General features: G+C 39.8%; 1 protein-coding gene and 1 long non-coding RNA gene across 3 annotated transcripts; one reads left to right on the forward strand and one right to left on the reverse strand.

The window, feature by feature from the left end:
* Positions 1-20,829: 20,829 nt before the first annotated feature.
* Positions 20,830-24,916, reverse strand: lrrc4.2 (leucine rich repeat containing 4.2). Its single transcript, XM_080874979.1, has 2 exons — positions 24,318-24,916; positions 20,830-24,165 (listed from the first exon to the last, which is right to left on the reverse strand). The coding sequence occupies exon 2, from the start codon at positions 24,042-24,044 to the stop codon at positions 22,050-22,052; it is 1,995 nt and encodes a 664-aa protein (XP_080731105.1). The 5' UTR covers positions 24,045-24,165; positions 24,318-24,916; the 3' UTR covers positions 20,830-22,049.
* Positions 24,917-26,811: 1,895 nt separating this feature from the next.
* Positions 26,812-48,954, forward strand: LOC308385376. Of its 2 annotated transcripts, none has more exons than XR_013969503.1 (3): positions 26,812-26,925; positions 48,530-48,600; positions 48,795-48,954. It is a non-coding gene; the product is annotated as an uncharacterized lncRNA (long non-coding RNA). The 2 variants fall into 2 exon arrangements; XR_013969504.1 differs by lacking the exon at positions 26,812-26,925 and adding an exon at positions 30,662-30,771.
* Positions 48,955-61,724: the final 12,770 nt, after the last annotated feature.

Here is a 61,724-nt window from a genome sequence, read left to right on the forward strand (position 1 = left end):
TCTAAAAAACATCCTTGTATATTTGAGCCGACACAGCTCAAAGAGAGAACACCAAAATGCCATCCTTACTTTAAAAAGGTAGCCATGGTCAGATTTTATTTCATATTTGAAGTTCAAAGTACATCACAAGGACATAATATTTCCTCACCCTTTTTTTAGTGGAAACACACTGCACATAAAACAGTGTTTATTTTCTGTAACAGAATTTTATTTATTTATTTATTTTACAAATACCAGCAACAAAATGTATTCAGGTATTGAAGATATGAAAAGATGTGGACACCAGTGGTTTGAACTGGTGCATGCAGCATGAGATTAATCATATAGACTAAGAAGTGATAAAAAGGCCCCAGGATACTCTAGCTGCAAACCTGAATAGAGAATGAATCTATATGTCCTTCACTGTGTCTGGTAGCTTGTGTGCATTGGCGTGCACCAAGAAGTGCCTCACACATTGTAAACACTGTCTACAACCTTTAGTGTTTGTGTTTGAGATGGTGTCTCACTGTGTATATATCGGCTTGTGTAGGTGTGCGTGCGTGTGTGTGTGTGTGTGTGTGTGTGTCATTGACAGAGGTCATGTCCGAGAGAGGATTTTTATCTGTCTAATCGTGTCCACTAGTTTCTGTGACACTATTCAAGATAATGCCTATCTGAGCTAAAGAAGAAAATGTGGCCTAGATTGTATTCATGGATCGGATAACAGAGGATATTTTAGATCTTTCAGGATTTATACATTTATGTGAGCCAGTGCTTAACCTTGTTATTTTTGACATGACAAAACCATTGCCTGTGGCAGGAGAAGCATTTTAGTCGAGTTAAGAGTTCAGACAGTTCATCACAACAGTGAAGCTCCTCTGAGACTGAAGACTTGCCCCCCCCCCCCCCACACACACACACACGCACGCACGCACACACACACACAAATCACAAAGTAATAACAAAAACAAGCCACTGTTGTTGGAGGTATGCCTGCGCATGTCTCTGTTTCAGAAGTTCTCATGTCCTTATTAGCGGTAATGAAGAGTTATGAGCGTGTGAACGGTCGCAATAGCAAGGCTACAAACATCAACACACTATTAGTCCACCAAAAGACCAAGTATAATATATTCAAAATACAGCCACCGGGTCCTTGTTTCCACAGTGGTGTTTTAATAGTTATATCACTACTGTATGAAAAAGACAGCAAGCTGTCCTGTCTTTCTTAAATGACCCCTGACTGGATCTTAGTGACCAATGCAAGGAGAGGAACGCTTGTTATTACTCATTAGAGTGGAGGTCAGATGAGGCCAGACTACTGAGAAATAGAACTTGAGAGTGGGTGGAAGAACAGAGAGTGAGAATGTTTTGAATGAAACAGAAAAGCTAAATTGCAGCTGAGCCTTAGAGTCTGATGAGTCATACATCTAGACAAATAGACATGAGAGAGAAATGAACGTGAAAAGTGAGACAATGAGGGTAGAAAGTTTGGAAATGAAAAGTGTTTTCGAATCTTCTGAGGTTTTGTTTTGGTCAACATAGCCGTATTGTTTTAATAAACCCAAACCCAGAGAAAGAAAAGGAGCAAATACAATAAGCAGATTTCTATCAGAACTTTTGATAAAATACCATCAACAAGTAATCAAAAATATAAATAATATCTTTTGAAAAGTTATACTGAACTTGGCAAGTCATAATAGTAAGCACATTCATATTTGTTGCATCAGACTGCAGATTCAGTAACTTGATACAGACAGAGTTAAAACAGATAACCTGAAAAGAAGTGACAAAAATAAATAATGAAAGTCAATATCAAAGACAAACACTTTGCAAATATTTGATTAGTCACAGAATATTCACAGACACTAATTTCAGGATTCCAGCATCAATATTTGTCTTTCTTCAGCATTAAATGTGATTAATGTAGTTTATGAAATGTCATATATATTGTTAAGCTGTTAAAAGAGGAAAATACTGTGTAGTTGTCAAACTGTTATCAAGCATCAGTTCAAGTGGCTCTGCCCAATAAGTTAACAGTGACACTGAAGAAGCAAAGTGTGGAAATGAGTACTGTACTTGTGGTAATTAATACACAAAGTCTGAATTTTTCTCTAAATGCTGAACAGTTATTGCTGCAATAGCAGAGAAAAATTAGACAAGAGACTGTGCCATATGCCTAAGAATGACTCTGACATTTTTTTTCCATGAGGCTAGTAAGCCTGCCACCTGGGGCTGAAGGGTCAGACTTTCAGTATGCTCTGTTCCGCAGAGAATGATTATTATAAGGTCCTCAACTACAGGGACAACCTGAAAGTAAATGTTGTGGCCCGGGTGAGGAAAGAATTATTGCAACAGCAGAAATGGGTTTTTGCTGTTTGAATCCATGGTAAAAATAAATAAATAAGACTAACAACAAAGCAACAAACAGATAAATACAGATTCTGCAGAAAATAAATAAATAAATAAAATGCCCTGATAAGTTTCTGCCAGAACATTATCTTTTCTTTTTTGAGGTTCATGGGCATTTTCGTAAACTTTAAATGGTAGAATTGAATGCGCAAAGCATCCATAAAGTATAGCACAGAAAATTCCACCATTTTAAAATGGTAGATTGTACTTTTAGTCTCTAAAAGGAATAAAGGACTACAATGAAGTTTGAATGCAGCTGTGGAACTATAGAAGAGTGGAGGCTTGCAACGCACAAACAACACATGTAATCGTTCTGTTTGTGCATGTAATTCAGTGCTGAGCACTTTGGAGTACTGACCAGGAATAACATATCTATATACATCTGCTGACTTAATTTTGACTTTTCCACATGACTTTATTATACAAGATGTCCCTGTTTGAGGCTTGTTTAATGTATTTTTCCATAATTATTCAAATCATTGAAAAAGAAATGGAGACATCTCAGGCCCTCCAAGGTTTGGAGGCCTATCTCCCCCCACCACCACTTCCCCTGCCAGTGGCGGACTCCCTCAGGTATCGGTGCGTTGGTGGTTCTTTGTGTCTGGGGGTGGGCGTCCGGGTACACACCGGCTCACTCCTTGGCGGCCGCTTATCGGGGCCTGGAGCCTGGGGCTCGCTCGGGCCACTTCGGAGGTGGGGTGCCCCCGGCCTCTCGGCCTGGGGCTCGGTCACTCAGGCACAGCTGGCTGCAGGCGGAGCTCACGGGCGCGTCACTGCAACTCCCCCTGGCTTCTGCTCCGCGGCTGCTGAGTGAGCCCTCATCTGGGACTCTCCTCAGCTCTTTCTGGGACAGTGGCGTGGCTGCCCCTCTGTTGGTCTTCCTTGGTCTATTGTGTTCTGGGGGCCTCTGGATGTCTGGAGTTTTGATCTCCTCCATACCTGCTTCATGCCCTGGAGGACGGGGCTGTGGCTCCCCACACTCCCTAGCAGATCGTTACATGGAGAAAACTTTGGAATACAAGCATGCTGATCCACACAGGTATGCACACAGGTGTACACACGGGTATTAACAGACGCGGACTACAGCTTTCTTGGCTGCTGCCTCAAAGCACATTGTGCGCTGTATATCTTGCGTGCTGCACAATATCGTTTATTATTTAGTATCTACTGATATCTACTGCTAGCTAGTTTATTGTGATGGTGCTGTTTTTTTTTATTATGTTGCTCTTTGTTGTTTGCTTTCTCTTCTGTTTTTTTTCTCCATACAGGTGACCCAGGTGTTTTGTTAGTTTTTTTTTTTTCTTCCCCCCCTTCTCACCGTCGCTTCTCCCCTTTGGTTTTCTTTCTCTCCCTCTCTTTCTTTCATTCTTTCTCCCTGTCCTATCCCCCAGTCATGTCTGTCCCGTTTGTAGCAACTGAAAATAAAATAAATTCATAATTATAATAAAGGTCAATCAAATGGACCAATATGGCAAGGCCATGATGATCCACTTGGTAAAATAAATCCGCTTGGCATCTTTCTTGGCCTTAAGACAACAATTCTGATGGCTAAAGATCCAAACGGGACACAAAAAAAAAAAAGAAAAAGAAAAAGAAAAAAAAGAAATTTTATCTTAAATAATAATTCTATAGTTTGTTAAGATTCTTTTTTTTTCTAATTACAGTGAAGTTTACCACAGGGACTTCAGTATGTTTTCTTTACTGACATTTGTATAATGCTTTTCTGGTCTTATAGTGAGCTGAAAGGTGTTTATTTACAACTCAGGTTCAGATTTTTACACCTGTTAATGTATACATTGATGTATTGTAAATAGCTTGAATTTACATATAACATAGCGTAACATACAATGCCTTTGGATTGTGGGACTGAGTAACTGACTACACACAACGGCACAGAAAGAACATGCAAACTCCACACAAGAAGGGTGTAAGACAGATGGTTCTTCCAGGATCTGAGGTACAAGCCTCTGAAGCTGTGGCTCAGAGGGTAAAGCTGAATGTCAACTAGTTGGAGGGTTAGTGGCTAAATCCCTGGCCTTTCCATGTTCCCTATAACACCGAACACCAAGTTTCTTCCTCTTCTACTGTAATTTCCTTTACTAATAATTTACTTCATAGTTTATATTAACAATTACATCAATGTATTGACACTGTCATCAACAAATAAAAATTAGATGAAAATAAGAAAACAAGATCCAATCTAATTAAGTTCTTTAAAAAGGTGGGACGAGTGATACACTGAGGAATAATCTCCTTATGCAGTAAGGTTAGACATGCATACGTGACCTGCCTCAAGAAACTGTATAGCGTTTTTTTTTTTTACTCACTGGTATAAACATGACAAACTTTTACACTTTATAGATTTATCAACTTTAGATTTATCAACTTTAGATTTAGTCAACTATAATCTTATGATATTTAGTGAAGTAAAGCTAGACTAAAATAAAAAGAATTTAGATTCAATTCAATTTTCAATCCTCCTGAGAACCGAGGCATAAAGAATCTTCCCATTTAATTTTTTTTTGTGATTTGCTGCCTCTTTGGAGCTATAAGAGGCCACCCCACGCATGAGATATCAATGGATATCAATGTTAGGACTCATCAGGCTTATTAGGGTAGCACAATGAAAGTCAAAAGATATAGACCAAAACAAATGTCTATTATAAAGGACATAAATGAATAGGCTGGTTCCCAGGAGGATGTAGCGACAAATTTACAACACAAGTTGCTTGAATGCACTTCCTATTGTAAGGTAAAGATCTACAATAATAATGAGAAAACCCCAACAACTGCTAACGGTGGCTACGTTACCATCGGCCACACCGACTACAGGGGCCTGGCTACTTATTGGTTTTAAGGGTGCAGAGCGAGGTCTCCAATTCAGTGATCATGGCCTCCAGAGCTGTAAACAGGTCGCGGCAGATAGCCGCCCCTCCCTGAGCCTGGTTCTGCCGGAGGTTTCTTCCTGTTAAAAGGGAGTTTTTCCTCTCCACTGTTGCCAAAGTGCTTGCTCATAGGGGGTCATATGAATGTTTGGTTTTAATCTGTATGTATTATCGTAGGGTCTACCTTACAATATGTGCCTTGAGGCAACTGTTGATGGGATTTTGTGCTGTATAAATAAAATTGAATTGAATTAAAGAGGTTACATTTATTACAACTATCATTATTGCTAAAATAGAGAGTCGAGGAGTAAAACATATTATACACTGATCAGGTAGGTACTGTAAACAGGAAATGATACAGGACAGTGATACTGTACCACAGACAGAGCCAACACCAAGTGACTGCCTAAACTGACTAAAACTATATCAAAATCTCATGTCAAAATCAACACTGCCATCAGCTAGTTTACTTTCGGAAAAGACATGTTAAACCTAATCACTATAACGTTGTACTGTTTTTCAACACATGAGGCATTTTTTCTTTTCTTCAAGTGCCTAAAAAGTTTCAGGATTTAGATGCACTCGCACAGTTGGAATAAAACTTAGACTAGTTCAGGTATTTTTTTCATCTTGGGTTATTTTACCCTGTAAACTTGACATCACTTCCCTGGTACCTAGAAGAAGCAAAATGTCCTGGCAAAACTTGTGGAGGATGTTTGTGTGAGAGAGAAAAATTGAGAGATATTATGCTGCTATAACTTGAAAAGGTTTGAGTACTTGGTTGGACAAACAGCAATTTAGGTCTCACCCAGACATATAAGTGATATATGGGTAAGAGTTACCATGTGCTCTCTCATCACTCTCTGTCTCCCTCTCTCTCTCCTTTCCTCCCTCCCTCTCTCTCTCTCTCTCTCTCCCTCTCTCTCTCTCTCTCTCTGTCCTAGTGAGCGTGACTGTACTGACAAAAGCTCTCATCTGGGGAAGATGGTTGCTCTCTATGTGCAGACACCCTGGTTGCCGGGGAAACCAGTCTAAAGTTGTGAGCAAGAGGCAACGCAGGCCTCTGCAGTGCAGCAGAAAAACAGCAGCACAAGTCTGAACTTGGAGTGACGGCATGCACAGCAGCAGTCATCACGATACACACAGTCACACGATTCTCCAAACTCTCACTCTCTCCCTCCCCCTTGCACCTGAAGATATAACACACAACAGCTCTGTTTCGCGTGTAGGCGGGTTTCACCGTGGCTGGAGCTGTTTGCTGCGTACCATCAACAAGTCAAGTCACTTGGAAATCAGAGTGAGAAGAAGCCCGAGAGTAAACACTTGATGTTCGCTGTTCAGTGTGTAGTTGAAGAGCGCTATTACACAAGAGCTAAGCCAAACAAAACTGTCAGATATACAAGACACCAGATAAATTTATTTATCCAACAAAAACTGTGCAGCATATGAGAGGAATTCTGTACTACTAACACTTTCTAAAAGTGGACCTTGGTAACAGCTGCTTCTTGACCGTTTTCTTTGTTTTTAGCTTTTGTTTTTGTTTTCTTGTCTTTTGCTTATGTCCTTCAAAAAAATGGCAGCATCTAGGTTGAAATTTATCATTAATATAAATGCTATAAGAATTAAAAACAACACAACAGCAACTGCAGTGAAAACATTCAATATATAATTTTTGCCAAAGAAAAGATTTGAGAACCCACTGAGAAACAGTGTGGCTTATATCTGAAAGCCGTTATGAGCCAAATTTGAAAGAGGTTTAGTTTTTGGATTTTAAAACCAGAAAGCCAACTTTATGATCTTGCCCTATATACGGCGCCATGTTTGCCATGCATTCATTTTCCAGTGTTTGTCACCTGTGAGTGTAGCAGAGCAACAACAGACCTTGAAGTCTTTGGGACTGTTATTGTTATTTCACAGGACAAACTGCATATAAATAAACTTTGGCTGTCAGGCTAAAACACCTTGAGAGAGTAATACTTTCATAAAATCCAATTACATTCTTCAAACTGAATGATAATGAAAACAATATGTAAACTTTTAAATTCAACGACATGTAATTTTGCATAATTTTGAGCAGCCGCGAAGAGTCTGCATCTCTTATTTTTGCATTTTGTGTAAATTCCAGGTTAATATTGCAGCTCTTGACAGGTACTGTATACTAGTTTAGCCCATCTAGAAAATGACTACTTAAAAAAATACTCTGTGTAACGAGGCTACAAAGAGTGACAATCATAGGGTTATTTGATGTAAAGATTAGTCCCACTTTACCATCTTTTGCGTTTAAAGCCATCCAACGGTCACAGCAGTCGTTTGTCAGTTTAATATATGACTATTGTTTAACACTTAGAAGTGACTAAGGGAGAGAAAATAAAATAACTCATTGGAAGAGTCATCTCTTGTTCTGTCAGCAGTCGAATCTGTATTATTAACCAGAGAGTTAAAAGAAAATCAGTTAGAGTTGCTTAGAGACACTGTGTCAGCTAAAACTCAAGGCTTTCTTTCACCCGCTCCTCCTCATAATTTCTTCCTTACCGTTTCTGTGTATGTGCATGAATGGTATGATAGTATGGAGCTTTATAATGCTGATGGGCAGAATGAGAGCAGAGGGGAAGCTCCGAAATGGTGAGACCATGAGAGGTTGAAAAGGGAAAAGGGGGGGGGGAGAGGATGCAGTCGCCTGTCAGTCAGAGCTCAAACCTTATCACTTCCAAAAAGACAAAGGGAATGAATGAAAAATAGAGGCTGGATTTGCTTGTGTGCACATATATGTGTAAATAGGTGAAAGGAGAATTAATAACACAAAAACAGGGTTACATCTAAATTAAGTCTATTTGTCAGGAAATGCCAGCCACTGTGCCCCCTGGCATTGCTATTGTGAGGAGTGTTGCCTTGCATATTTTAGCTGGAACGGATATTGTTTGAGGTGATTGAGATACATGAGCCTTGTTAGCGAGGTTTCTCTCTCTCTCTCCGCTTCTTTCTCTTTACATGATCGGCCGGACAATCAAGGATAAAAGCACAGCGGAAAAGAGAAAACTGCCGACGTGATAAAATAACAGATACTCTTTGCTGGCTTTAATAAGTTAGGTGTGTGCTTTGATTAATGAATCAGGAAGCTCTGACATGTATCAGCACTTTCTCTAAAGAGCCACTGTCACTTCTCTGTGCCATTTTCAACCGCTCAAGCTCCAGGTACACTTAAGGCGGCTAATCATCAGTACTGCAGTTACAGCATATTTTACATATATTAGTCATTAGTTTTTTTAGTTGTTGTTTTTTTTCCAGAATGTATTTTTTTATTTTTACTTTTTAGAAAGCAGTGTATTACACTATTTGTTGCATTTCTCCACATCACTGCTAGGGAAGCACTGTCATATAATTTCCTGTTAAAAATAATAAGACTCACACACACACACACTCACACACTCACACATTTCCTTCTATCCTTTTTGATAAATGAAACTACAAAACCAGACTACAAAGTTGATGAAAACCAGTCTAACGTGTGTTTTACACAAAGCCTTTTGTTGTAGTAACAACAGAGACTTTTGCCTTTCTAGCATCATTTCAAAAGACTTAAGGCAAGAAACATATTTCAGTGTTGTGTAAAGTGATTTTTAACAGATCAAATACACCTAAAAATACTCACTAAATGAATCAGATTATTTCATGTTTTCATTATTTCTCCACATTACCCCATTATATCTAAGAAGAAGTTCATGCCCAAATGTCCAGGCTGAAGAGCCACGAGCAAAATGCTGTTGATTTATAGTTCATGCAAAGTCTTTATTAAAGACGAAGGGTTCAGGATCTCTGTCTCTGACCCTGATGTTCAGATATTCAGTGACTGCATGTTGGAGTTGAAAGGAAGCGGCATTATCTTAAAAGAGCTAGGTTGGGCTCTATTGAACTGAATCTTGTTGCTCATCGTGTGTGAGACACAGTCACTCAAGGTGACTTATGAAACACAAGTGACATTATTGTTTGAGTCATTTTAATTCAGTTTTCGAAATTAGCAAGAGGAACAAGTTCTTTTTTTTGTTTTACAGGCAAGTCTAATGTGATATCCTTACAGCGATACATAATGACTTGAAACATGCTATCCTGAACACTGCTAACCATGTATCCATCAAGGTCTCTTCGCGTACCTGCACCTTACAAAATCTTTCTAGTGCTTCATTCTTGTTAACAACGGTCTTGTGTCTTAAGCAGGATATCAGTGGCTGTCCTTGACCTTTTGTTGCCTATTAACATCCTCTCCTCCTCCCCATTATGGGCTGAGGAACGAGATGGAAGAAAGGGCAGCTCGGGGGAGATGAGGCTGAGGTGTGGGTGGGTGTGAAATGGGAGACAGAATCAGTGTGTCTGAGTGTGTGTGTCCTGCTGATCAGCAGTGTTCACTCTGCTGGAGTCCAGAGTGAACAGCGTTGCCTTCAGGAGCAGAGTAATATATTCAGCTGATGAGCTCTGCTGTGCTCTGTAAAGTGTTCTCTCCAACATGCTCCTGTGTGCTTTCCCAGGGTGCAACATGAATAAACACTCTCAGGGCTCCCATGACTCTTACTTCCACAAGCTGAATATTTTATACTGTTTTATTTTATTTTTTTACTAGGGTGAAATGCTAATCAGAGCAGCCGCAGTTTTAGAACAATAAATATTGAACATAGTAACGTATTCAGAAAAAGTGGGCGATGTGTTAGTGTGTATTAGCTTTATGGATGTGTGCATGTGTGTCTTTGAGTGGGACAGATAGAAGTGGTTACAAAGGGGTGGCTGTGTTTCATGCGCTGGTCCTTATTTCCTGAATGTGGCAACTTGGAATATTAATGATGCTTGATTACCCACAGCACAGCCTCCAAAGAGCACATGCATACATGTATGCATACACACATACGTCTATATGTACATGCTCTGCAGCTGTAGCCCGCAGACACTGCCTGCCATGGGCCAAGCACCAGTTTACACTTTATAAACAAAATTGCACACATACACACTCTTGCTTGGGGCAAACTCTTAAATTGGATTTAGACTACAAACTGATCAAAGCAGTTTGCAGCAGGATTGATGCTCCTGGGAGTCCTAACCTGCTTGTAAGAAAGCTTCCCAAACCCAACCCACCAACCCCTTCTCCAAAACAGACACATGTGCTGGGATCTTCTTTTCAGACCACCGTGTGTGTCTGCTTCAGTCCCTCTGCCACTGCTTACTGCATCAAATCATTGCACTATGCACTCCAGATGTCACACGCACACAAGATTTAAAAAGAAATCGGTCTTCTCTCAAATATATAAAGTTGATCAGATTACCCGATTCCTGAAGATATACTGCTTTCTAAACTGATTAACTGACTGTTGATAGAAACAATGAGGTGAATGCAGCATACAGGCAAACAGGAGCACACTATGTACTCAGTTTCTGTGAAATGCAGTATTAATAATCATAATAATCAACCATACACATGAAAGTCATGCATGATCATTTTTTTAAGACAAATGATCTCATCATTGTTTCAACCTCAGACTAGCTGTGCAGCATGCTATTAGTAAAGAGAGGTCTATGCTGTAGCTAGCAGTAATGCGGTTAATGTGATTTAGTCATCACTGTGCAAGCAGCGACATTTCCCTCAGATTATGACTAGAATGGTGCATACTTAAACAGTAGTCATACTTTGCTCCATTTCCCTTCATTTAAACCTCATGTCACTTAATATAAAGGTGTTATGCTATGGAAAAGTCCAAGAAACCACTTTTTTTTGTTTTGTTTTTGCAAAGTTTCCATCTAGACTGTCCAAGCAACTCAAGAATACTAGGACTGTCCTGTCAATTAAGGCTAGTGCCCAGCCACCCACATACACACATATATCATCCCTCACTTAATTCTCACTCCCTCCCTGCTCTCTGTTAAGACAGATGCGTCAGTGGGACAATAATGGAGTGCAGAGGCAAATGAGTGAGTCCTGAGATGACAGAGAGCTTGGCGTTCCCAAATCCCCCTATACTGCACCATGGCTCTTTGTCACACTATAATCCATCCTTACTCTCTGAGAGGCTACAGAGGAAATTCAGCAAGTGAGAGAGAGAGAGAGAGAGAGAGAGAGAGAGAGAGAGAGAGAGAGAGAGAGAGAGAGAGAGAAGAGCAAGAAAAGGCAAGGAATAAAAAGCAGAACTTAATAGATCTACAGTTTCTTTCTGATCAACATATTGCAAAGGTCGCTAAAAAAAATGAACAGAGAATATATTTAAAAGAGGTGAGCCGTGCTGAAAGGGAGTCACTCAAAGAAAATAGCTTGGAGAAGGGCTATGACTCAGCTGCAAAGGCAATTAGGACAAGGTGCAATTCTTAGACAGATTCCAAATTTAAAAAAGGCATTAAGAAACTGTACGAGCGAGAGAGGGAGAGAGAGAGTAAGGGACAATGAGAATCTAAAGCGAGTCAGTGGCCATTGTGTGTGGGTAGAAAGAAAGAGTGGGAGGGAGCCAAAATGAAAATAAGTAAGAGTGGAAGACTAAAGCAATTAGCTCATTTCAGTTGACAGAGCAGCGCCAGAGTGTTTGGAAGTGATAAGGTAGTGAATGTACAGCACATGCAGAAGGCAAAACAACTGCATCTTCACATCCTCCTATTAATACCACCGACACGCCACTGAACACTCTTGTTCCAACATACTCGTTTATACACAAATATGCTCACACGCACACACACACACACACACACACACACACACACTGGCCTGGAGCACATTTGCCGGTCCTAATGGTCTGCGTAATTCAAACACAACAGAGAATTAGTGTTGAAATAAAAACACATTTATGCCCCCCGTGCTTGTCAGCAGGTTATTTCCAAGCTGATAGCTTGAATTTGTGAGAGTGATTTGGAGGGTAATCTTCTGTGTATTAAGATAAATGCTTCTCTTAAGAACACATAATTATCCCACATACAGAATAAAACCTGTGCTTGCATTTCTCATTGATATTTTTTTTTACTTCAGTGTAAACAAATTGGGGTTCTATGTCTTTCAATTACACAGCGAACATTATTGTCGTTTATCAGGCTTTCATTCTACAGAATGATTGGCCTCGGTCTAACATAAACCGGCCAAGCACAGACACACAGGCACTCAAGCATGTGTATGTAATACACAGTGCTGATTGACAATTGTTCTGAACAAGTTTAGTATGTATGTTATGAATGTGTTTATGTGAATAATCTGAATCAAACTATAACAAATCACAGATTGCCTGAATGCCTTTACTTGTGGTTGACTTGTAACATTGTGGATGGAAACCTTTGTTTACATCTTCTGTTAGTATGTTTTCTAGTGTCCAGTTCTAATAATTTACTATTACTAGTGTAAAAATCCATCACTTACTGTTTTGGTTGTACACAGAATGTCAAAGCCTTTGCGCAGGACAAAGTTTGTTTCAGTTACTGTATTTTTTTGAATACAATTTTCTTTACTGTGTTACAAGTTTAAGTGCTGTTTATTTCATACATCCATACTTAAATAAGTTTTGACTGTGATATCACTAATGATACTCAGGGTGGGTTGCCACTACTACTACTACTACTAATAATAATAATCCTAATAATAAAACTAATATAACTAATAACAATGCTAATATTAAGGTCAAGTTGCATCACTGCATGCAGACCCCTGGTCTAGTACAAATAGAAATACATGGTTTTGGTCTCTACAGGTAATTCTAAACTTCATGAAAAGTTGGTGGGTATTTTTATCCGTTTTCTTTTTTTCATAACTCAATTATTTGAGCTTGACAGAGGCCGACGGTTAAGCTGTGCACTGTATATACTCAACAACTACTTTGTTAATTACAGCTGCTCAAGTTCTCTTCTAATCAGCCAATCACATGGCAGCAACTTTGTCATGTAGATATGCTCAGTTTAAGCTAAATATCAGGATGAGAAGAAAGATGATTTAATATGGCATTATTGTTCGTGCCAGCTGGGCTGGTCTTAGTATTTCAGAAACTGCTGATCTACTGGGATTTTCCTGCACAAACTAGGGTCTCTTTAAACTAGGGTTTAAAGAGACTGATCCAAAAGTAGGAAATATTCAGTGAGCAGGAGTTATGTGGGCAAAAATGCCTTGTTGATACAAAAAGTCAGAGAAGGATGGTCAGAGTGCTTTGTGCTGATAGGAAGGCAGCAGCAACTCAAATAACCGCTTGTTACAGCCGAGGTATGCAGAGGAGCATCTATGAATGCACAACTTATTCAGTTTGAAGCAGATCAGCAACAGCAACAGAAGACTATGCCGGGTGCCACTCCTGTCAGCTAAGAACAGGAAACTGAGGCTACCATTCCCACAGGCTAAGTGAAATTGGACAGCAGAACACTGGAAAACTGTAGTTGGGTCTGATCAGTCATGATCTCTGCTACAACATCTGGATGATAGGTGGAAACAACCTGAAAGCATAAAGATTATATCAGTGTTTCAGACTGGCGGTGGTGCTAGGTGGTGCAGGCTGGTGGTGATGCAGGACATCTTTTCATGAAACACTTTGGATGCTACGGCCTACACAAGTATTGTTGCTGACCAATTCTATTTCTTTATCACCACAATGCACCCATCTTCTGAGGGCTGCTTCCAGCTTGTCACAAAAATCCGATAATCTCACAGTCACCAGATCTCAGTCTGAATGTATTGTGGATGTGCAGCTGACTACCTGCAGCAACTTTGTGTTTCTATCGTGTCAATAATGAACAAACTCTCTGAGGAATGTTTTCAGCACCCTGTGGAATCTATGCTATAAAGAATTAAGCCACTTCTGAAGGCAAAGGGAGGTACAACCTGAGAACTACTTTGTTAAGGTGTACTTAACAAAGTGGCTGAGTGTATAGGCTACTTTGACTGCAACTGGTGGCTTTCTCCAAGGCTCCTTATCTAATTTGACCAGTTGAACTGGACATCCTGACCATTTGTTTTGTTGATTCCTTTCTTAGCATTTTCAATACAGCTACCTCACCTACAGTATGACTTGTTATATATGTACTAACAGACTGACCAAGTATTTATTTGTAGGTTACTAATTAGCAGCCATCTTTGTATGTCTGATGCACCCATATGGGCTATGCTACATGTAATTATGCTTACAGGTGAATGAGATTATTGTGGTTACCAGTGTCCCGCCACTCACTGTGGTATCTACTGAGGAATACGCGTAAAATAGTAAGTGGTCCTTGAGTCAGGAGCTACTTTACAATGTAAGTAATAAATAAATAAATAATTCCCACATTATATACACAAAAAATAACTAATATTTAAATAAATAATATTCCAAGGAGCAGTACCAGCAATTTGGCCCGCTGCTTTTTTTTTTTACATATTTAGAGTTTGTGTTATTACAGCGTGAGTCAAAATCGGTGTGCCTCAGTTTATTTAGAGTGCTGCCTCATGTCACTTTCACACATTCCTCATCCTACATCTTAGATGGTTTAGATTCAATGCATTCAACATCCAGTATTGATATAACACACTTAGAACACACAGCACAAGCACAGTGCAATTTTTCGTTATCAATTTCCCATGACAATTTACAATTTAGAAAATTTAGCAGGAGTACATAGTAGTATGCACATTCACATCCTATGCACTACCGAGATCCAACTTTTAGAAACACAGGTTACAGTGTGTTGCTGTATTCCACTCTTGACTGTATTAACAAAGAGATCTTTGTTTTCCTCTTTCAGCTATTGTCTGCAATTTAATATTCTTGAGTCTCATACATCCCATTTTTGCTGGCACATATTGCAGTATGTTTTCTTAGTTATTAAGATAGTACAGAAAACATCTGTACTTTATTATAGTGTTTTTTGTTGCATTTTTACTGTAAATGTCATTGCTTTGTTAAATTGTAAAAAAAAAATTGGTAAATTGCTTCCTTCCATCGTGTGTCACATAAGAATGAATTGTAGAGCTCTGCTTTTGCGATTTGTAAAAAACATTATAAATATTTTTTTTTTCCTTTTTCACATCATTCTCCTCTATCTGCCACAACATGAACTCAGCACATACCAGCCAGTGAGTAGGCCCATTGAGCTTTATTTTGAGTGGCTGTTTAACCAAGGTCCTCAAAGTAAATATGAATACAGTGCATTCTGTCAGGGTCACAGTAAGCTCCCTATTCACACAGCTCCATGTCTACCACAATTTCCTCAACAGCCAATCACCATTGCACTGGAATCCAGGGAAACCATAGCAACCCTGGGGCCTTGGATGTTATTGGCAGGGTCGATAGAATGAAAGAGAAAAGAGGCGGAAGTCAAGTTTAAAGAAGAAAAAAAAAAGCCAACTGAATCTATGCAACTGCCAGAACTGTTGCTGAGCTGTGAAGATGTGACAGTGAGTCTGTTGATGAACCTATAAGCTCAAATAGATAGTGTTTCAGTGGCGTTTTGGCTTTGGTGCAGCTCAAAAAGTCTGTACCACCTGAACTTTCTCCAAAATCTCTCTGTTGCTCTCTCTGTCTTGCTCGGACTATCACATTGTGTTTTTCTCAACTCAGTTCATTATGTTCTTTCTGGTGTGAACGTCATGTGGACAATACTGCCATAGCTTGAAGGATGATGCAATTAAAAACTAAGGAGGGAAAGAGAAAAACACAATTCATTAAGTAAAATAAAATTAATAACCACATTAAAATGAAAAGAACATGAATGAAAAGAAAGACAAATCTCTGTTAGTATGTGTGTGAGTTTTAAATATGTAATATTTTATTTTGACATAATCGTTTTTTATTGCTTTGACTTGTGTCCTCCTTTTTGCGTGAAGGTATGCTGTTAATACTATTTGTCATCTTAAGGGGGAAATACAGCTTTGTCTCTACCTCTTGTGCAGGGATACAGACTCTTTGATCTGATGGTTAACATCTTTTCTACATTGTGATAACGCAAATTTCTGATTCATGTGGATTGTACATAAAACTGTCTTTGACCTAGCAACACCACAGAGTTTTAACTCCAGTCCACTTTTCTTTCTTTCTTTCTTCCTCTTCAGCAGGGAGAACACATCATAGATGTGAGTAAGGGCCACTGCAGATAGTGTCCCTACTTGAATCTCCCAGCTTCGTCCTGAGTTTATTTGATGCTTCAGATAAAAAAACAACAACTTTGGATTAGGGGTTAGAATGCAGTCTTGGTTTGAAGTTGAACGGTATATAGTTATTTGATCAGTAAGTCTTAGGACCAGCTGACAAAAGGGATTTAGCTTTGTATTACCTGAAATCTCAGTGTATTGTGAGGGCTCAATTTGAGATGTAATCTCAAATGTAAACATTCTTCTTTTAATTTTACTTAATCCCTGAGTAACTGTGTAACAGCCCAGTTCTTCCTTCAGTGCTATGTAGTCACCCCCAGAGGAAATTTACCTAAAGCAGTTATTTTAAGCCCTAAATCAGGTAATCATAATGTACGGTGTGGTCTAGATAACAGTTTGTAATACTCTCATAAACAAATACAATCACACACATCATGTGTGGGTCAGTTGGTGGTGAATAAAGAAGATTAGGGGTACACATGTCGGGTATTTTGCTTTCTATTTGTGATATCAGAAGATCTTCTGTATTTGTAGATGTAATTGTTTTTGTTTCTTTTTCAGAGAGAGTGATGGGATCTGTGAAAAATACCTGTAATATACACTTTGCTATTTTCTGTGGCAGACATAAAAGTCACACCTTGATTAAATCAGTCAAATGGTGTCCAAACTGTATCCTCCAAATCTTTACTTATAGTATCTACATTTCTGTAGAATGTAATATAGCCTGTCCACAAATATGACTTTTTTTTTTAGCATTATTGCTTGCTTTAGGATTCCCTGTTAGCATACATTGCTTGTCAGTATATCATGCATGAGTTCCACTTTTACCTTCATAGTCATGAATGAGAGGGATTAAAATAACATGACAGACTCTAGAAGACACTGAAAACACACACACACATACACAGGCACTTACACACAGACACATACACCCCTCGGAAAAAATAAAGAGTGTCAGATGGACTGACAGAGAATTAAACCTTCAGGAACAACCTCCAGTTGCCATCCCTTGTCCTGAGTTGCAGTGGTTCAAAGAGAGTACCGTGGCCTACATTCCAGTGACACTGACTTATACAATGCAGTGCAGTTCAGTAGGATGCAAACTGCGTCTCTACTTTGAGGCAATATAATTGTAGTGACACCTTACCTTATGTTTTATTTTTTATTTCCTTTTTGTGGAATCGTATTTAGTATACGTATACATATCACAAGGGCTTTACATGTTAATGTTCTTCATTGAATCAGACCAACACTGAGTGAATGTCCTGATGAAGTCTCGCATCTTTTCTACTGCATAGGAGAAACCTGGCATACTTTGTTCATAGTGGTGTAGTAAAACTGAGAGCATTATTTCATTATTTCAAAGAAGAAGGCCACTCACCTGGTGTACACAGCATCGTTGAGGAATTAGAAACCATCAAAAACTTAAGTATATGGAATATGATTCACAAATGTAAGGTGAGATGGGGTCAATTAGAAATTTTGTTTGATATGCAAAACATATATAAAATTAAGGCAAAATCTGGGACATCTTGATGTTCTAAGAAAATACATTAATATGAAATAAAATAATCCAGATCCACATATCCTTGTGGAAGACATTCAGATTTTCATTTAGTGGAGGTATGAGGGCTCATCAACAATTTCAACAATTTTTTGGCAGTTGAATCAGAAAATATAGTTTATGATTGGCTTAGCTTAATGTACCTGCGGTACTTTGCTTAATCATAAAAACTAATTGGTGGGAAAATTGCAGCAACACAAAATACAATCTAGCAAAACTAAAAAAAACGAAAATCAAACTTTTGCACTGGCCTTTTATTTGTCAACTAACTGTAGATTTATCTGGTTATATGTATATAAGCTGCTGTGTCTTCTCTCGCATTTACATTTTCTCTTTGATGTATTAACAGTATTCATTTTTCCTCGATCCAAAACCAATAGCCAGTGAAATTGCAAAACATTGTACATATTATTTTGACAATGTGATTCAAGGTTATTAATTCCCTTACATTTTTTAATCTTTTGAATTTGTGCACATTCTGCCCTAGTTAAAAACAAACAAACAAAAAAACTAAGACACAGGCCAAAGCTTTGCAGTATGATAAATCAAGTGTTGCGAGAAGGATGAGTCCTGACAATTTCTCACTTCTAAGGGTCATTACAATCCCTCTGTGGGCACAAAAAGGCATCAGTCAATGGAGAGACTGTGGCAGCATTTCTGCCACCTGACCAACACTTTTTTTCTGCAAGAGACTTCATCAACAGATATGGATCTATGGGCTCAAGGACATGTTTCAAACAAACCCTCAGCCTTATAGAATGCAAGCCATAGAGCCGTATCCTAGCCTTTTAGTTGTTTCTCTGCAGATCTTATCAAGTTGGAATAAGATCCACCCATATGGTGGCAAGTTACAGATTATTTTTACTTACCTCCATATCCTGCAAAGTGTAAAGCAAGAACAAGAGCTAGTGACACGCTGCTTCCTTAAAAAAAAGTAATCATATATTTGACTTTATCATTAACCTTTTAGTAAATAAAAAAGAAGGAAAAAGCAAATGGGTTCAAATGACGTATGCAAATCAGTGTACCAAACAGATGAGCCTATAAACCTTCAAACACGATCTATTTCATACTGAATCACTAATTGAAAAACAGTCAGAGATGGCAGCAGTTATGGCACGCCATCTTCCTATCTTATTTACAACAAGGCGGCATACAGCAAAAACAAAAACAGCAAGAGGGAAGCAAACTGACTGAATAGTTGATAGTACTAAGTTGATTTCTGACTTTCCTCTGCTTTTGCTCTTAACACTGAAGAGACGGAGGAGGAAGAAAAGAAGAAGAAAGGAAGTAGTTGTCAATGTTTATATGTGCCTGGTTATCAGGCACATTAAAGGCGTTGCAAACAGCCAGTAGCCTCTTATGAAGATGCAAGCACGGCCAAAGAACCATGCTGTGCTGGGGGAAAATAATAAGAGTCTGCTCTTTTTCAACCCACACATACTCTAACAACCAAGAACACTCTGTTTTGCCAGCGCAAAAAAACAGCCACCACATTCTGTTTGGCACCTGAATATTCAGTAGTCGATCATCCTTGCATTTTCTTGAGGAAACTGAAGAAACAGTTGAGTTGCATCTGCTTATTGAGGCCCTTCCTTACCTGGACACTGTCAGGTGTGCTGCCAGAAAACACAAGCACCTCACTGTCCATTGAGAATTTAGAAAACCTTCAAAAATTTGGAGGTATTTAATCAACACCTGCAACATATTGTACAGCATTGTTTACATACATCCATTTTCTTAACCGCTTATCCATTTCAGGGTCACAGGGGGCTAAAGGCTCGACTTTGGATGAGAGGCAACAATATGTATAATTCAAAAATTTTCCTTTTACAAGAGTTTATCCTTAGAAAACTCACCCTCAATCAACCTATATTTCAAACCATGCATAGCTGTTGTTCCTGTTTTCTTTTACTGCACCAGAAACAAACTGTAATGCAGTCACGTTAGTGTAAATGTCATGGTAAATTAAGTATCTATATATTACATCACCCAGTACCTTTAAAACCAATTATTAAGTGTCTTGGATGGCTGGCCTGGAGCTTTAAAATGAAGCATTGGTGTTCCTGTCAACTCAACATGTACCATAATTATCAAAAGGGTCATACTTTAATTTCCTCTTCATCCCTAAATAGTCTCAGCAGGAGCACTTTTTCACTGCAACATAAAAGTCTGAAATGACCAGAAATGTGGAGGGTCGAACAGCATCTGTCAAAATCAGTATGAAATAAGGAGGACTGATGAGTGTTTGTATGAAGAGCAACAGTATAACATCATGGGTAAGCCGTTTCAGTCACCACAGACTGCCCATGCTTATTTATGGTAGCTGGCCTTTTAGCTGCGTGATGTCAAGACCAGATTGCTCAGAAATGCACTGACACATACAGCATCTGCAAAAAGAAAAAAAAAAAAACTAAACTAAAAATATGCCTGCTTTCTCATTTTTAAGTGATATATTGAGACTGCATTTGGAATGCAATACTTGTTTTGCTGAAGAAAAATAATGTTGGACTCATATCATTAAAACCCCCAATATATTTCTCTTTGTTCCATAAATGACACATTCAGGTAAGAGGTATGACCTGCGGATGAATGCGTAAGGAAAAGAAACCCACAAACCGTAGAACTGTGGGATACATGTATTTTTTCCCTTCACAGTCACTGAGAAATCAATGTTAAGAACTAAGCTGAGGCATCAAAGACCAACAGCCTATCTGACCTGCATAGAGCCCCACTGTGGGGTATAATGCAGCATTGTACACCAGTTACTTAAAGACCCATTCATGCAGACACTAAGTAAATGCATAGGACCGTAAGATGGGGGTGTTGGCTAAGATACGATTTACAATACTACCTCCAGCCTTTACGATTAAACAACTTACACACAAATGGAAATATTTTCGGAGAGAAGAAAAGAAAAACATTAGATGAAAGTGTTTCTGATTAGAGAAATACAAACCAAAGATTTTATTTTTCATAGCCTCCTTTGTCTCTCCATAAAAATAGTGTTGCTAAAAATAAAACATTAAAAGAAAAAGAAACACAAAGTAATTTTTCGATGTAGTCCATGGAAAAGTCCCGGTATCATCAGACATTCATTTTGTTTTAACTCAACCCTCTTTGTTTTCTCCAAAAGCAGAATGGTCAGCAAAGCCCTGTATCACTTCACCACATGTCTGTTCCTTTGAAAAATTAGCATCGGAATGAGCCCTTGCGGAGACAAGTCAGGCAACTGCTGTAATGCATTACTAAATTAGCCCTAAACACTACACAAGCCAATAAGAAGCATGTCAAAACCTAAGGGAAAAAAATAATACAAAATGCAAACAATAACAGAACAACATATTTGCAACAACTGTTATTAGCCTGCATTCCACATTTGCCAGTTAAACCAGTGGGGAATCATGTGCACACTAAATAAACATGTTTAGATACGCTACAACTAAGAAGCACTGGCACTGTCAAATAAACGCAGCTGAACTCCAGCGAACAGAGGGTTAAACCTTAGCTGCAGAATTTCACTGCAGTCCAAAAGCATTTGGCTGATAGCTACTGAACAGCACAATCTATCTGTGCCATTATGCTGCTATTGGACAAATGTTTGTATCTATCAAGAATTTGCTTTGTGTGTTTTTAAACTCCTTAGTTTGGAAATACCATTTTATTGCATATAATATTTGGCACAGTTAAAACTGGAGCTTCCATTTGGGGCTGGATTTAGAAACTGGTGCCTTTGCAAAGAGCTTCTTACTGCCTCCTAAATATGGTCGAAAACAAACTAAATGCCTCTTTTCCTATGCTAGACATCACAACTTTCCTTTTTTCATTTAAAAAAAAAAGCAATTAATTATCCATTTTTTAAATAGAAGTCACCAGTTATTAGAAAATAGTTTCAAATTACTTTCTTTTCTAATATAATTTGCATGTCTCACCACTGCCTGACGGTAGTTTTATTTATATATATTTATTTATTTTTTTCATATTTATATACTTATGTATAGGCATGTACAAGAAACAAAAAATGTCTCTGTTTTGCACTTCTGTACAAAAGAAAGTTACCGTTCTGTTCTTTGTGCATTCTATTGCATGGACTGGTGAGCAGAGATGAGGGGAGAGGTTCGGACAGAGTCAGACATAAATCCATAGGGAGCGTTACTCAGATTTGGGTCTCTTGAACCTTGTCCTTGCCATGAGTAGTCTTAATGACGTAGGGATCAGCAATGGTGCTGATGTGGCTGTGATGCTGTCTAACAGAGCGGTGAAGAGAGTTGTTCTGAGTCCAATGGGCACCGTAACCGCCCTGGCGGGATGAGGAGGACACATACCCAGGCTTAAAGGTGTTGCTGTTGTGTTCCACCAGTGTAGGCAGTACTAAACCTGTGTCATCAGAGCCACTAGATCCAGATGTGGGCGGTGGAACAGGAGGAACTTCTTCCTCCATCTGTATGATTTCTATGGTCCTGGCTGCTGCCACGGTGCTTCTCTGTTGATGCCTCTTGCGCAACTTATAGAACACTATTAACATGGCAGCTGCCAGCAAGGTAACAGCAACAAAACACCCAATAATGATTTTGGTGGTTTTCATCACCTCATCCAGGCTGGCAGCTGGCTCACTAGGGACTCTGGCAGTGGGAATTGATACCTGCCTTGGAGTCTGAGTGTTTTGAAATAGCACAGTAGGTGTGGAGATAAAGACAGGTTGAAATACAGAGGGTGATGCAGGGACAGTGGGCTTGGGTTTAGGGGTCTCCTCCACTGTGGGCGCCAAAACTTCCACCGTTACAGTGGTAAAGTAGGACAGATTAGATGTATTGAGTTCAGCATTGCTGACGTTTAGGTAGGCCGAGGCGTTGGAATTTCCTGCCATGTTGCTCACCATGCAAGTGTAAACACCTGTATCTGATGGGAGAACATTGGAGAAATTAAGTGTTCCATCATTAAGGACAGATATTCTTGGATGAGCCGAGCCATGGGTCAAAACAGTTCCATTAGGGAGAAGCCATCGTACTGAGCTCATGGCAGCTGTGCGACACTTAAGCTCTGCCACCCTCGCTGCTGAAATGTTAAGATCTCTTGGAGCATCAAGTATGAATGGTGCTGAACACTGAAAGGTTGTTTGATCAACTTCCACCAGGTAGCGTCCTCTCATGTGGACTGGAGTGTGGCAGCGTCCACAGCAGGTGGAATTTGTGGGAATGTATTCTCTGAGCCACCAAGAGAGCCACACTACATCACAGTCACATCGCCATGGGTTGTGATGAAGATGTAGCTCCACCAGATACTGCAGGGGGGTGAAGAGGTTATGGGGGAGAGATGACAGGTTATTGTGGGCTAAATTAAGCTCCACCAAGGCTGTGATGTCATCAAATGCATTCCTTTCAATCATAGTAATGGCAGAGTTCATAATCCATAGTTTACGTAAATTCTTGAGGCCACGGAATGCTCCAGGCTTCAGTTCAGGGAAAACATTCTCTGATATCTCCAACTCCTCCAATCCCACCAGTGGTGAAAGATTGGGAAACTCCCTCAGATTGCACATCCCCAGGTTCAGGTACTTCAGGTTGTGAAGGCCCTCGAAAGCGCCATCTGAGATGTACTCCAACTTCCTCAGCTCTCCCAGGTCCAGTCTCATGAGTGAGGGGACACGATTAAAGGCGTAAGAGGGGATGCTCTCAATGGGATTGTTTCTAAGCCACAATTCTCTAAGCTTTGATAGATATTCAAAAGCTCCACTAGGTATGACTGTCAGTCTGTTGTCGAACAGCTCCAGGGTGTTGAGACTGGTTAGACCATTGAAGGCCCCCACTTCAATCTGCCTGATAGCATTCCTGCCCAACTGTAGTACCTCCAAGTGATGCAGGTGTCTAAATGTATCTGCCTGTATGGTTTCTATGCTGTTTTCCATTAGGTTCAGGTACCTGGTGTTGGCTGGGATGTTAGGAGGAACCCTAATCAGCCCTCTGCGGGTACACACCACCTTGCTGAGCTGGTTAGTGCAGGAGCACACACCTGGACAGTTCTGTGGCTTAGCTGAGCCGAACTCAGGGCCTGTGGACTGGCACATAGTGAAGGCAGGCACCATGAGGGAAAGCACGGCGAGCAGGGCTGCATTCCAGGTAGGCTGCACACTAACCTGGCCCAGAGGACTCATGGTGTGGAGGGCTCATTATTCTGCATGGTGGGGGGATATGGCACACACCAAATGACAGACCACCCTAGCCTGGCTGGAGCAACTCAAGGCTCCAAAGTTCCATCGACAGTGCAGGGAGATGCTGCATCAAAATTGTTTTGTGAGGGAATGAAGGGGAAAAAAAGGAGGACAGATAAGGAGAGAGAGTGAGAGAGATTAATACAAGAGAAGAAACAGAAGAAAAGCAATGCAGCAATGTAAGAAATAGGTTGAGTAACAGTCTCAGTGACGTACCTCATTAGTTTGAAAGTCCTCCTTTTTGCCTCTTTCCAAATGTTAAGCACAACAGTCACATACAGCATTCATGTGTAATTCCTTTCCACAGAATGGCATGAGATAGATGGTTTCTTCTTTTTCCTTTTTTAAGAAAGTAGTGTGGCCCTCTATTAGCCAAGGGTACAAAATGGCTCCTGATATTAAAGACTGAGAGCAGCATGGAAAACACTCACAGACAGCAGTAAGGCCATGAAGGCTTAGCAGGTGCCCAGATTCCTTCTGCCCCCACCAACTGTCCCTCTGCCAGGCAGCAGACTCCAAAATGCAGCTGCACTATAGATAAATCACAACGATCCATAACGCAGTTAAACACGACAGAAGAGGAGAGAAGAAGTGACCAAGTGAAATGAATAAAAATCCTCAGTTCTGTCAGGTCCTGATACATGTGTTGGCTCGTCCGGCTGGTCGCCTGTTTGGGTGAGAGACCTCCCTCACTGTGACTTTGCCAAGGGCTTGTCGGTCGCTGATTAGCCCTGTTGTGACAGAGACTGAGAGACAGAAAAAGGCTAAAGAACTCCCGGCACAGTCATCCCCCTCTCCTCTCCTCTCCTCTCCTCTCCTCCTCTGTGTTCCTCTTGCTTCCTCCCAATGTTGGGCTGGCCCTGGTCAGAGCAGCTGCAGGCTGCTGTGTGCACAGCTAGCAGTAATCCGTCTATTCCTCCTGGGGGGAGGGGGGGTGGGGGTGGTGGGAGAGATGGTGGCGCTGTGTGGGGGGTGTAGAAGAGGATACGCTGCACTGTTGGAGCTTCGCAAAAGGCTGTCGGAAGAGAGAGAAAGCACTCTTGTCCTCTTCTGCAATGAGAGAATGCAGAGAGGATTACGCTTGAAGGATGTGTGTGGAAGTGGGCTCCGTATCTGTATCCATAAGCAGAGAATGGTGTTGAGGATCCTTCTCTCCGCTTGCTCTTTGTCCCCCAGGCTGCGTCCTGCAGTGGTCTTCTGCTTTCTTTTTTGTTAGTTTTTTCTCCAGGACTGAGGTAGTAAGTTGTGGCAGTTAGCCATGTGTGTGGCTGTCAGACTTGCGGCTGGCTGGTGGACTACTGCAGTAGCCAGAGTAGAAGAGAGAGAGAGAAAGAGAGGGGAAAGAGAGCCCGAAAGAGAATGAATGAGAGAACCACTGACAGATCAAGAGCAAGAAAAAGATAGAGTGTGCGAAGGAGAGTGTGTGTGTGTGTGTGTGTGTGAGAGAGAGAGAGAGAGAGAGAGAGAGAGAGATGGAGAGGCACGCGAGCGCTCTAACAGGCAGCCCACCGTCAGAGAAACAGCAGGAGCAGCATTCTAATCCACATCTCCTCTTCTTGTTTATTCTCCAATCTCTCTTTTTTCTCTATTCCCCCCCTTCGATGTGTGTCGGTGTTGCAGGCAGCTAAGATGCTCGCTCTGCCCCCTCCCTTTGTCCTTCAGTGGGAACGTGAATGTACTGCTGACGCACTCCTCATAGCTGCTCAGCCAGCCTCAGAGCAGTGCATTGGTTTGATGCAGTGTTCCTGTGTATTAACACATACAACCTCCCCTCCTCCCCCATCTCCCTCCCTTCACAATAACCATTTTCTCCTTTCTTTCTTTCTTTCTCTCTTTCTGTGTCAGAGTTTCTCACATGCTCTGTCCCTCACCGTCCTTCTTCTCTCTCGCTCTCTGGATCACTTTACCTGTGCCAGTCGTCCCTTCTCCTGCCATCTGTCTAGACACAGCTCTTCACAACCAGTTGTTAAAAATGAAAAATGCATTCCGATCTATGATTTAGAGACAAATGGTCAGACTTTCTAGGTTAACTTTAGAGTTTCTTTAGTTCTCTCTCTATCTCTGTCTCATCAGCGAAACAGTGCACCAGAGTTTTCCAGTGGAGATGCAGCTGTCCGTCTTGTAAAGCACAGTTTTAGGAGTGTTTTCCTCACTTGTTATTGATGCCATAAGGGGGAAATAAACAGAGTTGTTTTCTTATGATGGGTTTGACTTTCTTATTGTGTCACTTGTGTGGACGTATTATGTGTGTGGGTGTTTTGGAAGTGAGGGTATTGGATCGGGGGGGTTGTGACATCATAAAGGACTGAAACGCTGACCATGCTTCTCTGTCGGCTGGGCAGTCTTCTCTTCAGGGAGGAGAAAGATGAAAGCGCTTGCATGCAGTTATCTCTGGGAATGATGAGAGAAAGACAGACAGATAGAAGGAAAAGAGACTTACCGGGAGACGGGGGGGGGGGGGGGGGGGGCTGGGTAGGAGGAGATATATTCATGTCCTTGGTGAAATAGGGGAAAGGAGCCTATAGAAAGAGGAAAGAAATGAGATAAATAGGGATAGAGAAGAAGAATGAGGGAGACGGATGAGGGAAAGTACTGCACTGTAGTCTCCTAAGAAAAATGGCACAAGAGCAGGAGCAAAAGAAAGATGAGGATTATGAGTGAGGAGTAGGAGGTACGAGAGGCGTGTTGATAGTGTTGGATTAAGCATCATTTGAATGCAGGAGAAGGAATCTCCCTCACTGCCTTTGGTTAATGACCACATCCTCTCTCTTCCTCCCCATCCTTACACATGCACATTGCTGTTGGGCACCATACCTGCAAAAAGGTACAGTCAATTCCAATTTATGAAAATAAACGCAACATTTTATTGCGTTAAGATGCTGTTGACAAACTTGCGCATGTATTAAACCATAATGAGGAAAAAAATCATAAATAAATTAAATGGATGTAAGCTGTAATTTACATAAATATACCAAAGGTTTAATGTTTGTGTTTATATGTGGTCCCCTGTTTAACATATGTAAACATAAATAAAATATCACACTAAATAAATGATAATGCTCAGCTTTATCTTTTGGATAGTTATTAATAAAATAGTAAAGAGTGGATCCATTTCAATTTCAACAGTTTTATCCTAATTCTTCGTGTCATAAGCAAAAAACAATTATCTGCTCCATTTCAGAAAACTGAAAGCACATGGATACAGTATGCATGGGTATGGGTCTTACAGTGATTTGCTTTACACTGTTAAGCAAATCACTGCTATGTACATGTCAGCAACAAAATGTATGCACATTGTATGTCATTTCTTATTTTTGTGTTATATATATATATATATATATATATATATATATATATATATATATATATATATATATATATATATATATATATATATATATATATATATTTGTTATATTTTTATCATCACAAAATTGTAAGGAGTGAGGCCAATGCCATCAACTTAACCATCATGTCTGTCCTTCATCGCCCTACAATATTTAGGAGTAAAACCACTGCATGAGCAACAAAGGGAATAAATGAAACTTATATCTCACTTTGTTTTATGCATCAAAGAATGACTTTGAGAAGACTGGAATAACAGATAAAAAACAAAGGCTGAAAAAAAACACTCACTCGCATCTGTGTTTCTAGAGGTAACAAGCCAGGTAGCTTGGAAGAGAATTTCAACAATGTGCCAAATGCAGCTCATGCGCCTGTTCTATTCCCATTAGATGTTGTGATTTAAAACGAACTTTGGAGGTGAAAAAGAAATAGAGAGAGAGGAAGAGTATGTTGAGTGGCATGCGGAAATTATAAACTATTTGTTAAGGATGGTGCAAACAAGGATGGTCAGATAATTGATGGCCATGGTTTTAACTGCTGTGTTAATGCTATTACAGAGGCCAGAGAAAGGTCAGTTAGGACACTGAATATATGATGTTGTGTCCTGATGTCATTATGGTTCTCTTGTCATCTGTCTGTTTTTTTCTTTTCTTTTTTTTAATCTGTTTATATTGTTTCATATTTTTAGGCTAACGTCATTCACAGTTGCTGAATACATTCCTATGAATATGTGAAATTGGGTCCAGAATTAACTGCCATCTGCAAATAAAAATACAGTGTGCAGTGCATCGTACGCAGTCTGATGAAAGTGTAGTTAGCTGTAACTTACTCTGTTAGAACATAATTACATTTTAACCCTAACCCCTTTAAAAAATTGTTATCTATTTAATTATTATCCTTCAAATAAGAGCTTGTGAATATTTTTAGAGACATTTTAGACCCTAAAATAAATAATAGGGTCTGTTATACAGGAATGAATTAAGTAAAGAGTCTGTGTTTTGTTTTTGACAATGTGCACACCAGAAATACTACAACTGCCAACACCTAATATACATCTGCAGGAGCTCTGTAGTTTCTGGCACCATTGGATAAGCAGCAGGGCCTTTATAATCTGGAAGTTGGGAGTTTGAGACACAGCAATTTGTGAAAAGCCCAGCACATTTTCCAACACATTGTCATTGGTTCAGGGCTGAGCTCCTTTTAGATCTCTGTTAGTGTAAACAGTTCTCGCCACTGCTGACTGGGAGCTCCCTGCAAAATGTGCTGTCACTGAGGTGCTTGCACCCATTCCTTAATAATTTGGCTCTTGTCAAAGTTTTTCAGGTCTTTGCACTGCACATTTATATTATGTCCAACACACATATAATAAGTGACTGGTCAATAACTGTCAAAGTTATATCAGGTTTGGACATGCACCATTTTTCCAAGATAATTTACTTCAGCTATGAGTTGTTAAGCTGTTTTGGCTCATAGTTATTAATGACATGAGTGGCTAATGAGGCAAATATGTGTGTAAATCAGAAACTATTTCCCCACTGATCACAGATGTATTGATCTCTTTTGTCATGCACTGTCATTATTGCCTTCATTATTCTGTTATTTTGTAGGCTCTTTTTCTTAATGCAGGCCAGTCAGTAGCCTTATATTTTAAACCTACTACTAACATATACTGTTAGACATTTTATTTTGCATATCCGCTTAAGGACCACTTGCTGTTTTTTTCTGTTTCTGTTCTGTTTATCCTTTATTTATCCAATTCAAAAGTCTCATAGAGATTAAAATCTCATTTTCAAAAGAAATCTTCAAAGAATTAAAAATAAGGAATCTTGAGAAGAGAGCTAAACAACTCTGAGCATATCCATAACAAATCATCCCCTTATGGTAATATCAGCACTACATGGAAAAACTTTGATTAAAAAATATGCTTTTGCTTACTGAAGCAAACATAGAAACACGCAGGAAACATTACTAGAATGTACAGTAATCAGAAACACAAAGCTATCCTCTGATGTGTTCAGTCACAGCTGGCCATACATGTATGGTTTCTAAAGCTGTGTCAGAGATCTTTCTTAAATATTTGTTGAGGTAGTCCCTGAATTACAAAAAAATGCACAGGGCCAATCCCTCTTCTCATGCAAGATCTGTCAAAGTTTAAACTCCACCCAGTTACAATCAGTCATTGCATGGAAAAGAGGAGCAATATTCTGGCCCGTATTACCCCAAAGAGAAAAAAGCTATTTACGAGGTTTAAAGACAGACAAGACTCAGTACTGCAGAAAGTCTCAGAACAAGGAATACAGTCCATGAAATGTCTTGGGCAGTGCAAGACACAGATAAGAGTAATGTGCAAATATGTGTTGGCCTAAAAGCTGGGTGTCATATAACAGAATGACAACAATGTGTCAGGTCAGTACTGAACAAGCAACTTGCTATCATCCCAGTGGACAAACTGGTTGTTGAATAACGTTAATTATTGATGCATAAGTCTTTGTGACTTAGTGTAAATGTAGTGCCCAATCAGTCTATGAGGGTTCTCCGAGTTACTTTGGTTATTGTTCACATGGCCAGCATATTCAACATTTTGACTTAGCATAGTCGCACAGTCACAGCAAACTGATAACAAATTAGAGAGTTCATAGGTGTCTGCACAAAGGTTTGCATGCTTTTCATTATTTGGAACCTGGCATACTCATGCATATTCAAATATGCAGAAATGATAACACATGCATAATGCTCTTGTGAAAATTCTTTGCTTTAACTTTTTATGTAACTTTTTGAACCACACAGCTTTACCTCATTTAGTAATTACAGCTACCACCTGAGCTAAAACTTGTAATTAGCTGATGGTATTAACCATTACCGTTGCATTTTACTAGTGCTCGATGTTTCCTACCTCTGTGTATTCCTCGCAACTCAGCCCGTGCTTAGTGTGGCAGGTCATAAAAGTGCTGGAGCAGCATTTGGCCTGAGAGTAGAGCAGTGGATGGTGTGAGAGAGAAGGCCGGTGGAAGCAGATCGATGTGGCCTGTATTCATTAACCCTTGCTCACGGCTCCCTTCCCCTTCCCAATCACAACCCCACCATTTTAGGACAGCAGGAGGTGATTTATTAGCTGTCCTGGCTCAGTCAGCACCATCGACCCACAGTCTGAGGAGAGTTGACTCACACCAGGATATACCGATTCCCACACTGTGGGCTGAATTCACTCAGTGATTCGACACCACGGAAAGAGGAACAAGGCTGGAGGAATGCAAGATGATCAACATATATTGATGCCTATTTGTGAACTCTCTCAAAAGGCAAATGAACAGTCTTATGGCTAAATGTGAGTTATATTTATTCTTGACTGTATTATTCAATTCAGTTCAGTTCAGTTTTATTTATACAGCGCCAAATCACAACAACAGTTGCCTCAAGGCCCTTATATATTTTACAGTAGATTCTACAATTATCCAAAGGACAATTTATTTTAAGTGGAAACAAATACGTTTTTTCATTTAGAGATTGGTGGGAGACCTTACTAGGTAAGATAAGAAAACTAGATAATAAGTTACATGCTATGGAGCTGAGGAGCCCAGGAGTCCCACAGGCAGGACAACTTGCAGCTACTGCTGTTCAAATATTGATAGGAGTCTTTAACAACTGTATGTGGTCCCTTTTCATTCACTAAGGATTGTGAAAGGGAAATCTACAAACAGAGATACAATTAAATAAAATATAGAGTGTGTTTCTTTCAAAACATTGAATCCTAAATATGAGACGGGTCATGTTTTTCTAATGCTGTTGCTGCTGGCATGTATGATTATGTTTAAGTTAGTTTAAAAAAACACTATTTAAAAATAACATTTAAGCCAATTTTATACAACAAAGTTTACAATATGGTTTAGTGGTTTTGTGGCTCTCTATAAATTTATGAATTTCTATGCCTACTTCCAATAGATGATACTGGTAATTTGTTTGCAATGGGTTCTACAGCAGGCATAGTTTATGTTGTTAAGTCAGCAGTACTATTGGGAAAATGCAACAAAATGTAAAAGAAAAAAATTCAAATACTTTTGATGATTTTGGTGCCCACTTTAGTCAACTGGCTGTTGTGCAAAAATAAAAGATAAAAATAAAACATTTGCACTCAAACTCTTAATGATTTATAAACAGGGTAAACATATCTCTTCCCTTATTTATTTATTTATTTTTAAATAGTACAATATAAATGTTACACAGTGTGAAATCATGAAACTAAGATGTTCTGGTTTTTAAAAAATCCTATGCTCATACTGAATTTAATGGCAGGAATACATTTGTTAAAAGTTCATTGTGACTGTGCTGCTTCACATTTAACAACACTAAACTGTAGTTTAAATTAATATTTTTGTTTGTTGTTGTTTGTTTGGTTTATTGCAGCAAATGTTTTGTCTGGTTGAGAGATCTGCATCACAAGCTCATCACAATTTGCTCAAACCTTTCCAGTTGTCCCAGATTTTTTAATCACAATTGCACAAAAATGAGAAACATACTTATAAACAAAAATGTCACTTAAAATTGACCATTTTTTCTAAATCGATTTCATTATAACTTGCTTTAATTATATTTTACACTGGGGAAATAATTTTAGAAACAGGGACTTAACAAAATTTTGACAATGAAAATTAGCTGCATCAGTGATTTCAACTCCTTACTGCATTTTCATATTGTTTCATAATGAATTAGAAAGCAGACTGGTGACTCATTTACTCGTACTGATATATCCAGTCTGAGGCTGATGATATTAACAGAACTGCAGCTCAATAAATCATATTTATTTTAGTGTTTTTATGTTTGCATGTTCATTATATTTTAGTGTCTAATTAATGCAGCAATTCACATAAGGTTTGAATCACAGTACCAATTCTCAGGGGCAAAATAGGCTGAAATGATCAGCACCAGTATTTTGACCTCTTCAACTAATGAGTGTTTTAAATCTGGCCAACTGTTTAATACAATACAGTGTCAAGTGAGATTATTTTTATGGGTTGTAGTCTAATAGTCCTTCAAGTTAAATCAGTACATGTCCCTGGTTGTATACATTCTTTAATTCTTGCTTTCTTAATACAAATATCAATAAAGTTCTATCCATGGTACTTCAGCATTTAACTAGCACTGCAGGATGAGGAAGCCTAAATCGAGTAATTTTAACTTTTACTTATTTTATTTTATTCTCTTTTTTAGGTTTAGGTGACTTTAAATGTAACGCTTCAAAAAAGACGAACAAACAAAAAATTGCTTCTGTGCAATTTAAAACAGTTTGTCTGCTGGCTGAAGACTTTACTTTCCAAGAAGAAAAGATGTTAATGTAGTGGCTTCATTAACAGAGATGGAGAAATATTTAAGAAAAAAAGAACAGGAGACAAAAACTATGTTATTTATTCAAGGTAGGAAATGCTCAGCAAGAGACTTTTCACTGGAAATATAATACATATAATGTCCTAATTCATGCTTCAATCGCACAGTGGCTTTATAAATGATGAGTTGCCAAAGTTATTTGGTTACTTCATACAGACATGATATGATATCATATAAAAGTTAAACAGGACATTAAACACTAGCCAAACTGTGTATTTTGCAGCACATTTTACATTGATTGTGTTGCACTGGGGCATGATAGTGTATCCATGGTCACTGAAAGACTCTTTGTAGGAGACAATATAGGAGACTTGACACTAAATTAATTCAGAATTCAAATATAATTTAGATTATTTTGCATAATTTTGTTCTAATCATTTTGCAAAAGTAAGCATAGTGTTGTGAATACCACAAACTACCAGGGGAAAAATGCATTTAAAACCTTGGTTGGGGGCAAAGTTTTAAGATTTTCGAGTCAGTTACGCTGATAAAGTTTGCTTGCCAAATTCCAATTCTGTACTTTATAAAGGTGATTCTGGTTAGGGTTTAGAAAATAACCATGACAGCTCATGTAAGTCCACAAAAAGTAGTAAACTCAGACCCAGCAGAGGTCAGCTGACCATAGTCCATCCACAAAAAAAAAAGAAAAAAAACAGAAAAAGAAAATCAAGTCAACTGGAACAGAGATCATAACAGTACTCATTTCAAACAAAGTCATTTTTTCATGCTGCACTGCTGCACCGGAACACAGCGTTCTCCCCACCTGCCAAATCCAACTATAAACCCTAGCCATTTTTATTCCAATGAGCAAAGAGTGCATTTCTGGACAAAGCTCTCATTGTCTGCAGACTGATGGCTTTCATTCATAAATATTCATTTGGTATGTTTCTGTAATCGGGCGGGTGAGAGTTTATGTCTTCAAAAATGCTACTTAGTTAGAGCTATCACGGATGATCTTGGTCATTAACTGCACTGCTGTGTATTGCACAAAACCCACAGAAGTGTTACTCATTCAGATTTAAAAGACTGGCGAGCCACACTGGTTGAAAGGCTCAAATACTCTGAAGTAAAGCCTTGCACAGTGGGCCACAACCTTAAAGCCAGAGCCGTTATTCATCATGCAGAACTAGGGAATTAAATTTATTTGCCATGAAAGATTCAACAGCACTGTGCACTGAAACTATTAGTACTTATTTGATGAAAGTGACACTAGACCTTTCCTTTAGTATTTCAATAGCCAAAACAAGCAGAAAGACCATCCTTATAAATAAGTCACATACCAAATTTTTACCAGTCCCTTTTAGTGGCAAATGTACACTGAAATATGCACACAAAAACACATCCCAGTATGCTGGAGATGTATGAAGGCAGTGTTTTGGATCGACTCCCGCACCTCTCATATGCAAATAACTTTGCCTCATGCAGCTCGGTGATTGGCTTGCTGTTATTAATATTCTGCCAGCGTGTGACTTCGTTAGCCTGGAGTTACTGTGCCAACGGGCAGCACTAAAAAGGGACTTTGTCAATGTTTGATGTCTCGTGAAGTGATGCAGTGTATGTGTGTGTGAGTGTGACGGTGTGTGCGTGTGTGTGTTATATCTAAGCAGATTGAAATTTGGGCAGTGGGAGACTCTTTTCCCCACTGACATCAGATTGAGGAGGAAGTGTCTATCTTCTTGTGAATATAATTGCAATAAAATTCTCTCTCTGAACACCCATTTTGTGTTCTCTGTGGAGAAGCCAGCCACATGGTAGGCGCCGTCTGGGCTCTCCAATCACAAGGTCTATGTGGTTTGGCTTGTGGCCACTGTCAAGTCCAGCATCAACCTATATCTTTTCATCCATTTAAAGACTTGGCCACTGCCACGTATGCATCTTCAGTTGAATCATGCAAGCCAAACTAAACCTTGTACTGGGTTGTGATGTGAAGCCTAAACTGGCTGTGACATATTTGCCTGTGGCCAGCCTTCAGTCACCCGTTGTCACACTAAATCACTCTGTCACTGCCGTATTTCAACAATGACAGCATGAGCAGTGTGTTCTCAACACAGATCATAGGGTTTGTCATGACAAGGGTCTCTGTGCTATGTGTATATGTAGGTGTGTTTTGTGTGCTTGTGTGTGTGAGAATACAGTAAATCCCCTGAACCAGAGCTAGTGACCCTCTGTAATACATTTCCTTTGGCAGATCACTTCTGGATTTCCCTCCGGGTGCCCCTGGGTTTCACAGAGTGGAAAGTGTAAGGCAGCATTTTCTAAATTGAAGTCAATACCAAATGGCCATTTATCTACAAGCACCCCGATGGGCGTCTAAAGGCACATGTGTGTACAAACAAACACACTCGCATACAGACACGTTGAGCTGATCTGGTATTCCAAAGGCAGCAGGATTTTCTTAATCCTAACTCATTCAGATATTGCATGACTGCATTGAGTGTGGGTTTGCAAGTATCTAGTTGCCAGGACCAAGTTTCTCAGGAATGGGGTTGTTTCTTAGGAAACAATAGGATTTGCTAATAAACAAGCTAATTTGTCTTCTTCACCCTTGAATTGAAGAGACTATTGGAAGTACAGCAATTACAGGGCACATTATGCATACAACATCAGTTGGCTTTCATACATCTTTGTACTCCTCATATCCTGAAGATGGTGAGTCATTTTCTCTCTCCCCCCCTTTCTTCTCTTTTTAGTTTATGTTGCAATTGCAAATTAGTCATATAATTTTTTTTAATTTGACTAAGTGGAGAGGACAACTAATACCCTTCTACTGAAACAGGGTATTAGGAAAAAATAGGCATATATCTAAATCTTCATATTTCAGTCTTTTTAAAGTCTCCTTTAGCTAAATCCCTTTACGATTACAGGTCACAAACAGTTTGCAGTTAATTCGGTGTCAAAGTTCAGTGACCCACATTGTAGCCATATATACCAAGAAGAGAATGAATATTCCAAGAAGTGCATAACTAGAAGATGCAATTTGTTTTAAATTGGAACAAAACTAGACTGAAAAATGAGGTGTTTCTGTTTCATAGATTTTACATAATATGGGTCTGAAAAGTAAACACAACATGCAAGTGCATGCACGATATTAAACTGCATTTTTATAATGGTGAGCAGGGGCCAATGCCTACAGTCTGATTGTTCAGAATTGTATAGGAAAATGACACTACTTATTTGGTCTATGACATTGGTAAAGACAGTTCTGTTGGGCCACAAATAGTCCACTCTGATTTTAAGTGGGCCAGACCAGTGAAATTCCCCTTTTTGTCAGTGTAAAGAGTTACATATCCAACTGTTTCTCTACATAATAAAGAAAAGGCTGCTGTGACAAAGAAAAAAAATCCTTTAGCATGACTCTTTCGACATAAATTTTGAGAACTAAATGTGTAAAATTAGAGAAAAAGTTCTGGTAGCTCATTGCCCAGACTGTCCAGATTTTTTTTCTCTTACAGTTGTAAAAAAACTGAATATAGTAGAAAGTGAAACACAGAAACTTTTCTGGCTTTTAATTGTTAAAAGCCAGAAAAATTGCTTAATTACTTTGTGTCATATAAATGGCATTGGAGGAGGTTTTTATCAGCAGGAAAAGCTTTAAATCCGGCCCGGGCGCCGTATTGTTGACGCCCTTGCTCTATAGTATATAACCACTGAGGTAGACAACCGACCACCAGTTTTCCACAGAAACGTTCATGGTCACTACTTGACTTGTGGCTTCAGCTGAACCTGTGTATTATTTGTCAGAAGAAAGTAGCTAAGGCTAACATTTGTGAAAAGGGAGAGATTGGTTACTTTCTTGCACTACCAACCCACTACCTAAAGAAAAAATTAGTATTTTCTCCACAGAAATTATAATGACAGCTACATTTCATGCGTCTCCAGCTGGAGTCGTATATTATTTCTCAGAAGAAAGTAGCTAATGCTAACATTGACATTGACAACTCAGACATCCCCTTTGAGTGAAAACTAGCTTATTTACAAAACCTTCAAAAGATGGTGCAAATGCACGATCGAAAGTGCCTTTTTATGATAACAATCAATAATTTTACAGACATCATACTACACATATAAATATAAATGTGTCTTGCAGTTTTGGATAGACTTTATATGTGCAATGGGTTTGTCACTGCGGTGGAGTATGGCCACTTTGTGACTGAGTGACCAGTATCCTTGGTTGTCAGTCAGATAAAAAATTCTGACATCTGGTTTTAGAAGACCAGAACTGCTTAGGTCAAAGCTTTGAAGCAGGAATTTACAAACCAGTGGCAATACCTATCTTTTAAATACAATTTATTATTTGTTTATAGTAAAAGCAGCAATAAAATGCCATATCTTAATGTTTCTTAAAAATCCAAGCTGATAACATAATTGTTCAGTTCAAAATATGAGTTGTGCAATTTATAGTTTTGCAGTATGTGCTTTAGAACAATTACCACTGTATTACAGCTAAGAAGGCAGACTGTCATCAAAAAAAGAAATAAAGATTAAAGACCTCTAAACTTCTTTCTAGTATACTACTTGGAAATATAAAATATCAATTCCCTGTAGCAGTTTGGTGTTTTCTATTTGAATCCATTAAATACTGTGTGCTACTCGCCTCATTTCATCATGGCTTCAAAATGTCCCCAAAAAGTGTTTACAAGCCTTTTTCCCCCTGCAAGTTTTTGGCTCAATTCCTACATTATCTTCAGTCTACTGAATAGTAACTCTGTTGTCATGCCAGTAACTAAGCTGTTAGAAACCTAAGGAACCCAGAGAAGGAAAAAAATATGCAGGTGACAAAAAATACCTTTAAATTAAAAATTTAAAAAGAAAACTCAAAACTGAAAAAAGGAAACCTGTACTCAAAACCTCAAAAACACACACACACACACACACACACACACACACACACACACACACACACACACACACACACACACACACAATAAATTGAGATATTTCCACAAAGGTGCACTGCATTGTACAGTCTATATCTTTAGGAGAGACATTAGTGAATTTGGATTGAAATTATAGATAGTACACATTCTATAACTGTGTTAGTTGAAAAATAATGGGAAAACTTTTTCTCAGGTGACTGGTAATATTCGTGCATACTGTGTCAGCAAGAGAGGTCTGTCAGCAGTAACACATACAGTGACATTATAGGAAGTGTCAAAAACCATAAGATGTGGTCTACAGAGATTGACTTTGGTGTTATCTTTGGATTTTTGTTTCCACTTGCTCTTTACTTTTGTGTTCACTCACAGTATGGTTAGGATTGGGTGCCAAAACTAGGCCAAAATCTTTTGGCTAACTTAACCCCTTAGAGCAGGGGTGTCAAACTCAATTGCACAGGGGGCCAAAACTCAAGGCACACGGGCCAAACAAGATAAACATTTATTGAACACACTAAAACAATGTTTTTTAAATATAAATATGAATAAAAACAGACAGGAATATTATTCCAGATTAAATAAACTTGAAAAAAAGAAACTTTAACTTTAAATATTTTGCTCTTCATAAAAATATATCCTGTCAAAATTATGCAAGTTAGAAATATGAACATGCTGCCAAAACCCCCAGAAAAAAATAAATGAAAGCATATACAAGGTTCGAGCCGCATGTAGACGGAGCTGGGCATTGCTTCAGGAATGGAACTTTCCCTTGAGTGCACAGGTGCAGTTCAGCAAAATCCGCTGACTTGGTTCAACATTACTTGGCAACAGGGAAAGTGAGGCAGGTTGCACTGGTGCATTTGTGACAGCTTCACTTGAAATGCCTTCACCGCATCATACATGCCATGTCCATGAACTGACAGATTTCCTTGCTGAGCTCAAAAACTCTATTGAGAATTTTTATCCCAACTCAGCCAACAGACCTCTGTATGATAAGGAATGTCAGCAAACTCTGAATCTATTTCCCACATAAAAGACTGAAATTGACGGTGATTTAAACTTTTAGCTCAGATAAAATTTACGGTTTGCGTTACGGTGATTATTACATGCTCAATTTTTAGAACTTTACCACAAAGCCTTTCCTGGTGTATGATGCAGTGATATGCTGTTAACTCACCGGTACAGTTCTCCTCCTGCATCTTTACTCGCATCCTGCTGACTAGTCCGCTTTTTTCACCGCACAACACCGGCGCTCCATCTGTTGTAAGTCCAAAAAGTTTGTCCCAGGGCAGTTTCATGTCGGTTACACTTTGACATACGTTTTAAAAAATGTCTTCCCCTGTCGTTGTCCCGTGCATCGATTTAATGTTCAATATTTCCTCTCCAGGGATGAAGATGGCCAGCTGTGCAATGTCCATCATGTCTATACTTTCATCCATGGCAAGAGAGTATGCAATAAAGTTTTTGCTTCTTTCACACAACTGTGTTCTTAAATCAGTGGCTCTTCAGAGTGGTGCCGGGCTGATTTGGCTATCTCCTCTGCTACAATAAAATTTGCTTTCACAACAGCTTCACTTTGTGATTTTGCTCTGGTGAAAAACGTCTGAAATGTCAGATTCTTCTTTAGCTCTTCTACTTTCTGTAGTTTCTGCACTGCATTTAGGTTTTTCAGCTTATCCTGATGTTTTGTCTCGTAGTGCCGTCTTAAATGAAATTCCTTAATTACAGCCACATTAGCTCCACTAATAAGACACAATAAGACTTAATATATGTTTACTAGCAATGTCTATAAACATATATTATGTCACCCACTGGCGCTTAAAGGCTCTGCTTTCAGAATCAACTTTTCTCTCCACCATTATGAGCAGCTAGCTCCACAAACAGAAGTTTGACTTGATTGACGCGGGATTGTTCCCAGCCTAGCGTTAGCCTAGCGTTCAGCAAGGAGGCTGCAGCCAGTGTTGCCAACAGGGCTTTGGAATTGACGTCACGCCGCAATGCATTGTGGGAGCGCAGCTCCATTTTCGGGGTCTACGAATCAAAACAAACACACTGTTTTGGAACGACGACGACAAGAAACATGCTTAAAAACAGCTCAAAAGAAAACGGACGGTATAGAGACCGATTGCGTCCAGAGGCGAAGCAGCGGTACTTGAAAAAAAATAGAGTGCATCGCAAATCTGGACCCATATGAAATACGGCAGTGGAGTAAAGACCCAGACGACTTACCGCCACTGTCCTACCTCGATATCTTCACGTATCTTGTTTGTGGAGTAAGCGCTTACACAGCGAACCAGTTTCGTAATTACAAGTCACTGGAGACGCACATCCAATTTACAAATGGCTGGGTGCAAGATTTGGCAATTTTCAAGCCGCCAAATTCTGAGTACGTCGTCAAAGTAAGTCAGCTGGAGTGCATCGAGTGAAATAGCCATTTTCCACCCCCCACCATAATTAATGTTATACATTTATCATTGAACTGCTAAAATATCGTTATCATATTATATGCCCGTAATTGTAAAGTACATGCAAATTAACACATTGATAATCGGGCAAATTATTAACGCCAATTTGTGTCCTTCCTGTCTCATTTCATTTATTGTCTTTACATCAACCAATCAAGTCACTCCATTCGATGTTTGATCGCAATTTCTATAACTTCCGAGACCACCAACGATGATATTATTCAGCTATAAAGTGTGATGTGAACATATTTAGAACTTACGGGAATGAAAATGTCTTGAGCACACCAACTGATATCAGCTCGTCTCACGGCTGCTACCCAGGCTAGACGCCTTCGTTTGGTAATATCCGATACATGAGCTCCTTCATGTTGCTTCCAGGTTGGGAAAGCATAAAAAGACAATCCAAACTTATTCCCGTGCCGGTCGTAAGATTGAACATTGCAGCCGACCACACAGCAAGTACGAACCATGGCTATGCTTTCGCTCCTTACTTAGACCCCCAAAATGGCGGATCGGGCCAAAATCCTTTCCACGCCCACCCCCGTGACATCACGCTCCAAAGCCCTACTCCTCAGTAAGGAAAATCGCTATTGGTTGTCCTAAAAGTGGCTAGAAGTCGCTAAATGACGTCATCGCCTAATTTGCATAATTGGTCATGCTAATCTTTTTTTTTTTCTTCTTCTTTTTTTGTGTCCCGTTTGGATCTTTAGCCATCAGAATTGTTGTCTTAAGGCCAAGAAAGATGCCAAGCGGATTTATTTTACCAAGTGGATCATCATGGCCTTGCCATATTGGTCCATTTGATTGACCTTTATTATAATTATGAATTTATTTTATTTTCAGTTGCTACAAACGGGACAGACATGACTGGGGGATAGGACAGGGAGAAAGAATGAAAGAAAGAGCGGCAGAGAAAGAAAACCAAAGGGGAGAAGCGACGGTGAGAAGGGGGGGAAGAAAGAAAAACAAACAAACAAACAAAACACCTGGGTCACCTGTATGGAGAAAAAAAACAGAAGAGAAAGCAAACAACAAAGAGCAACATAATAAAAAAAACAGCACCATCACAATAAACTAGCTAGCAGTAGATATCAGTAGATACTAAATAATAAACGATATTGTGCAGCACGCAAGATATACAGCGCACAATGTGCTTTGAGGCAGCAGCCAAGAAAGCTGTAGTCCGCGTCTGTGAATACCCGTGTGTACACCTGTGTGCATACCTGTGTGGATCAGCATGCTTGTATTCCAAAGTTTTCTCCATGTAACGATCTGCTAGGGAGTGTGGGGAGCAACAGCCCCGTCCTCCAGGGCATGAAGCAGGTATGGAGGAGATCAAAACTCCAGACATCCAGAGGCCCCCAGAACACAATAGACCAAGGAAGACCAACAGAGGGGCAGCCGTGCCACTGTCCCAGTAAGAGCTGAGGAGAGTCCCAGATGAGGGCTCATTCAGCAGCCACCAAGCAGAAGCCAGGGGGAGTTGCAGTGACGCGCCCGTGAGCTCCGCCGGCAGCCAGCTGTGCCTGAGTGACCGAGCCCCAGGCCGAGAGGCCGGGGGCACCCCACCTCCGAAGTGGCCCCAGGCTCCAGGCCCCGATAAGCGGCCGCCAAGGAGTGAGCCGGTGTGTACCCGGACGCCCATCCCCAGACACAAAGAACCACCAACGCACCGATACCTGAGGGAGTCCGCCACTGGCAGGGGAAGTGGTGGTGGGTGGAGATAGGCCTCCAAACCTTAGAGGGCCTGAGATGTCTCCAGAGAGGTGGCGTCTGATACCCAACCTGACATATAGACACAGACATGCACACACAGACACAAACATCCATTCCCACCCTCATGCTCTCATATGCACTTACTCCACACTCAACCAACGTGGAGACAGACATAAAGAGACGCTGTACACACGATCACACTCCCCAAGCGTACTCTACGAACCGGGTCTAGGTACCCTTGCCCCTGGAGGGGGGAACTGCACCCAGACCCAGGTGGTGTTACCCTTTTCCATGCGGTGGGGAGAGGCAGACCGCCCCAACTCCGTAGCAGCAGGGAGGCCCCACACTCCAGACCGCAGTCGGACGGCCAACTCCTCCTCCTAGCCCCCCCCGCTCCAGCAGGCCGCAGAGAATGGGGGTGAGAGAAGACTCCAAACCTCCCTCCACCCGCTCATTGTAGTGTTGATGCATGTGTGTTCTAAGGTGCAATTAAAACCCAGGAGGGCATGGAGCTACCTGCCAGAGAGCAGCAGGTAAGCGCATAGTCCCTCCTGCTAGCCCTAAATGTCTACGTGTATTTAAAATTGAGAGGTGGGCAACGACGCCAGGGGTGAGGTGTACACCCTGATGGTAATTTGGACTCTGTGTATCGTGCCCACCCCCAAGATCCTATATGTATGTGTAATGAGAGTGTGAGTAATGTGAATGTCTAAGTTGTGGGATAAAATTGAGGCAGAGGCAGCCAGAAGGGGACAGAGGGGGTCATGCTAATCTAATTGTAACCTATGTCATTGGAGAGAGAAATAACATCGTGGAAGAGACATAAAGTGAGTAAAAAACGTCCTAAATGCATTTAGAGTTTATTTAGAACTACAAATTAAATTTCTTTTAGCAATTGTTTTTTTTAATGTCACAATTCCAACCCTGCTCCTTTACTCGGGCTTGGACTGGCAAAAGTGACCCGAAATAGGCACTCTGGTGGAGTTACTTTGTGTGTGTGTGTGTGTTTATAAGTAGTTTTAAACCTTGTGATCCACAAAACAGCATAAGAGTAAAAGAATAACTGACTGCGTTACAGCACCCGCTGCTTGTTGAGAGTAAAAGCGATACGCGCTTTTTTTTTTTTGAAAAAAAGTCGCTAAGGGGTCTGAAAACTCGCTAAATATAGCGACAAAGTCGCTAAGTTGGCAACACTGGCTGCAGCGCTGCATTATGGGATCTGTAGTTTGTATATTATTAGCGCCTCACATCACTGGGCCATGCATAACAATAATAGTACGTCTATATAAAATGATCTCGAGGGCCGAATATAAATGTACGCCAGGCCGGCTGTGGCCCGCGGACCTTGACTTTGACACATGTGCCTTAGAGGGAACCGTTACTGGAAATCCATACAGGCTCTTCTGGATGATAATGTCCCCATCCACAGTTTATTGTCATGGTTTTAGCTTTAGTTTATCACGTCTCTTTACACGTCTCTTTGCTACAACCACCATTATTTTACACTCGTCAAGCTTTTTCACTGCATTAAAGTAAATTGTATGAATTGTATTAAAGCATTCTTTAGATTTGCATCTGAAGACTGCAGCTACTAATTATTGTGCAATTTTTCAATGAGCTCCTTCATTATTTTTGGTATTCTACGTGTTCTACACTGATTTATATTCAGGGTCTAACCCTGTTCTTTGTGATGAAGATTATGCACTCAAGAGGAAGGGTAATTTGATATCTATTGATTGAGTCAAGAGTCAATCTGAAATGGAGAAATTGTACTCATTGCTATTGATTTTAATAACTAGGCTGTTACAGTTCATTCAGAGCCAAGGGGAGCTCTTCTAAAAGAAGAGTTTACTTGATCCTGTGGTATTGTCTTATTTTGAAAAGTGATATGAATGTGCTTTGCTATCTCTGGAGTTAAGAATCCTAGTCCGTTTTATGCTGCTCTATGATGTCAAGCAATACCAATGTTAGTTAAGTTTAACATAACATGAGACCTTTCCTTAACCTGAAAGCAATACATTTTTGATGATTTGTTAACACTGATATAAGAACAAGCCAATGTTTTCCGTATTTTCTGTATAAATATATATAGTCATTTTTGCAGTGCCAGGAGAGATTGGTTCGAGTCTGAGCCTGAGGCAAGAAACTTTGGGCAGACAGTATACTCAATACAAGTTGGAAATATTAAAGCCAGTGTTGACTTGCTTTTCAATCATTTTCATAACAGTATAAAAAACAACAAAAATGAGTGGGTCAGACAGACAGAAAGGAGAAAAAGTCAGTATAGCCGAGAGAAAATTATATCAAGCAAGACTGATGTTATAATATTCTAATATGCATTCAAAAACAATAACCTTTTAACATATTTTGCATTCACATTTCTAATATTTTATTGCATTCTGATCACACCAATTCAAAATTTGTCAAGGCTGCTCTAATGGTTAAATGCACATTCTTCTATATATGTTTTGGGCAGCGTATCTTGAAATCCTTAGGCTTGCAGCATTGGCAGCTCTGCAAAGAGCAGAGCCTGTGGTTGAGCTGTGAGAGGCAATCCTGGCTGAGGAGACGAGGCATGGCTATTGTAACTCTAAGTGGGAACGAATAGAAGACTAATTTGATGGGAGCCACTTTTCTCTACACCACATTTAAAACCCCATTACACTAGCATCCATTGTGAATACCCACAGGTTCTTGTCAGAGGAGTAAATTGCATAGGTCACACTCTTATATCCATATAGTGTGTATGCGTGTTGAAAATATTGCTTGTTGGAGAAAAAAAAAGAGAGAAGAAGACTGGTATGGAAATTACTGCCTTAAGTAAATGTGCCATGACATTATGGTTACTAGACCATGAACAATTATGAGCCTTTCAAAGGTTAAAGCACACAAAAACTCTCTCTCTCTCTTTCTATCCGTGATTTCCCTTCTGTCGTTCTCTCAAGCATTCACACCCACACACACCTGTCAAGGAGGCCTATTAGCACCCTTGCTGAGGTTCAGTTGGGCTTTTAGGCTCAGGTGCAGGAAACCTCTCTGTGAGGAGAGGAACTTGCTCTGTAGGTCTTTGATTCCCCACCTCTTCTGTAAATAGCAAGTTGAACAAAAGTCAAAGAAAGGGTGCTCTAGCATAAAAACTGTCCACAGCAAGCATCCACGTTCACACACAAAGTCACAGAGAACAGCTGCTAGCAAAACTGCAGTGGGAGATCACCGTAGCAGGTGGGATTAGAACAGGTTGAACTGAGTTTTCATCAAGTGCACACTCCTGTGACCACTTAGTGATCAATTTCACAAGCAGTGGCAGAGGCGTAGATGCACAAATGGCTCTCCGCATGCATTTTGGAACATGTATAGTTGGGTGTCTGTATGTGTGTGTTTGTCTGTGAGTGCGTTTATGTGGGTCCGCAGTCTTGTCTGTGTGAGATTTCTTGTGTAGGTGTTTGCGGAGAGTTAAAATATCAATATGTTACAGGATTTTTTTTCCCTCACCACTGTTATCTTTGCTTTCCCTCCTACATTACACCCCCATCAGCCTTGGATGGATTAAATGAGCAATAAAGACCTTCATCCATGTCTCTGTAAAAGACATTAGACACATTAACGGCATGACACAATGAGCAGTCTCGTACCCACAGGCAGATTTTACAGCATTTATATTTGTTTCATTCTCTTTTATTGTTGTGTACATCTTTAGGTGTGCATTCTTGTGTTTTCATACATGCATCCATCCGTCTGTGTATGTAAAAAAAAAAACTGAAATGTAGCAAGAAAGACAGGGGAAACGTGTTAGTCACAGCACCTTAGGCGGTACATTTTCAAATGCCCGGCAAATGATTTAAAATGGGTTTTTATTGACATTGTAAATGTGTTTTACCCAGGCAGTAAGCTGCCAAGGGATAAAAGACGCATGCTATCAAAGCCACGTGTGGCACGCCTCCCACCACACAGCACTATGCTCGCCAGTGTGCCTGTGTGTCCATGTTTGAGTGTTTTTCATAGCTTTTCTTTTAATTACCCCCCTTCTGAATTAGCTGAGGAGTGGGAGACTGACTATGCAATGTTAAGTATCTTTGGTTAGGAATTATCTGTTTAGTCTTTCCTTTTTGATCTTCAGGAATAAGTCATTAGTTTGCAAGGGATCTGCTCCCTCTCCAGCCCTCCCTTGTACTTCCCCTTTCTTTTTTTAATCCTCCCCAGTGTGGTGTCTTTATTTAGGAAGTTTCTTTGGAGCAGGGTAACTCAAATTGCCCAGTTATATAACAAAAAGGATAGGATTATTTTATGGAGATGAAAAGAGGGGAGTGGTTGGTAAGGAGGTGGTTAACTAAAAGATAGAGAACAAGTACATGGCAGGATGTGAACCCTTACTTCTAGCTGATCGGGGAAATAAAGGGGTTCATTGTACAGTGCATTGCACATGGTGAGAGAAGGCCATTTCTCTAACTAGAAGGCTTGAATAAAGATGAAAAGTGCATGTGAACATGGTTGAATATACTTGTGCGTGTTGCAAAGACAGGGTGCAGATAAAAAGACTGTTAACACTGGATGAAGAGCAACCATTAGATGGTAATTGGCTGACCAGATGCTCTTTTCGTTGCATACAAATTATAGTCTTTAACTTCTAGCCCACTGTGTGCTATTACTAATATGCAATCAAAGTTTTCTGTCTGGGTATAAAAACATGAATTCAGTTTTTTATTTGCCGAATAAATAGCAATGTAATCTTTAGTTTTAAACTAGTTTTTGACAAATTTCTAAGATATTAGTGTTTTCTTGTTTTCATAGCAGGTGGTCTAATACATTTGTTAGGCACTGTAAATTCATGCTATTTTAAGAAACCTTACTGTACCCATTTTCCTGGTCACAGCAATTCCTGTATTAATGTTCTTATGTTCAAGTGTGACACTGATGTGTTTATCTCTAATTTTATTATCTCTGCATTTGAAATTTTGTTATCCAGCACTTAATGTTCCAGTAAAAAACATTAAAATGAAAGTCTGCCATTCTATCTCTTAGTTTGAGCTGTTTGCTTGGTGTTTCAGGGTTACTCAAACCACTCTCTAAGTCTTTTTCAGACAGGGTGCCAAACTGTGTCAATGCCAAGAGAAGCATTAGCAGACCCTGCACAGTCTCCCCCAAATGGATATTAATAAACCCTGCTCCATCCAGCATTTACTTTCCTACAGATCCCACTTCTTCCTCTCCATCCCTTCTAATCCTCTCCTATCTTACACTCCATCCTACTTTTTGCTTTCTGTCTTGTCTTTTCCCCCTTAAGTATCAATAACTCCTGCTTGCAACACACACACACACACACACACACACACACACACACACACACACACACACACACACACACACACACACACACACACACACAGCTGTAGTTGCAGTGTCAGGCTTCCACGGAGGCTGGTATAGTTACACAGTAGACTCTGTGGGTTTAGTAAAATCCTCATTAGGACTCAGTGTAGGTGTGAGCATTCCTGCTGCTGTCTCACAACAAATTGCTTACCTCAACAGAACACTCACAAACACAAACAGCTGCACATTGACCAAACAAAACGGAAATTCACAAACTAATACAAGGTGGGGAACACTGACATCTATAAATACACACATTCACATTGTATAAAAAATAAATGTATGCCCTTTATGTTTTCCAGTATTTTACACAGACACGTAGTATGTTTTAGTGCCGTGTTTACAATTAAATGTCTTCAGCAAATTAATTTTAGTCAGGACATATTCAAATATTTAATGATAACTTTGAATAAGACTTCAGAGTGTCCGAATCAGGTTAATGATCTAAAAGATTATGGAAAGTTTTGAGCAGTAAATTCACGGATAGATTCCAGCCACGCTCCTAAAATGAAAAGAAAAAAACCCCCTGAAATATCCAAAATAATGGCCGTCTTAGGCTTATATTTTTCAATCACGGGGAAGAGGGTGAATGAATGTTTTTAATTTTAGGGTAGATGACCATCTTTTAAATTTGTAAAACAATGCACTGGGCTTGAAGGAGTACTGCACTTTCCCTTTTTAGTCTGTTCTGATCACTATTTTCATGGATGATACTTTAAAGCTGTTTTATAAAATCTGTAATTTTAGCTTTCAACAGCCTAGTGAGCCTTGAAATTTTAGGCAGTTGATATGCCTGCTGTCATTTACCAAATTTCAGAATCTACTAATGAGCTCTCTTTTATTGGACAAGAACTGTTGAATTTCTATAAACTGAGTGGTGGTGGAGGAGTAAAGCAAGTACAGTATGTTACTGGCATTAACAAGTGAGCATTTCCCTTCACCATTTGTAGAATTAGAAACTTGAAACAGAAGGCAGGGCACTTAGAGTTGAGAACAGAGCCAAGTGATAGTAGGTTTAACATCTTAGTGAACAAGATGTCCACACTTCTTAAAACAACCCCACACAAATCAGTGGGGGAAAGGCCCAGATATCAGATTATCAGTGATATTACAATAACTATCCCCTGCCTGATCCAAACCCAAGTCTGTATTCTGTTACTGGACTTCTGTGCTAGGCACAGATTGCCCATCATGAACAGTGTGTTCCAGCATAAGGATGTTCATAAATGCACTTGGCAAAAAGGCTACAGTGTGATGATTGATTTTGTAATCATATTATCAGACCTGTGGCTGTAAGTCTTGGACGCTTGGATGAAGAGAGAAGCTGAGCTGTCAACTAATCACCACCCGATGGTGAGTTCCCATATGGAAAAGATATATAAATCTTATAAAGTTTGTATCTGAAAAATTATATAATGAAACTTGTATGTTTTGGATACTTACTAAAACAATGTATGAAAGTAATGAGAAAGTGGCCACTTTCATGAGTAAATCATGTAAGCCTTATATGATCACATATAAGTTTTTACTATTTCTTTTCCATATAGGTTGGGTCAGGTGGGAGAGAAAGATGCTGGAGAGGACTGGGGTCCCCATATTCAAAGTGTTTGGCACATGTGCACTGGGACCATCCGGCAATGACCTGGACCAGGAGATCTTCTACTTCTACCCCTGGCAGAATGGACCATTTTTCATAACTGCACAGCTAGGGAAGTTATACTGACGTGGTTGATTCCTACCATGGCCCTCAAACCAAATGGAAGACACTAGAGGTAAAGGGACCTGTAAGCTGAAGAAGGCGTACTATCGAGCATGGTTGGCTTCTGGCACTGTGGAGAGAGCTTGAAGGTATGGGCAGGCCCAGAGAAGCATTGCTTTGAAAGCAGTTAAAACAAAGTCCAAGGTGTGTGAGAAGATCAGTGAGGCTGTGGAGCAAGACCTTTGGTCGGCAGGTAGGGAAAAGCAATTTTTGCCCCACGCTGTTTATGGTGGAGACCGATTGTTGCTGACATCAATGGTGGAGCTAGTCAGACAGTTGACGGAATACTTTAACCCTTTAAACCCTAACCCAGGGGTCCCCAATCCCAGTCCACGAGGGCTGGTGTCCCTGCAGGTTTTTGATCTCACCCTGGGTCAACACACCTGAATGATTAGTTCATTACCAGGCCTCTGGAGAACTTCAAGACTAATTTATCCATTTAAATCAGCTGCGATGGATCAAGGGCACATCTAAAACTTGCAGGGACACCGGCCCTCGTGGACTGGGATTGGGGACCCCTGCCCTAACCTAATTTACCCTTTAAACCAGGGGTGGGCAACTCCAGGCCTCAAGAGCCAGTGCCCTACAGGTTTTAGATGTATCCTTGATCGAACAAAGCTGATTTAAATGGCTAAATTACCTCTGCAAGATCACATGGAAGTCAGGGACAGTAATTGGATTGTCAAACTGGAGTGGTGGTGCCTCTTATAAGGAGACCTGAAGGCTGTGTTCCAACTTCAGAGAGATAGTACTCCTCAGCCTCCCAGGTAACATCTTTGCCAGGATACTGGAGAGGAGAGCAATGACCTCCTGCTTGCACTGGGAGGGTTTGCAGCCAAGTGTGAAGTGATTAGGATGAAAATCAGCACCTCCAACTCTGAAACCATGGTTCTCAGCCAAGAAAGGGTGAAGTGCCCACTCCAGGTTGGGAATAAGTTGCTGCCACGAACGGACGAGTTCAAGTATCTCAGGGTCCTCTTCATGAGTGAGAGTGGCAGAAATGAGCTTCCACCTAAAGATGTCTAGGCTCACCTTACAAGACAGGAGGAGGAGTTCAGTCATTCTAGGGGGACTCAGTTTTCTACATCAAAAGAAACAGGCTGAGGTGTCCTAGGCATCTGACTATAATGCCTCCTGAATTCCTCATAGGTGAGGTTTTTCAGGCATGTCCAACTGGGAAGAGACACGGGGCAGACCTAAGACTTACTGAAGAGATCATGTCTTTTTACTGCATCATGGTGCCCTTGGAAGAGCTGGAGGTGGCGAGGGAAAGGGACCTCTGGGCATCTCTGTTTAAATTGTTACCCCTACGACCCAGACCCAGATAACCACCAGAAAGTGGTTGAATAAATAATTATGGTAAAAAGTATGGAAAATTATTAGTATTTGGGAGTAAATCACAAGAACAGCAAAGCAAAATGTAACAATTTAATTATCCTAAATCATCCTGAGTTTAAACTAAAAGAGTTAACATTCTTCTTTGCAAAATTACATTAAAATTCTTGAAAAAAAGCGCGTCTTAACACCCATTTGGTTACAGCTGGTAGCTCTACATAAGCACACAGATCCAGTATGTTAGCAGAGCGCTGTGTCTAATGATATCGCTACCGATTCCTGACAATAGATGCAGATGTTTTCATACATTTGACAAGTTCCAACAACACTTACGTACACTCATGAGGCGAACATATGTAAGGTTGACTGCTTCCCATCAGCGAGTATGAAGAACACCTGTGCAGGCTGACGTTATTACAGACGTCAACATGAGAAGCGTGCGCACGTCCACACAGTAAAAATTAACATGCACTTAAATTGTGTGAGCTCTTTCCTCTGCACCTCTCACACACATTTCCACTCACACATGCACTTACACTTGAAGGGCTGCTCATTTGGCTAACAGACCTCATTACACGGGTGGATGGACCATCGACCCCTTGGTGGAGGAATTAAAGAAATCTCCCTTTTCTTCTCTTTCACGCAGAATGCGTGACATGATGTCTTGGAGTTATTTACCTGCTCTCTGTACCGTGGCAACTAATCTCACCTGCATCCCCTAGACTGTGTGCATGTCTCCTGCATAATTAGGTGGACACACGACTTTTGGGGAAATTAAAATTTTGACAGTTTCCTAGGGGACAATCAGTTTCTTAATGACAACCGCCACTGCCATGGAATAACAACATACTGCATTTGTTAATGCCTAATTTGCAAAACCCAAAACCTTTCCATCAGGTTAAAATATTAGCCCTCCCAATTCTGACCAAACAGATGTTACTTAAATATCTCAATATAGACTTTGAGATGTCACAATTTTAACAAAAACACTTGTTGGGGACATGGAACATGCTTAAACAACCAACAGCTAAGTATTTTCTCCCTGATTATATATGTTCCAGATATATGTTAATCATTCATTTCATACTTTCTTACTGCTGCTTTCTAAAAGGAAAACGTTAACAGCCCCTTGTGGTGAAAGTCCAGCATTTGACTAATGGCAATACCATCCAAGTAATAACGCTGCTACATTTTTGTAAAGTTGCACCTAAATAAAAAGATATGAACTTTTCATTCATTGGAGAGTTGTGACAAAAATGGACTTGCTCATACAGTATCTATGCTGGATTATGGTAATATATACAATGCATATGGAGTACAAATACTGGATACTGTCTATCATAGTGCACTGAGATTCATTACATCCCATGAATAACTCATGATTTCATGTTAGACTCAACAGCTGTTTTCAGATAGTGTCACTCTCCTGATATTTTCAGGCCTTCATCCTTTGACACAAACTAGGATGTCTCTGACTTTGCACACAAGACTTGTTCCTCGAAACTATCCTTAAAGCTTTTACTCAATTAGGATTTAATTATGCTTAATTATGGTGCTAGAAGTTATTTTTAATGACTTGACGACAGCCACATCTGGCTGCAAATGCTGTAAGTGAGCGTAACTGACCATTACTGCCCTTATTTGCCCTGGGATAACTGTGACGATTAAATAGTCACAAACACATATTCTGTTTGTAATCTGCTGCTTATCTTGACACCGTTTATAAAAGCAATTTAAATCTCAAGAGTCCTATTTTCTCACATACATAAATAAATAAATAAATAAATAAATAAATAAATAAATAAATAAATAAATAAATAAATACCACCCTAGATAAATTAACAGACACCAAAACCCTCTGCCACAAGTACTTATTGCACTTCCCATCTCAAAGGGCCAGTATAGATGTTATTTACATTTTGCAATTCAATGTTGATGACAGTGGTTCTATTTATTCTAATTGTAAGGCAATCAGGGGTTCCAGATGTGTCCTGAAGACTGCAGGCCTGTTATGCAATCTGTGGCCACGAAGACAGATACTTAAATTATCATGACAACACTAATTAACATGATGGCAACCAGTTAAATTCCCACCACAGCTGGGCTCCGGTCAAAATGGTAGCACATCACAGTCAAGTGTTCTTGACATCCTTTCCAGAACATTGGGCATAGTGTCCCTCACAAATACTCTGTATCACATACACAGGCCCATAAGCATGCACAGCTTGTCGTACTGCACACATGAACACACACACACACACACACACACACACACACACACACACACACACACACACACACACACACACACACACACACACACAAAATTACAGGCCCTAGGAGGCGTATATGTGTGACTGGATTTTGAAACAGCTTGAAGCCATGTCTCATTTTTGTGACCTCCCAGCTGCAGACCAGTGGAGAAAAAACTATCAAACCAATGAAGCTTGGCGGGGCGAGTGTCTGTTTGTGTGTGTGACTGTGTATATATATGTATCACAGCTGCACATGTGACCATCAAATGCCTTGGGGGGAAAATACATTCAGTTAAATTGGGGCTTGTTACTCACAGCCCTTCCCTCCTAGCTTCATTGAGAAATCAGCAGGACTTTTAGGTCACTTTTGGTCACTACTGACCTCGTCTTTCCTCCCTTCTTTCTCCAATCTACTTCCGCTCATACATTACATCCCTCAGCCTCCCACCCTGTCTGACATCTCCACTAAAGATGTCAGACAATGGTTTCACACTGCTCAAAAGAGACAGTGTGTCAGTTCCATCACAGGCCACAGGGAACAGTAGGAACAAGTGAAATTGTTTGTGAGTGTGCTAGAAAGTGAGAGCCAGTGCACGTATTTGTGCATGTGTGTGTGCACGCGTCTGTGTGCACGCGTGCGCATTGTCATGTGAAATTGCAAAGGTCCAGATGTGTGTGCATGCGTGCTGACGTGTTGTGACGTCAAGATATTGCCTTAGAGAGTGTGCAGGGTAAAGAGAGAAAGGGATAAAAGGGTGTGCTGGGAGAAGGTATGTCAAGCAGAAGAAAAACAGTCTTTGCCACAGATGAACTGTTATGGTACATATGGTTTACATATGGCAGCAAGTACCATAAAATCTCAAGAACTTGAGAAGTCCCCAGAAACCTTGTGTGGTACCCACATGACATCCACTTCCTTGTTCCCAAAATAGTCTTTTTTTTACCAGTAGTTGCAAAATAAACAATATAAAGAATTACTTAACTAGTATTTCATTTTCTATATTATTTAATTACTTATAATATTATAATATTTCAGAATCTACAAGTGTGGACCCCAGGAGGTGATAAACCCCTTTGTTATATGTTATACTAGTAGTCATTTGTATGAACCGACACTGCATGTCGCAGAAGAAAGCCAATAGGATAATTAGCCATTTAGACATTCAGAAGTAGTAAAGCAAGGAAATTTTCTTTTAACAAACAATGAAATGAATTATTTCTTATTGTAGTAGCTTATAATATCCTAAGTCATTTTGCATGTAATATATAGACTCCCTCTGATTTTGCTCACTACTAAGAATTTACAAACATTTTGGTGAATTTATAATATTTTAATATTTCATTAAATTAAAAAAGACGCTTTGAAGAGGTCAGAGTGAAGCTACATTACTCCCACAAAGGAGTGGCTGGAAATATTCAATCTATCAACCAGCTTTGAAATGCCTCAGTGTCCCCCCAGCAGAACTCGAGGAGATAGATGTTGAAAAGGTGGTCTTGGCATCTTGCTTAGATGGCTGACCCCGCAATACCAACCTGGTTAAGCGGCAGAAATGATGGATTTATGGATGGATAATGAATTCCGTCTTTTTTAATGTCTGTTTGACAAAGTATACCATTTATACAATTAGAAATTATACTCTAAGTTGTGTCAAATGTACTTTTTCTACTGTCCATTGATACCTTTGTATAATGTATCCTAATTAATCTACATCTGAAATACCATGGAACTGATACATGTTTGCCATTCTTGCTTTATATAGTACCTGTTTATGTTTTTATTAAATAAGGGCCTAAATCAAATGTTCTAGTTATTCTGTATTTTTCACAGCTTCATAGAGTATAATATATAGTTTCAAAATGTCCACAAACCTGTATAACAACATATTACTGTTTTTCTTATTTTTATGGATTTATATGCATTATAGCTTTTATTACAGTGTCTCTGTGCAGTTTGTGCTCTTTCAGTAGGTTTCAAGTTCCCGGAAAGCACACAGACTTAGGCATATAACCTACCTTGATTTAGTGCACAGTCAGTGATTGTGATTGCCACCATTTGCTACAGTCATCTTAAGAGCTTTAACACCACTCCTGATGTGAATTTGTCCATATTCTTCAGCTGCCTACTAGAGTTTCAGCTTATATTAAAGCATATTATGTAAAATCTTAGAGTACATTAGGTCAAACATTTTTTTCCTCCTTTTCAGTGTCTTCATCTTTCAGTTCAGTATTTGGGTATTCTTACTGTCAGTCCCTTTAAAATACAGCCCATCAGTTTTCAAACTTTGACACAACATCAGCAAAAACACACGCAGCTTCAGCTTTTTTCCCTCGGTATTGCTGATGTAACAGAGAAGACCTGGTTTGATGTAGCGGGGTGAGGATTACAACTGCAAGCTTTTACATATGCACACGTGCTTGCACACATGCGCTCACACATCCACACTCTGCACAGGCCTTGAGCAGATGGATAAAGTAGTGAGGATGTGGCCAGAGGAATGATGCATGACAGGGACAGCTGTGCTAAGCTCATTTCATTCAGAATATACATGCTCAGTCAGGGGCAAAAGTGTCAAAGTGAGACACAAGAGCGAACACAAAGGATGCCTCTTATGCAAACACTCTTAGGAGTGAAACCACTATTGCTTATTTCAAATGGGAGTCTCTATTACCGTAAAGGCAAACACACCTCACACGGTGGAGCAATAACATGCATCAGATGCAACTTAATTCTTTTTTTACAATAATATAAGGTTCTTTCATCTTTTCAAGTCACAGAAAAATCTCTGTAGGTTGTAAGTACTGTAATTGGTCATAATTTGTCCATTTTAACGTACCAGCAAGAGGCAACAGCAAGAAGAAGACTTTTTCTTCATTATATGTAAGTATAAGGGCAGTTTCCAGCTGACAGATTCCAAATATAATGAAATGTTGTATTATTTCAACATAAATAAATAAATGAATGCAATAAAAATCTGAAATATCGTGTTGTGACATTTATAGCAAAACAGTATACTTATGGATGATTGATTAAGGGAAAAAACTAAATACAAATTCTTAGTAAGGTTTTGAGGCATTAAGTGTTTTTCAATGTCAATGTTACATTTGTAACAAATGTAACATTGACAATGGTGGTAGAGACCCCTGTCTAACAGATCTTCCAAAATCTCTCATTGCTGTTCAGCTGAGTTGAGAACTAGTGACTTTAAAAGGCCATACCACATGACTCACATCATCCTTCTACTCATCAAACCATTCAGTGACCGCTCATGCCGCATATGTGTGGCCATGCCATCTTTGAAGAGAGAGCTCTCTTCAGGATAGAAAGGATTCTTCAATTCAATTCAATTCATTCAATTCAATTTTATTTATATAGCGCCAAATCACAACAACAGTCACCTCAAGGTGCTTTATATTGTAAGGTAGACCCTACAATAATACATACAGAGAAAAACCCAACAATCATATGACCACCTATGAGCAAGTGCTTTGGCGACAGTGGAGAGTAAAAACTCCCTTTTAACAGGAAGAAACCTCTGGCACAACCAGGCTCAGGGAGGGGTGGGCATCTGCCACGACTGGACTGGGAGAGAGAAGGAAGGCAGAATAGAAGACATGCTGTGGAAGAGAGACAATGATTAATAACAAGTATGATTCAATGCAGAGAGGTCTATTAACACATAGTGAGTGAAAAAGGTGACTGAAAAGGAAAAACTCAATGCATCATGGGAAATCCCCAGCAGCCTACTCCTATTGCAGCATAACTAAGGGAGGATTCAGGGTCACCTGGTCCAGCCCTAATTATATGCTTTAGCAAAAAGGAATTTTTTAAGCCTAATCTTAAAAGTAGAGATAGTGTCTGTCTCCCGAATTCAAATTGAAAGCTGGTTCAACAGAGGAGGGGCCTGAAAACTGAAGGCTCTGCCTCCCATTCTACTTTTAAATACTTTAGGAACAACAAGTAGGCCTGCAGTGCGAGAGGAAAGTGCTCTAATGGGGGTGATATGGTACTATAAGGTCGTTAAGAAAAGATGGGGCCTGATTATTTAAGACCTTGCATGTGAGGAGCAGGATTTTGAATTCAGTTCTGGATTTAACAGAATTATTCTTCATATAAAAAGGTGATCACTCAGAACAACTTTGCATTGATTTGTAGTCAATGTTCCCCTTAAGGGGTCAAGTGGACACAACAATTCCAGCAAAATGTCATTGTGTTCCATCAAAATAGAGGTCAAAGGTTCAAGTTTTTCCCATAATCTGTCACTCTTCTGTCTGCAGACATTTGCAGTTGTAATAAATACCACAAACACTGACTTCTGAAGGCCACTGAAGCATACTTCTCATTTTAATATTTCATATAGAGAAGTGGAAGAACAGAGGAGCTTTCCATTTTTAATGGCCTGAGGGGGTTTTACTACCAAACCTTTAGTGGCTCTAGTAAAAACAAAGTTTCACATTTCATGACTATTTATGTTGTTGTCGTTGAATCAGTTTAGAGTACTGTGATGGTTTTAAGGCATGGGGGAGAAGAAGAGAATAAAACAGAACCTAAAAAAGAAAATATCCTGGAAGTGATCTTTTGAGTTATCTCTCTGTTTGCCACTTCAGAGTAACAAACAAGGTCCAACAAAAACACAAAAGTGTAGTGCAGGCTCTGTTTTATATACACACACATACAGATATGTATATATACATCAAATATATATATATATATATATATATATATATATATATATATATATATATATATATATATATATATATATATATATATATATATATATATATATATATATATATATATATATATATATATATATATATATATATATATATATATATATATATATATATATATATACAGTGGGGCAAAAAAGTATTTAGTCAGCCACCGATTGTGCAAGTTCCCCCACTTAAAATGATGACAGAGGTCAGTAATTTGCACCAGAGGTACACTTCAACTGTGAGAGACAGAATGTGAAAAAAAAATCCATGAATTCACATGGTAGGATTTGTAAAGAATTTATTCGTAAATTAGGGTGGAAAATAAGTATTTGGTCACCTCAAACAAGGAAAATCTCTGGCTCTCACAGACCTGTAATGTCTTCTGTAAGAAGCTTTTCTGTCCCCCACTCGTTACCTGTATGAATGGCACCTGTTTGAACTCATCATCTGTATAAAAGACACCTGTCCACAGCCGCAAACAGTCAGACTCCAAACTCCGCCATGGCCAAGACCAAAGAGCTTTCGAAGGACACCAGGAAAAGTATTGTAATGCACCAGACTGGGAAGAGTGAATCTACAATAGGCAAGCAGCTTGGTGTGAAAAAATCAACTGTGGGAGCAATCATCAGAAAATGGAAGACATACAAGACCACTGATAATCTCCCTCGATCTGGGGCTCCACGCAAGATCTCATCCCGTGGGGTCAAAATGATCATGAGAACGGTGAGCAAAGATCCCAGAACCACACGGGGGGACCTGGTGAATGACCTGCAGAGAGCTGGGACCAAAGTAACAAAGGTCACCATCAGTAACACACTACAACGGCAGGAAATCAAATCCCGCAGTGCCAGACGTGTTCCGCTGCTGAAGCCAGTGCATGTCCAGGCCCGTCTGAAGTTTGCCAGAGAGCACATGGATGATACAGCAGAGGATTGGGAGAATGTCATGTGGTCAGATGAAACCAAAGTAGAACTTTTTGGTATAAACTCAACTCGTCGTGTTTGGAGGAAGAAGAATACTGAGTTGCATCCCAAGAACACCATACCTACTGTGAAGCATGGGGGTGGAAACATCATGCTATGGGGCTGTTTTTCTGCCAAGGGGACAGGACGACTGATCCGTGTTAAGGACAGAATGAATGGGGCCATGTATCGTGAGATTTTGAGCCAAAACCTCCTTCCATCAGTGAGAACTTTGAAGATGAAACGAGGCTGGGTCTTCCAACATGACAATGATCCAAAACACACCGCCCGGGCAACAAAGGAGTGGCTCCGTAAGAAGCATTTGAAAGTCCTGGAGTGGCCTAGCCAGTCTCCAAACCTCAACCCCATAGAAAATCTGTGGCGGGAGTTGAAAGTCCGTGTTGCTCAGCCCCAAAACATCACTGCTCTCGAGAAGATCTGCATGGAGGAATGGGCCAAAATACCAGCTACTGTGTGTGCAAACCTGGTAAAGACCTATAGTAAACGTTTGACCTCTGTTATTGCCAACAAAGGTTATATTACAAAGTATTGAGTTGTATTTTTGTTATTGACCAAATACTTATTTTCCACCCTGATTTACGAATAAATTCTTTACAAATCCTACCATGTGGATTCATGGATTTTTTTTTCACATTCTGTCTCTCACAGTTGAAGTGTACCTCTGGTGCAAATTACTGACCTCTGTCATCATTTTAAGTGGGGGAACTTGCACAATCGGTGGCTGACTAAATACTTTTTTGCCCCACTGTATATATATATAAGATAAGATAAGATAAGATAAGATAAGATAAGATAAGATAAGATAAGATAAGATAAGATAAGATAGAACTTTATTAATCCCTCGGGTGGGTTCCTCTGGGAAATTCGACTTCCAAAAAGCACAGCAACGACCGAAGTTACAGTTACAGAATTGTTATATATATATATACACACACACACACACACACACACACACACACACATATAAATACAGAGACAAATATAAATAAAATATACAAAGGGGATAAATAGAATAAATAGGAATAAAAAATAAAAATACAAGTACAAGTATATATATATATATATATATATATATATTAGGGGTGCAACGATATTCGTATCGATATTGAACCGTTCGACACAGTGCTTTCGGTTCGGTACGCATATGTATCGAACAATACAAAATTTTTAATTTATTTTATCAACTTTCCTTCTGACGATGCTGTCTGTGTTGAGCGCTCAGTGAATCTGCGTTCGACTACTCCGCCTAGGCTCGACAGTGCAGCCTAGGCGGAGTAGTCGAACGCAGATTCACTGAGCGCTCAACACAGACAGCATCATCAGAAGGAAGAGCGCAGGGCAAGCTAGCGAGACAGAAGTTAAGCTCTCCTTACAACATGGACCTCCCGCACCCTCATTCAGATCTGGCGTTTGGAATTATTTTGGTTTTCATGTGACGTATGACCCTGAAGGTAAGCGAGTCATGGACTAAAGTAAAACAGTATGTTGGATGTGCCACGCAATGCTCAATTACATGGGTGGGAGCTAGTGTGTTAGCGCAGTTAGCTCGTTAACGTGTTGGCCGTCTAGCCCCATGCACGGGGCGATCGGCGGTAGCTCGTTAACGGAGATTTGCCATGTTGTGGCGTTAAGGTCATTTCAACGAGATTAACCTGAAAGCACTAGTGGGAACACAACGAATATGACTGCACATTTACGCCGACATCATCCTAGTGCAAAGACAAGTGGAAGCAGAAAAAAAACAAGCAAGCATGCTACTAACTTTAGCCGAGTCATTTAGACAGCTGTTAGCACATGATTCTCCTTATATGTTTAATATGCTGCTGAGAATATAGCCCAGAAGAAGCGGATAGTATAGCTTTTATTTTGGAAAGAGACATTTCTCTGTAATAAACTCTCTTTTTCCAAAGATGAGTGATTCCTCAATCAGATACAGGGCTCGCAATATCGCTAGCCCGACGTCCCGGGGCTAGCGATCTTTTCAGTCGGGCTACCAAAATCTATCTCTGCCCTGCCCGTCGGGCTATTGTAGGAAGGAAAAATATATGTCAATGCTTTTGCATTCTTTCAGAAATGTAGCTGGGTAATTATGTCATTGGCATCGGTGAGCCACTGTCAATATGTGACATATTGAAATCGCGTTTGAATTTGCGCTTGTTTTTTTGCTTTCACTTTGCAATGACAGCACTGATCTGTGAGTGATGATAATTTGTGCACCAATTCCTCTGACATAGTCTTATTAATCGTTAGCTTACTATGCAAACATGACAAGTGAAATCTCCCACAGCAAGCTTAAACATGTGAGAGGTTGATCGCGCAGAGAATCGCTGAGCTTATGTGAGTACGTGTGTAAAAGCAGCAGGATTTATATTTGACTACGATGACCTTCACAGACAGATATATATTTCAGTTCTGCTGAGCCAAATAAGACAGGTCAGGGTGAAGAAGTGACAGCCAAAGAAAAGCTTACCACAAAACTGAGAAGTTATGACAAATCAGACTATAAGGCAAAAAGAAAGTGCAGCTTTATGGTTTCATGGACAAAAGAATTTCTGTGGCTGCAATATGACGAGCTAAATAACCAGGGCTGCACATAAGTGGTCCGCAGGTGCGCATTCGCTGTCAAAATAAAAAACACGCACAAGGGTTAGGGTTAAATTTAAAAACTGTACTTTTGAGTTAAAATATATATTTATAATTTTAATAAATGACAAATTAAAAAGGCATGAAAATTTTTTTTGTATCGAAAAAATATCGAACCGTGACACCAAAGTATCGAACCGAACCGAACCATGAATTTTGTGTATCGTTGCACCCCTAATATATATATATATATATATATATATATATATATATATATATATATATATATATATATATATATATATATATATGTATGTGTGTGTGTGTGTGTGTGTGTGTGTGTGTGTGTGTATATCAAACAAAGACGACCTGAGTAAATACAGAATGCATTTATTTCATGATAATTTGTTTCATTAAGGGGAAAAAAATTATCCAAACCTGCCCGGTAATTGCCACCTAAACCTAATAACTGCTTGTGCCACCCTTGGCAACAAGAGCTGCAATCAAGCATTTTCAATAACTGGCAATGAGGCTTTCACATTGTTGGGGTGGGATTTTGGCCCACTAATCTTTGCAGAATTGTTCTAAATCAGCTATATTTGACGGTTTCTGAGCATGAATGGCCTGTTTAAGGTCATGCCAGGCGAACAGCCCCAGAGCAGCACTGGATATAAGACTGAAATTTGACTAAATTACTACAAAACCTTAATTTTGTTTGTTTTTTGTTGTTGTTTGAGCCTTTCAGAGGTAGATTTGCTGGTTTGCTTTGGATCACTGTCCTGCTGGATTACCTAAATGGGGTTGTGCTTTAGGTCACAACCTGATGGCCAAATATTTTCC

The sequence above is a fragment of the Rhamphochromis sp. 'chilingali' genome, assembly GCF_963969265.1.
Source record: "Rhamphochromis sp. 'chilingali' genome assembly, chromosome: 2".
NCBI classification, from domain to species: Eukaryota; Metazoa; Chordata; class Actinopteri; order Cichliformes; family Cichlidae; genus Rhamphochromis; species Rhamphochromis sp. 'chilingali'.

Excerpts from the sequence above, each read along its gene's own strand:
- lrrc4.2 (XM_080874979.1), bottom strand. The coding sequence starts at position 24,044 with ATGAGTCCTCTGGGCCAGGTTAGTGTGCAGCCTACCTGGAATGCAGCC.